This window comes from Onychomys torridus, chromosome 16 (assembly GCF_903995425.1).
Source record: "Onychomys torridus chromosome 16, mOncTor1.1, whole genome shotgun sequence".
In the NCBI taxonomy this organism is placed as follows: Eukaryota; Metazoa; Chordata; class Mammalia; order Rodentia; family Cricetidae; genus Onychomys; species Onychomys torridus.
In genome coordinates, this window is record NC_050458.1 from 40,843,111 (window position 1) to 40,904,058 (window position 60,948).

At 52.7% G+C, this 60,948-nt stretch overlaps 2 protein-coding genes across 7 annotated transcripts; one reads left to right on the forward strand and one right to left on the reverse strand.

Annotated features, from left to right (window-relative positions):
• Window positions 1-102: 102 nt before the first annotated feature.
• Top1mt (DNA topoisomerase I mitochondrial) lies at window positions 103-20,167 on the reverse strand. 2 transcript variants are annotated; one of them, XM_036208943.1, is made up of 14 exons: window positions 20,015-20,167; window positions 18,068-18,180; window positions 16,533-16,654; window positions 13,721-13,843; window positions 12,582-12,769; window positions 11,707-11,851; window positions 11,225-11,368; window positions 10,804-10,989; window positions 9,662-9,730; window positions 9,163-9,277; window positions 7,567-7,694; window positions 6,903-6,997; window positions 752-898; window positions 103-285 (listed from the first exon to the last, which is right to left on the reverse strand). In XM_036208943.1, exons 1-14 carry the CDS (start codon window positions 20,116-20,118, stop codon window positions 183-185), a joined length of 1,782 nt encoding a protein of 593 aa, XP_036064836.1. In that variant the 5' UTR covers window positions 20,119-20,167; the 3' UTR covers window positions 103-182. The 2 variants fall into 2 exon arrangements, with proteins under 2 accessions (XP_036064836.1, XP_036064837.1); XM_036208944.1 differs by lacking the exons at window positions 13,721-13,843; window positions 16,533-16,654 and having other exon boundaries at window positions 12,582-12,714; window positions 20,015-20,150.
• A 27,741-nt stretch (window positions 20,168-47,908) lies between these two features.
• Rhpn1 (rhophilin Rho GTPase binding protein 1) lies at window positions 47,909-59,577 on the forward strand. 5 transcript variants are annotated; one of them, XM_036208979.1, is made up of 15 exons: window positions 47,909-48,152; window positions 51,707-51,822; window positions 52,715-52,843; window positions 52,958-53,033; window positions 53,753-53,830; window positions 54,174-54,301; window positions 54,388-54,554; window positions 54,744-54,937; window positions 55,345-55,501; window positions 55,579-55,689; window positions 56,261-56,455; window positions 57,012-57,088; window positions 57,243-57,389; window positions 57,476-57,637; window positions 58,074-59,577. In XM_036208979.1, the coding sequence occupies exons 1-15, from the start codon at window positions 48,099-48,101 to the stop codon at window positions 58,233-58,235; spliced, it is 1,953 nt and encodes a 650-aa protein (XP_036064872.1). In that variant the 5' UTR covers window positions 47,909-48,098; the 3' UTR covers window positions 58,236-59,577. The 5 variants fall into 5 exon arrangements, with proteins under 5 accessions (XP_036064872.1, XP_036064870.1, XP_036064871.1 ...); XM_036208977.1 differs by having other exon boundaries at window positions 47,910-48,157; XM_036208978.1 differs by having other exon boundaries at window positions 47,910-48,157; window positions 55,582-55,689.
• The last annotated feature ends 1,371 nt before the right edge of the window (window positions 59,578-60,948 follow it).

The window sequence follows — 60,948 nt, forward strand, 5'->3', positions numbered from 1 at the left end:
AGCCTGGGGGGCTGCAAGCCGCTGGTGGGGGAGTCGGGACATGCTGAGGGTGCTTCCGAGGACGGTGTTGTTGGGGCCTTGTTCTAGGTCACAACAACAGACTCCGTCCCCCAAACATTTATTATAGAAAACTACAGTATTGCTTCAAGGTGAGAAAGAAAGTTCAATGGCAATGGGGCTGCTCAGAATTCAAAGTCTTCGCCTGCCTGGTTGAAGGCCCAGGCGAATCTCTCTCTCTGGGTCTTGCTGTAAATCTTCTCTATGGGTACGCCAGACCTCTTGCACCTGGAGGCAACATCATCAGTTAAGTCCTGCCCTGGAGGCCAAGGTGTGGAAAGAGGGCCGTGGCCTCAGTACATCAGGGTGACCAAGACACCTTGTGCCACCCAGATCTGCTATCCTGGGCACTACAACCAAAATTACATCTGCTCCCTAGGTATCAAGACATACCTGGTATGGCCCAGGTAGCCACTGGCCAAGGCCCACCCCTCCCCGCCTCCCATTCCCAGTGGAAAGGACAAGCACCCACATGATTTAATGTCCCCAGGGCACTGCTAGCTCCAGCCACTCCAAAGCTCAGAAGGAAGAGGCCTAAAGACAAGAGGACTTGGTATCAGGGACATCCAGTCAGGTGGTCCCTGTCACAGGAAGTTGTGCCTCTAGATACAAGATGGGGCACCTATGTGACTGTACTGAGGCCTCCCAGAACCCCCAGGTCACACATAAGCACAGTGGCCTCAGGCCTACCCACCAGGCAATGCTGATCCTGGGGTCCAGATAGTTGAGCTTAGAAGTGCCCAGGGCCACCTGCTTGTTCTCCTCCTTGTCTGTGGCCTGTGTGTGCAATCGTACCAGCTGCTCCTCCAGCCTCAGCAACCGCCGCTGTTTCTGCAGCAAACTGTTGGAAAAGGAGGTGTCTATGCCTGCTGCTGAGAGCAGACCCCCATGTCACGGCCTCCTCTGCCCCCGCCCTGACGTCCCTCCTGCAAATGGCCTTGTTAGCCTTCTCCAGGCACAAAGTGAGAAGTCCAGAGGGGGTCAAAGGCCAAGGCAAGCCCTCGCTGCTGGCTCCACTGATGGAGGGAGCCGTGGGATGTCAACAAGCAGGCAGGCGCAGACAGGCAACATGAACAAACATCTTTGTGACTAGAGGTATTCAGCCCTTATTCCTGCCTTCTGAAGAAAATATATGGGGCTGGAGAGCTGGCTCAGCGGTTAAGAGCACTGGCTGCTCTGCCAGAGGACCTGGGTTCAATTCCCAGCACTCACACGGTGATTCAAAACTATCTGTAACTCCAGTCCCAGGGGAGATCCCATGCCCTCTTTGACCTCCATGGGCACCAGGCACATACATGGTGCACAGACATACAAGCAGGTAAAACACTCAGACATAAAATAATAAATAAATCTTAAAAAAACAAAGATATTTATTAAAGAAAATAAATTTTAGCTAAGCGGTGGTGGTGCATGCCTTTAATTCCAGTACTCAGGAGACAGAGGCAGGTGATTCTCTTTGAGTTCAAGGCTAACCTGGTCTACAGAGCAAGCTCCAGAACAGCCAGGGGCTACTCAGAGAAACCCTGTCTCAAATGAAAAAAAGTTAATATTCCTTCAAAAAGGACGAGATAGACCAGGTCATTGGGCCTTCACCTGAGCATCCAGACACTGCTCCCTCCTAATGTATGCACTTAGGCTCAAACTGCATGAAGTCTCAAGGTTTTCTGGGAAAGCTAACAAGGATGGGGTCACCTCTGCAGCAATGGGAAGGCTGTTAAATATACTGGGTAAAGGCTGCAGATATTGTCTGACACCCCCTTAGGAAAAATTCCTTACAACAAATGGTATATTTATTTATTTATTTATTTATTACAGCCAAGGCTACACAGAGGGACCCTGTCTCGAAGGAAAAAAAAAAAAAAGAACTAAATAAATAAAATAAAATTTAAAAAGAGGTGTTCCCTTTACCCTCCTCCTTACCTGCCCATGGCAACCTGCTAACAATCATGACACTGTGATACTCTGATCCCAACCCTAGGCCTCAGTGCTCCAAATACAAATGCGGGAGAATGGACACACGTGGAAAGGCACTACGAAAGGCACTTACAACACGCTGCACTTAGAGCAGGGGCCTTGCCATAGCAGCCTGCTCAGAGACGGGCACGCTCCAGCAGCGACAGTCACTGTCAAGTGCACAAGCAGAAAGGCCAGGAGGCCAAGTGTGTCCTGTGGGCCACTGTGCGCAGGAAAGGAGGCAAGAAGCCTTACGCCCTGCAGAGCACTTCTGGTGATACATGGGACATTTCACAGCAGCTGTTCTGTGACAGCTGCACGCCTCACTGGACGCCCTCTAGTCTAAGTGACATCTGCAGCACACCACTGTAAAAAGACACAGCTCTGCACCTCGGGAAGCTTGTGGCAAGAAAGAAAAAAGCTTCAGCCCTTAAGAACCACAGTCCTGTGATCAGGAATGCCAAAGGACATTACAGAAGCAAAAAGGACAGTAGGGATGCCATGGACAGCTGGACACAAAGTCTGATCGCTGACTATAACCCCGGAACAACAGAACCCACTGACGCAAGAAGAAATAAGAAACCTGGACAGATATGTCTCAAGCAGAGGTCAGAGCAGCCACTAAAAGTGTCTCCCAAAGCAAAGCCCCCTTAAGGGCATAGCCAGAGCATTCCACCAAACCACCACCAGGTCTCAAATAGAAGAGCGAGCCCATGTTCTCAAACCAGAATTACTCTGATCAAACCAGACAAAGGCATCCCTCTGGATACAGAACAAAAGCTCCAATGAAAACAGACGGCAGATCCCTGAGGACAGAAAGGACATAGCGCCCAGCCATGGGAACTCAGGGAGGGCTTTACATCTGAAGATGAATCAGTGTTGTACACCACATGAGTCTGAAAGGACAAAGCCCACAATCATCTCGGCAGACGACCATCTGACAAACCCCAGCGCCCGTCACGATCACACAGGTGTGCACACAACCCTGCAAATTCCAAGAGAAGCCTCTATGAAAACCCACAGTGAACATCAGACTCTATGGTGCTGGTTAGTGAAAGCTTTGCCTCTCAAGCCAGACACAAGACAAGGGGACCCCCACTGACTGTTAACCGGGTTCTGGAGGGTCTAGCCAAGTCAAACAAAGGAAACATAAGGACTCAATGTCATGGATGGTGGCTATCCACCTGTACACACTCAATCGTAAGCAACCGTTTATAAGGGCAGGGAATGGAGCAAACAGACCACCAGCAGCTGCATTTTTATGTTAGGATGAGACGAAAGTCACCACAACTGGGCTTGGCTAGCCGCCCACAGGACAGCCCACTGCAAAGCTAGGCTCGGGGTGGTGCCCAGAATTAGTATCTCAGGAGAATTCCTGCTGTTCCCTCTAGTTACTAGGCTCACTAGGCTCAACACATTTCACAGACAGATAACGTGGTTCATGCTGGGCCTGGCTTTCCTTCTTAACGTCTGGGTCTTTGCTTGTGGCGGAGGGCTGGGGCAAGTCTCAGCAGCTTTCCCGATGGACGGAGTCTCACATATACAGCCCCCATTTGTGGTGCCAGTAACAAAAGGAACAAATAATCGAGGAGCCTGGGGCCTCTGACATTTTCTTCCCTTGAAAAAAAAAAAATTCCCCTTGCTGATCCTGTCTCCTTTGCTGCATGCTCGGCTCCCAGCATACGCGGCACCCTTGGGCATCAACTCATCAACCCTTGGGCCTGAGCACACGACAACAGTGGGCGTCAAAGGTGGCGTGCACTAGACCCTAGATCCTCCGAAAACAGGGTGAAGGGGTATAGCAAGAGAAAAGACAGTACAGTGGACAGCGCTCCGGTGCACCCAGAGCCTGGACCCCATTAAAACCACAGTGAGGGACTGCAGAGATTAAGAGCAATGGGTGCTCTTCCAGAGACTCAGATTTGATTCCCAGAACTCACAAGGCAGCTAGCTCTCACCCATCTGGAACTCCAGTCCCAGGGGATTTGACACCCCGCTTCTGGTCCCCTTGGGCATTCCATGCATATACACACATGAAGGCAAAAACCATCCATACACATAAAAATAAATACATAATTCGTTTTAAGAGACACGGTAGGGTAAGATGTCAAGATTGCCTGTGAAGGACTGGGTGTAGTGGCGCACATCTTTAATCCCGGCACTCAGGAGGCAGAGGCAGACGGATCTCTGTGAGTTCAGGGCTGGCCTGGGCTACAGAGCGGGTTCTAGGCCAGCCAGAGCTATGTATGAGACCTTGTCTCAACCTCCCCCCGCAAAAAAACAAAACAAATACAAGGAGTAAATGGCTTCTGCATCCAGGTGCACGGAGACTTTTACACTACTTAACACTCCTAATCTTCACAATCTCATGAATACAGAGGGCTCGGCCACCATAAAAGCTTTGGGAGGAGACAGGGGCGGGGGTAGAACCCTGAGTTCTGAAGTAGTAGAGTTGGGTTACTAGTGAGCTCTGGGGCTGGTGCTCCCTGGCCCCCAAAGGCTGGGGATTCTGGGCTGCTATGCCTTTTTTGAGCAGGTCCATTCTGACTCTCCATGTTGAGGTGCAAAGGCTCAGGACTGGACTCAGCTCAGGCCACCTGTCTGGAGTCACGAATTCACAGGTCTTCCTGTTGGTCCTGGTCCTAACCTAAACCTGGCAGCCCTACCAATTTGGCCACTCCTCTGGGCTCCTAAGCTGAGAACTTATGCTGCCTGCTGGCTGGGAGCCTAGCACTGGCCATCTTGAGAAATCAGGAGTGGCAGCCTGTGATCATTGGTGGCACGTGGCTCTTATAACTGCTACTACAGCACAAGGCACACCAGATGGGACTCGGCCCTCGAGGACTCTATGCTGACGTCAGCCCGCTGCATGAGCAGTTTGCAGCCTTTCACAAAGGGCCTGATTACATCCTGCCTTCCCCTGGGGAAGCAGTGTGGCTGCCAAACACAGTTTGCTCCCAATGGGACTGGTCACTGTAGAAGTGATCTGGAGCAAGGCCTGGACAGGGCACATGAGCCCCCTTACACCTGGGAGATTTGAGAGTACACTTGGCTTCACTCAAGACACATCCTGCCTTGTGAAACGCTCTTGTCCAGATGTGGCCTCTGGATGGGAAAGTGTTTGCAGGGCCACACTTACTGAATGTGAATGTGGACCGTGTATCAAGGTGTGGAGGGGGCAATACTGAGAACAGCTGTGAAATGCAGGTGTGGGAAGGGCAGTACTGAGAACAGGGCACACGTATTCACACACACACACACACACACACACGCACGCACGCACGCACGCACGCACACTCGCACACGCGCACACACGGACTCCCATGTAATCCAGGCTGGCCTTGAACTTGTTATGTAGCTGACATTCCTGATCCTCTACCCCGCAAGTGCTGGGATTACAGGTGTTTACAGATTGTGTTCAGACTGGGTACTGCAAGGTGTGGTACTCCCAAATCAATCGGCAAACCCAACACCACCCCTACATTCATGGGGAGAAATTTCAAGTGTCCCCATGTAGCCAAAACAATCTTTAGAGAGAAAAACGAAGTTAGGAGTTGGGCAGTGGTGCATGCTGACGATCCCAGCCCTCGGGAGGCTAAGGCAGGACTATGAATCTGAGACCAGCCTGGGGTGCACATGAGACTGTGTCTCAAACCAACCAACCAACCAACCAACCAACCAACCAACCAACCAACCAACCAGTTGGAGGTCTCATTCTTCCTGATCCCCACTCAGCCAGACTGGGCTGACACAGGACACAGATGAACAGAACAAAACCAAAGTCCAGAAACGAACCCCACATCTGCAATCAACCAGCATCCAACACAGGTGGTAAAGGGCAGAGTCTGGTGTTCACAGGAGTGAGGCTGGACCCTCAGACCCCAGACAAAAGCGAATTCAGGATGAACCAAGGCCTGTGATAGCGAGGGCAACAAACCTCTCAGGAGAAAACTTGGGAATCCAGCTGCACTATGGAGCCAGACAAAGCCTCAGGCACAACACTGACAGAAATGATGTCAGAGAAACAAGACCCAGCGGGCTCACCAAGTGAGGCAGCCACCCCAGGACTCCTACCAAGCGAGGCAGCCACCCCAGGACTCCTACCAAGCGAGGCAGCCACCCCAGGACTCCTATCAAGCGAGGCAGCCACCCCAGGACTCCTACCAAGTGGGGCAGCCACATGTACCACACTCCAAAGAAGCCTGTTGGGGCAGGGAGAGGCTGCTGATGGACACAGGTTCTCCTTCTGAAACTGGCCACACACCTCTCAAAACTGTGTGCTTTGTTTTGCTTTTGGTTTGTTTAGGTCCTTTTTTAAGACAGGGTCTTTCTATGTAGCCTTGGCTGGTCTGGAACCTACTATGTAGACCAGACTGGACTTGAACTCATAGAGATCTGCCTGTCTCTGCCTCCGCCAATGCTTAAAGGGTGCTACCGTGCCCAGCGGAACTGTGCGCTTTGAAAGGGTGAAATATGTGCCATGAAAATTAGCTCAACCAAGCCGGGCAGTGGTGGTGCACGCCTTTAATCCCAGCACTTAGGAGTCAGAGGCAGGTGGATCTCTGTGAGTTTGAGGCCAGCCTGGGCTACAGAGTGAATTCCAGGACAGGCTCCAAATCTACACAGAGAAAGTCTCAAAAAAAGCAAAAAAGAAAATTAGCTCCACTAACTGCTCAAAAATAAAAACCATGGCAGGCCTGCAGCCCACATCAAAGGCCAGGGCTGTTCCTTATACAGCTCTGTAATTATATTACTTCTGTCTGTGAGTAATAAAGCCTTCAAATATCACAAATTAGCTACAGAAAATCTTAAATCCAAGGCTGATTCCACCCAGACTGCTCGGGGGGTGGGCCCCGGGGTCCCGGCTCTCAAAGCATCAGCCCCACACATACCTTTTGGACTTGCTTTCCCCTCGAATTCTCAGGTCAGCCTTCACCTTCTCCAGCTCCACCTGGGCCTCAGCCACCTGGGCCTTCTTTGTCTCAATCTGTGAAGAAATCAACCCGGACATGGCTGCTTCTGTTCCCACCCAGACTTGTCCTCAAGATTCTGTCCACAGCTGTTGGCCCTACATTCTTTTGGGAGTTACAGCACATAGAACCCAGAGCCTCACACCTGCTGGGTGAACTACTCCAGATACCACCTCTGTCCTGGCTTTACATTCTGAAACAACTCAGATGACAGAAGAGCCTGGGAGAAAGCTCCATGAAGCCACCTGGGGCTGACCCTATCCTGTTCTGTGGCCGAGAGTGAGGTCAAGAGGCCTCTAGGGCCCAATAGTGCCACCTGCACCAGCCACAAATTGATCCAACATGCCCACCGCCCTGACCTCTTTCCTAAACTACAACACAGGCTGTGTCCTAGCAGGCAGATGAGAGGCAGCCTAGCCAGCTCTGAACCCAGATGTTGGTTCCTCCCACGGCTGATCAGGTCATGGCCCCCGCGCCCCTGGTCCCAGCCTCCCGGAGCAGCTGTACCCACTACACATTCCTGCCCTTCATGGTTGCCTGGCCCCACGAAAGAGAGCAAAGTGAAGCAGTTGGTGCCCCTTCCCACCTTTTGCTGGAGCGTCCGCATCGACTTCTCGAAGGTCTTAGGGATTGCTCTCTGATGGTTACAGAGGACAGCCACGGCCCGGTTCGCCCGTTTGTAAGCTAAGACTTTGGAGGTTACGCTGTCTTCAGCTGAGCAAAGACAATGAGAACTCTCACTCTGCTGCGGCCTGCTCTGAACCTCCCTTCCTCTCTCCTATTCTTTGGTGGTGCTGGCGTTGGAGGCCAGGGCCTTGGCACGCCAGGCAAGTGTTCTACACTAAGCTACATCCTTGGCTCTCAAAGGGCTCTTTCTGGATATGTTGTAAATGTGGGTCCCTTCGATGACACAAAGTCCCAAGGAGGAAATGACCTAAGGTGTCCCCACAAGCCAGAGCCTAGTAGGTTTAGCCATAGCAATGGAGGCGCCAAGAGTCCTTCGGACTATGTTCTACTGGGGCAGAGGCAGGAGCCCAAAGCCATCCCAGGTTCCGCCATTTCCTTCTGGAACAGGGTGACCTGGAAGCCCTGAGGCCCAAGGAAAGGTGAGGCAGTACTATCTGAGTGTGTGTGGTCCGGGATCCTCACCACAGGAACCCACAACACTGAGGCTCTATGCACACACGGTATACCCCAGCTTTGCTGAGCAATATTCTCACCAGCTACGTCATTGAGAAACTGAGGCTCAGGATGCTAAGTCACCCTGGAGTCACCCATCTGCATGGCCACTTGCTCTTATACCCTCAAGAATTCTAAGGCCAGGTATCCCCAGAGCAGGTGGCTATTCTTACAAGACTTACAAAACCATACTAGGAAACAGGACCCTGAGGTTTTTTTCTTCAAGACTGGGCCTGGGAGGATGTTCTTCTGGTTTCTGGCTTCCTAACTACATGCCTGCCCTAATGCACGAGAGATGTCTTCAGGGCCACATAGCTCACTGGCTCCAGGTTAGTCATATGGCTGCCTGGGGTGTAGTGAGGAAAGAGGAAATCGCCTGGATTCAACATTTAATGAGACTTGAGTCTTCCTTCACCTTGCCCTGACCAGAGAGTTCCCAGTCCCATGGGTCTGTTGTCTCCTTGAGGAAACGCTGCCTAGGGAGTGGAATGGGCCTGGGTGGTAGGCCTTGACCTTCATGCCCTTCTGTGCTGGGAGGAGCAGAAGAAGCAAATATTGGGCAGGCTTTGTCTCCACTGAGCATCTGAAAACAGGAGAGGGAGACAGAGACCCCAGGTTGACAGCAGAGGGATGAGACAAAAAGCTGGAAAGGTCTGGGGGTACAAAAGAGAGCAGGAGTGTGGGGTACACAAGCCTTTAGGAACCTCTAAGATCTGTCTAAGGAAGGACGCAAGGCCTCTACCTAGAGGAGGAGGGTTAGGACAGACAGCAGACCAGGGTAGCAGCTAGAAGCGATGGAGCAGGAAGCGTGACACCTCCTTGCTGAGGGCCAGCGAGGCCATCCCTGCTCTGGGACTGACCTGGAGCATTCTCCCACCAACTGACAGCTGTGGCCAGCCCTACATCAGCTCACGCCTAGGGCAGGCCAAGGAGCAGCCCTTAGGCAGCTCCCACGGGGGACAGTCTAGGTAGCCCTCAGGGTCAGGTGTACGAACCTACTCACCCCTGGTCAGCACCCGCAGCTGCTCCTGCAGAGTGGTGGAGGCGTTGTAGGTGCGGAACACCTTGGCGGTCAGCCCCTCCATCAAGTCCTGCAAGTGCTTGTTCAGGCTGGCAGTCTGGGGACAGAGAGAAGAAAGGAGTCACAGGTGGTTTCCATGGAGACATGAGTGGCGTGGGCTATGCTCAGGCACTGGGAGAGGGCAGGGAAGGGGGTGTCAGCTGCTGGGTCAGAGCAGAGAACACACTGGGGGTAAAGACAAGCTAGATGTGAACCCCCACTCTTTTTGTTTTGTTTTGTTTTGGTTTTTTGGTTTTGAGACAGGGTTTCTCTGTGTAGTTTTGGTGCCTGTCCTGGATCTCATTCTGTAGACCAGGTTGGCCTCGAACTCACAGAGATCCACCTGCCTCCCAAGTGCTGGGATTAAAGGCATGCACCCCCACCACCCAGCCTGAATCCCCACCCCTTTCCTGGACCCCTGGTGCCCATCATGCAGGCTTACAGTCAGTGCATCAAAGAGGTCGTCCTTAGGGTCTTTGTCCTCCATGAAGTGCTGAAGGTTCTGGAACACCTGAAACAGAGGAGAGCTTAACTTATAGGCACACTGAGACTCCTGGAGCAGAAGCCAGCTGAGCAGGAAAGAGGTCTCACGAGGACAGGAAAGATCACACCATGCACACCCGCAGAGTACAGAGGAGTGCATGCACCGAGTCCTGGCCTACCCACTGGAACCTGTGTCTGCACCTCCCAACCCAAGCCCGCCCGTGGTCACTCACTGCTAACTCACCCACAGCCATGTGGTTAAAGCTGGAGCGGGTCTTTTGTGCCTCCACAGACCCACTCAGTGACCTCAGCAGACAGCTCACTCCCAGCCCCCTCTTCCGCCAGCAACACTGACTTCCACCCAGGAGCCCCAGGGCCCTGTACTGGTGGCCAAATCCGACACAGCTAGCATCACAGAGCCGCGGGAGAACCGTCTCCCTCCTCTGCTCACTTGCAGGAGATGGCATGATGATCCTCCCGGCCAGGCCAACTTCCAGAGGAGAGTGCCCAGGCTGCGCTGGCCTCTCCTTAGTTTTAGCTTGCCCATCCTGCCAGGGGTGCCAAGGTGGCACCAAATCATCCTTGGAACCTTATAATGTGGCCTTCTGTAGAAACAGAGCGGCCACAGATATGGCTGTCAGGATGGGGTTACATAGAGCACAGTGGCCCCGACCCCGACAGGATAGCATTGTGCGGGAGAAGACAATGGGAGAAAGCAGCTGTGTTCAACAGAGGCTGAGCATAACCAGCAGCTGCATCCGGTCTCATGGGGCAGAAGCCAGGAGAGCAGGAAAGAGGTCCCACAGGGTGGGGCAAAGCCAAGGCATTCATGGCACCAATGGTAGCAGGGAGAGGCAAGAAAAAGGTTCCCCCCCATGCTCCTAATGAACCAGAACTAAACCCTGGACAGCAGGCCTCCTAGACCAAAACACTTGTAATAGGTGTGCGCGCGTGTGCGTGTGTGCAAGCCCTGGCTGTGATGCCTCATCACACAGCCACAGGAGACACGGGGGAGGTGCTGCAGGCCACTGAACATCCCCCGTGGCTCTGCCAGGCTCTGCCGGAGAGCCCATCGTGAGCAGGGTCAATGAAGGCACTCACCAGCTTCTCCACCGACACACGGTTGATATAGCGGATGGAATCCTTCCCCAAGAAGTCCAGCTCCACAACATGCTCTTGGCCGTCTGCCTTTTCATGCAGCCGGACATGCTCCACACGGAGCGAGCAGCAGCCCACGGTGTTGGCCGCCTCCCCCTCTTCCTTCTCATTTCCTGTCCGCAGTGCCAGCTAGATCAGGGTAGACACTGGTCAAGGCTGAGGTCTGGGGTAAAGGAGCACAATCACAGCACTCATGCATACACAGGCATGAAGTGTACTTTCTCTCTCTCTCTCACACACACACAGACACACACACACACACTCACACATGCGCACACACACCTATGATGGAGGCTCCAGCTTCGGGGAGAAGCCACCACTGTCCTTGCTGCCCAGCTCTCAAGGTCCCCACGCCATGCTATACCTTATCGATAAAATAAAGGGCCACAGCCAGCTGTCTTTTCTTCCTTTCTGGGGACTTCCAGTCAGCCTGGTACTGAGCACGGATCTTATCGACAACCCCCTTCAGGCGCCGCGCCACCTCATACTTCTGCCAATCCATCTCCCCCTAAGTGAAGACAACAAATGTCACTCCATGATCCTGTGGGAGTGGTGGAGCGGGTGACTGGACTCCTTCCCCCCCCCTCAGGCAGGTTTGATTGGGTGAGGGATGGGGCAGCAGAGCCCGGCCTCAGAAAACTATGAGCCCCACACAGACACCCGTTTGACTGTGGCCACTGGGCCCAGATGCTCTCCACACTGGCTGCCTGATCCTGGGTGATCTCTGATTGCTGAACTAAAGGGCTGAAGAGTCTCCTGCACCTGCCACCCTGGAATAGCACAGAGGGGAAGGCCTGACACACGTGCTCTGGGGCCCAGGGCTCCCCTGGAAGGTCACGCTCTCACCTTCAGCTTGGAGCTGGGGTTCAGTATGATGTACTTGAAGGAGTTCTGGACGTTCTCTGTCCACGCGGCCAGCCACGTGACTGTGTTATCTGAGCGCACCTCTTTCCACTGGTGACCGGCCGGGGGCTCGGGGATCTTGGAATCCCTGCAGTAAAAAATGGGGAGTCACAGTCTCAAGCCCTTGGTCTTCAAGTACAAGCAACTCAAGGTCCCTAATGTCCCTATCTGTGTCCTGCGGCCACGCCCCTATGCAGGCATGGCTTCAGAGCTGGCTCCAAGCTCCCCAAACCAAAACAGCCGCCAACTTACACACACACACACACACACACACACGCACACGCACACGCACACGCACACGCACACGCACACACCCCCAAGATCATACCAGAACAGAAAGCTCTATGCAGAGAACCCTGAAGCCCCAACTCATCCTAGGTGGATGCCATACACCAGCTGTCACCTGGGGTTCCAGGACTTTGAGAGGTTACACAGGACTAACAGTAGGTAATAGCAGCACAGCACCAGCAGAGTGCAGCAAGCCCCACGCCCAACATGCTTTTAGCTATTTGGTAAGTAAGCCAAGCGCTGAAAATGCACAGCACACTTCCCAGTAAGAGAACCTCAGTCCCGCTGAGCAAGACAAGAGAGTCTGCTGGTGCAGAGAGATGCTGTCCACAGATGCACCTGCTGACCCAGAGCCCTGCCAAGCCCCAGGACACATGGCGACAGTGCCTGGTGTCTTCTGTCCCACATCCAGTGAGGGGTCCTACCCCAAGGAGCTAAGGACAAAAGCCACCTCACCAGGCAGCCTGGGCTAGGCCCAGCCAGGGCCCAGTGCTCACCCATGAGAGCCTGGCTGGCTGAGTCCCACTCACCTGCTGCAGTTGATGACCACACCCTCCGGCATGACTCTCCTCTTCAACTTCCCCATCTTGGGATGGTCGCCTCGGCCGCAGAACAAGCCAGGGGGCTCCATCTTGAAATTGCCAATTTTCTCTCTGCGGCCATCTAGAATACAGTAGCCAAACTCCTGCTGAAGCTCTTCTGCCTCTTCTTTTAACTTCTGAGTTAACACAGTATGTGGGCGTTAGGAGAGAAGAAGCTAAAACCCACCCAGTGCCTGCGCTGAGCGAGGTCCCTCCTGCTGCTGGAGGAGGCGGCCTCAAAGCCCCAGCTCTCCAGCGGGTGTGGGCAGCACACAGCATGAGGCTCCTCCAGCTGCAGCTCAGCAGCAACAGGGTAGCCTTCAAGGCAGGAGGAAATAAGGCAGGTTCTGGAATCACCCCAAACTCCCTGCAATAGCTGGCCAAGAAGCAAACAACCAAGAAATAACTACATGACGGGCTCCGTTAAATAGAGGGGAGATGTGTCAGCCGGGCGGTGGTGGCGCACGCCTTCAATCCCAGCAGAGGCAGGCGGATCTCTGTGGGTTCGAGGCCAGCCTGGGCTACAGAGGGAGTTCCAGAACAGCCAAGGCTACACAGAGACACGCTGCCAATAAATAAATAAATAAATAAATAAATAAATAAATAAATAAACAAACAAACAAACAAACAAACAAACGAATGAATGAATAGAGGGAGAGATGTGGAAAGAAGCATAGTAGAATCAGCTCACCCCATATTCCTGCCCTTGGGCCCTGTGATGTTTCAGATCCCTTTGGTTTTTCAAGACAGATATATAACCTTGGCTGTCCTGGAATTTACTCTGTAGCCCAGGCTGACCTCGAACTCACAGAGATCCACCTGCCTCTGCTTTCTGAGCTCTGGGATTAAAGGTCTGGACCGCCCCCACTCAGTGGTAGTGTATTTTCAAATGTGCCCCAGGAAAATGGAATTATATCCTGGACATACTTAAGGGGCATTACTTGAAGGTACTCAGTACCTGCTGTGACAGCACCCAGAACCTGGTCCACCTCCTAAGGCTTTTGTGGGAGGAAGGCTGGGGGGGGGGGGGGCTCCCTGCAGCTTGCACCCACCAGCTACCTCCGAGCTTCCCAGAACCCACTGCTGACCTGCTTCTGCTCCCTGGGCAGGGTCCTGCGGGCCTCAGTTCTTTCCATGAAGTACCTGTGGATCTCCATGAAGTCGCATTTGTCAAGGTGTGTGATAAGCTTTCTCTCCTCAGCTGTCATCTCCTGGACCAAAACCAGCAACATGTGCTCAGCACTCACTCGAATACAGGCGCTGACCCATGGTGCAGGGAGTCCACACTTGGGGCCCACCGCACAGGATTACTGTGATAAACCACAAACATGGGGCTGGAGTCTGGGCAGAGTGCTAAGGCCGGGCCACTAGAGCAGTGGTTCTCAACCTGTGGGTCCTGACCCCTATGAGGGGTTGAATGACTTTTTAACAGGGGTCATATATCAGATATTTGCATTATAGTTCATAACAGTTAGTTCATAACAGTAGTGAAATTACAATTATGAAGTAGCAACAAAGTATCATTTTTTAAAATTTATTTTATTTTTATGTGCATTTGTGTTTTTGCCACGGGTGTCGGGGTCCCCTGAAACTGAAGTTTCAGACAGGTGTCAGCTGCCATGTGGGTGCTGGGACTTGAACTCGGGTCCTCTGGAAGAAGAGTCAGCACTCTTAACCCCTGAGCCATCTCTCCAGCCCGCAACCAAGTATCGTGGGGGTCACCACAACATGAAGAACCGTATCAAAGGGTTGCAGCATTAGGAAGATTGAGAACCACTGCACTAGACGCTCAGCCTCCAACGACTATTATACCAGAGATCCAGGTGCATGGTAGAGTCCTGTGAATAAGTCACGTGACCTCAGCTGGAAACAGCTGCCTCCTGGGCACATGGTAAAGCAGAGATGCATGACGAGGTAAACCCAGGAGGAACAGGGACAGCTTAGAGGGCAGTGTGTGTAGCCTCAGCTTCAGACTTGTGGCCCTGACTCACATCCTGAGCCTTTGATCCTTCAGCAAACAACCAAATGAAATCCCCAAGTGAGCCCCTAAATCCACACCCTTCCCTAGGGCAAGGCCCCCCCAAGCCCCACACCATCAGGGGCCAAAGATTCTGCTGACAGAGCAGCTCACCCCAGGCTCCCAGTGACAGAACCGCACCACCCCCAGACTCTAGCCAGCAGGATTGGACTCTACTGCTGTACGAACCCAGGTGGGGACTGGCCAAGGATACCCATTTCCAAATGTAATTTAACGTTTCAGTAATGAAAGTGGTAAAACCCCTGACCCACTAAGCTCTACTTTGGAGATCCCCTATCATATGCAAATTATCCATGTTGGCATGCTGACAATTGCACTTTAGGGACAATTAAAGAAGAAAGCTATTAAGCACTGGATAAACTGTAGCAAATTCACTCAATGGAATATTAAAAATCCCTCTTGCCTTTGAAGGTTTGAACTTTTGCCAGACTATGCTGCTCAGTCAATAATATGCCTTAAGACCACTTAAGGCCATGTACTTGGGGCTGGAGAGATAGCTCAGCGGTTAAGAGTACAGGCTGCTCTTGCAGAGGACCCAGGTTCAATTCCCAGCACCACATGGCAGCTCACAGCTGTCTGTAACTCCAGTTCCAGGGGCTCCATCGCACCAAGCACCTGTGTGGTGCACATATCTGTGCATGCCAGCAAGGTACCCATACACAAAAAACAAAACAGAAATGAGTATGTACTTAACCTGCCATCCTACTGTGTGCTCAGCCTGTTTGTAACCAACCTTACTATGCCTTGGATTTTCTATGCAGTCAGCTTTTACAACCCAAACTAACATATAGCTGCAATCTTAAACTATGTACTCTTCCATTTCCCGTGACTTATGATAATGTGTGTGTTTTCTGTAACTGTTCAATTAAATTTGGAACAAAGCACTCTGTTAGGGACAGACACAGGCACAACAGACAGACCACATACCACAAAGCATAGACAGGCAGAAGAAGACACAGGGAGAGAAGTGGAGAATTCAAAATTTGGGCTCGCTCTCGGTCAAAGCTACTCACGTGACATCAATGCAATCATATACGTTAAAGAAAGAAACAAGCCGGGTGGTGGTGGCACACGCCTTTAATCCCAGCACTTGGGAGGCAGAGGCAGGTGGATCTCTGTGAGTTCGAGGCCAGCCTGGTCTACAGAGAGAGTTAGTTCCAGGACAGCCAAGGCTAAACAGAGAAACCTTGTCTCAAAACATTGGGGAAAAAAAAAAAATATCCAAATGACCAACTGTACAGGAAAAGATGCTCGATGCTGTCAGTCACTAGGGAAATGCTGGGGGTGCAGGCTTGTGATTGCTAGGTAACAAGATGCAAAGATCAGGCCAGGCTTACATGTAACACATGTTTTAAAAAAACAGGGGGGGGGGGGGGCTGGAGAGATGGCTCAGCGGTTAAGAGCACTGTCTACTCTTCCAGAGGTCCTGAGTTCAGTTTCCAGCAACCACATGGTGGCTCACAACCATTCATAACTTGATCCAGTGCCCTCTTCTGGCCTGTAAGCATACATGCAGACAAAATACCGTATACATAATAAATAAATAAATATTTTTTAAAAATAAAATAAATAAAAAACAAGGGAAGAGAGAAACCTCACACAATACTGTCACCTCTACACTGTGTGCTTATTTTCATGAAACACCCCCCACTGGAGTATTCTAGACTGCTCCCTCTCTGAGAGCTGGATGCTGTCATCAGAGCCCCCAGGACAAGGTCACCACAGCCTGCCACATGCTGGGCAAACACTATGGCCACTGAAAGCTGGCTGCACTATACAGCTGGCAGCTGGCTGGGCACCCACCCCAGAGTATCCCCACCAGACAGGTCCAGGGCGGCTGCTGGGGCCGCTGAGACACACACCTTCCGCCAGTCACTGAAGAAGTTCCTCTGGAAGACTTCCTTGCTTGTACACTCAAGATGCAGCATTTTCCCATACAAAGTGGCGACCTCCTCTGCGGCCAAGCTCAACTTCACCGGCTTTCCTGCAGATAGCACACGTGCTGACTGAGGGACCGCCACAGGCCCCATCCGGGTGACACAACCTCCTTCCTACCTTAGTACACAGGACACTCTGAGAACGCCCTAAGTTAAAATGACCAGCACTTGAGTAAGATAACGGCGCCACACTCCTGGAGTGGTACCAGGAACATCACTGTGGGGTTTGCAGCAGCCCCAGCCACTCACTCCTTTCTTTATTTATTTCTTTATTTCTTGCTACACAGTTTGTAGTATATAAAAGAGCAACACATGTATTTCATTATTACTGTGTGTGCGTGCACATATATCTCACATAGGGGGTAGGGACACCACCACACATGCCATGGAGTGCCTGTGGAGGTCAGAGGACAACTTTGTGGAGTGGGTTCTCTCCTTCCATCTTTATGTGGGTCCCAAGGATCAAACTCCAGTCACCAGGCTTAGGTGGCAAACGCCTTTACTCACTGAGCCATCTTAATGGTCCAAAAAAAAAAAAAAATGCATTAAAAAATTTTTTCATTGTATTGCAATTCTGGGGATGAACCCAGGACTTCATTGTTATTATTCCTAGCCACTTCTGGAGTCACATGACTGGGCACGTGCTGTCAGCAGTCAGGCAAAATGCTTAGTCCTTACGGTCCTACATAATCTGTGCACAGTGTGGGCACATGATCTGAATACAGCCAGGGCTATGTAGAGAGATCCTGTCTCAATTAATAATTAATTAATTAATTAATTAATTAATTAAAAAAGGAGAAGGAGGAGGAGGAGATACAAACAGTGCTAGGTATGGATAGCCCACACCTTTAATCCCAGCACTCAGGAGGCAGAAACAGGCGGATCTCTATTAGCTCAAGGTCAGCGTGTTCTGCATAGAGAGTTTCAGGCCAGCTAGTGAGACTCCGTTTCAAAATACCAAAAACAAACAAACAGACAGGAACAGGTTCAGTGTTCCACACCATACAAGGACACACATAGCACACACTGTGTATCTCCACCACCACCTCTCACCAGGCGGCTAGCCTAGATGCAGACGTGCACTGTCACTGTGTACTCAGGAGAGGTTGGGGGACCAAAGCAGCTCACCCCAACCTCTGGCAAGTCTGGGTACAACGTGTGTCCCCGAAACACAAACTTGTGTCTCTCCTTCCTTATAGCAGCCTGCCAGTGGCCATCTACATCTATGAGTGCACACACACACACACACACACACACACACACACACACACACACACAGAGTTTCTGGGGGACTCCAGGGTTGGCCTCTGCCCTCTATGCTCTCAGCCAGTCCATCGAGAAGTAGGGAAGAGGAGGACTTTGCACCCGGTGCTGGGAAGGTCAGCACGTCTTCTCAGCATGCTGACCACGTAGAGAGAGAGTCGGCCCAAACCCAAGAGCACGCACACCCTGGCCCTCACCATCATAGAAGAAGCGTACTCCATCGGGAAGGGGCTCATAGGCAGGGGTGAAGTATGGGCCCTTGTGCTCCAGCTGCCTCCACTTCACTCTACTCCTGCTTTTTTCTTCCCACCTGAAAAGACAGGAGAGTGTCCGACAACGTCTAAGGAGGTGGGGCAAACCAACAGGCCGTCACACCCCAGTGTGTACCCACCAGGGTACAAACTCAAGGGGCCTAACTGAGTAGAAAGGGGGGCGATGCCCCTTTCTGAGGCTCAAGGGATCCCCAGCTTGGCCCCTCTGGAACCTCTTCACAGGGTCTCACAGAGAACCCCTCAGTATAGCCATCACACCTGGCAATTAAAAGAGCGTGGCTGATATGGCCGGGTGGTGGTGGGTGGTGGTGGGTGGTTGTGGTAGTGGCGGCGGCGGTGGCGGCAGCGCCGCACGCCTTTAATCCCAGCACTTGGGAGACAGGGGGCAGGTGGATCTCTATGAGTTTGAGGCCAGCCTGGTCTACAAAGTGAGATCCAGGACAGCCCAGGCTGTTACACGGAGAAATCTCTCTGTTACACAGAGATCCTCCTGCCTCTGCTTCCTGAGTGCTGGAATTAAAGGCATGACCCACCACCATCCAGCTGACAGATACTTTCTGAAAGAGCCTTTCTTGATGTCCCCACAGTGAAGGGATCAGGTGGAGTGGAGCTACCCAGTGAATGAAAGTGAGTGTAGGTGTGGAGGTCAGGGGACAAGGGACCACATTGTGAACCATAAAGCAATTTCAGGTATGCCCTGAGAACATAAGGAGCCAGACCAGGCTTCATAAGCACTAGAGCTCTGGCAAATTTGGATGTCCGAGGCGGGCGTCCCACGAACAATGCAGGAGGGGAAGGGAGAAAGGATGGCCAAATCCCATTCCACCTCTCATGGGTCTAGGTGGGGGACAGTTCCTGCTCCAGTCTGCCGGCAGCCCGCTCTGAAGACGGCAGGATGCAGAAGTGTTTCATGACATGGGCTCAGACTAGACCTTCTTCCTCCAGCATTCTCCCTGTCCAATGTCATAAAACGTGGACAGCACTGAGCGTCAGGCTCCTCACCACAGCCACTAGGTGGATTCTACCAGCATCTCCATTTCACAGTCAAGGACACAGAAAACTCATAAACTCATTGTGGCATAAGTGATATTCCCTTGTCCAGTCTGAGACCGAGTACCAAACAAGTTACCTGGGTGTCCTGCTGTGCCCCTACAATCTAGCAGCTTCTCCAAAAGGACGCAATTCTGCCCCATCCTGTCTTTCCCTGGAATCCCTGGGGCCCAAGAATTTAGCTCCCAGCAGGGGCTGAGCTACCAAAGGCAAGTCAGCTGGCCTGCTGTACAGGCTGACCCTGGAAGAGCTGTCTTCACTGTGAACAACGGCCCCCTCCTCCCCGAGACAGACAGACACACACACACACACACACACACACACACACACACACACACACACTCCTGCAATCATACCAGGACACCCCTTCCTTAAGCACTAAGTTAGCAACAATCCCTCAACAGAGAGCTCTGACTGGATGCTTCTGGGAACCTCAGTACAGAAGGAGCAAGGCTAAAAAGCCCGAACCTCACAGAGAGCCCAGCCTGGACACCCATCCCAACCCCAGAACGCAAGTACAGAGCCTCTTCTTCAGTCTCCAGGAAGTCCAGCAGCACAAGCCAGTGACCTGGCCTAGGGACTGAAAGCTAAGGCCACGTGACAAAGAGGGTAGAAATCCCTAAGTGGGCCGGAGACCAACCAGGGAACCACACCGCATTTGGCTGGAGGACCTCCTCCAATCAAACACGGCAGCTCGGAGTCACAGCCCCAACACATGGGTGACCGAATTTCCCAACGTGACCCGGCACAGGAGCAGGATTCGGCAAGTCACAAACAGATGCTGCACCCAGTCTATCCTGAGCTCCGTTCCGCTCGCCTTACCCTGCTCTGTTGGCCTTCGCGCCCTGGGACGCCTGGAGGCAGGGGACGCGGCAGGAGACATGCTGGAAACGCCGGCGCAGGACCCTGAGCGGTAACAGCAGCATGCGTGTGCGTGCGTGCGTGCATGGGCTCAGCCGGCTCTCTGGAGGCCACGCCCTTCAGGCAGGGCCCCGCCCACACTCTTCCCGGAGTCCCGCCCAGCCCCTTCCCTCTTTGCGACAGCTGCCCTAGCCTGGACCAAGAAGTGCCACTCCTCTCTCCTAGCGCCTCTACCTGCCATGGCAGCCTGGAGAAGTCGTGACTAGACCGACATGGTTAAAGGCCCCTACCTAAGTGGTAAAACACCAAAGGCTTGCACTTCCAGAAGGACAGGGTTGCAGTTACCAAAGCAACCTTCCCTGGGCAACATTGAAAGTTAGTTCTGCAAAGATCGCTGTTGCCCAGGCTCGCTACCAAGAGACCAGCGACTCAGATCTCAAGACATCTGTACCAAGCAGCAAAAACCTCCCAACCAGCAGCCGGCTGGGCCCCAGCCAGCAGCAGGCAGCCCTATTTCCCCTAATGCAGCCATGCAAGAAGCTGGTGAACTAACAGGAAAGGTGGGAATGAGACGGAAACCTGCAGGGAAGAGCAAGCTGGCCCTGTTGGTCCCGCCTACAGCCATCAACTTACTGGATTCTTACTGACATCTAGCGGTCAGAGGCAGGAACAGAGGAGAGGCAGGGCTAGAGGGCCCCCTGCTGGACACATCCAACACTACAGAAAGTTGGCTAGGTATGATCAACAAACCCCAAGAGGTTCTGGGAAGTGCACTGGGCATTCGAGGTCTGTAGCTGCCTTCCCTTGACCCTTGTCTTCTTGAAGACCAGCTTAGGAGCACGACTTCACAGCTCTCAGGTTCTCACAGCAGGTAAGAGCAGGCCTGCTTTGCACATGAGACCAGACTTGAGAAAGCATTTCAGGTGGACCGTGATGAATGCTGGAGCTGACAGTCAGACCTCCTGACCCCAAAGCCCACCATAAGGCTGTTCTGTGACAGCAGTGTTCACTCACAGGCCATAGCCCCTAGCAGAGAGCTGGGGGGGGGGTGGCCCACAGTTCAGGGTAAGCAGGGGCATTTGAGTTCAACACACACTCAATACAACTATCTCACGATGATGAACATACAGTTCACATGGCTTTCTGCAACTTGATGGGCTACAGTGCTTGTGCCTGCCTGTGGGACACAGTTCAGGAGGTGTCTCCGAGGCCATCATCTGCTCTTCTACTAAACAAGTTTAATTTCCCTGAATCTCAACCTCCTCCAGCACCTCCCTCATAAAGTTTGATCAGAGCAAGGCAGACGTAGTGAGAGACTTCAACCACCTCTCTCCCTGATGCCCCTGAAACCCACAGCTCAGACCTCCACTGCAGCAGCTGGGGAGATCGCTCAGTCAGGACACGCTTGCTGCACCGGCACCAGGGCCTGAGTTTGAGCCCCAGCACCCATGTCAAAGAGCCTCGTGTGGTGGCTCACATTTGCAACTCCAATACTGGGGAGGCAGAGATGGACGGACCCCTGGGGCTTGATGGCCAGCCAGCTTAGCCATCTAGTGAGTTCCAGTAAGTTAGACTGACATCTGAGGTTGTCTTCTGGTCTTGGTCTGCACACAGACATGCTCTCATAGACATGTGAACGCGCGCGCGAGCACACACACACACACGCGCACACACACACACACACTTTGTGTGCACATAAACACACATGCATAGTTCCATTTCAAGTCAGCCTCCCCTGAATTGCAGCTCACACCTCCTCAACCATGGACAGCACAGAAAACCGCCCCTCCCATGGTCCTGCAGTTTACCATCCACCCATGCTGCCTCTTCATCCTGCCTCTTGGCCATTTTTCTCTTCTCTAAGCTCCCCAGCATTACCTGGTATATTGTACTCCTCCAATCTCTTTGAGACTCTTACACACACACACACACACACACACACACACACACACACACACACACACACGCTATATCTATATGCTGCCCTAGCCCACACAATTTCCCACAAAGCTCACTCTCACAGGACATATGTCTCTGGGCAAACTGTGTGTCCTACTCCAGGGTTTTCTCTTTCAGCTCCTCATCCTGTGGTCTCCTCTGCCTTCCCTCTCTTCTCTCTCCTGGAAGCCAAAGTCTCCAGTTTGGACTTACCAAACCCTGGGACTCATCTCCTAACTCTGTGTGCCCACCTAACCTGCCATGTTCTTCTCTCTGGGTCCCTTCAGCTCACACATCAAGCACCTGCTTCCCAATGGCCCCTGCTCCTCTCCAGCACCAGCCTTCCTGGTTCCTGCTGCAGCTGGTCTGGCCAAACCTGCCATGGGCACTGCTGTCCGTGAAGCCAGTCACTGGCTGTCTCCTGACACAGTGTCTTCTGAAGCCCTTTCTTCTCTCCCTCTTCAGGTTTCTTCTCTTTCTCTTTCTTCCCTTGCCCTGGCTGTCTTCTCTGAGAGTGCACACAGCTTTGGGCTCTTTCATGCTCTGCTCTTGTGTCTTAAGGTACAGCCCAACAGAAACCCCCTCATGTCCATTGAAGACCACCCTCCTCTTGTCTGTGGGATTTCCTGAGAGCCTGGGGACCTACATAAGGGAAAATATACAGTGAGTGAACCTCATCCTTAGGCAGTACCTGACTGAGACCATCAGAGGGAAGATGGCTTCACCACGCCCTCACCGTTTGTTCGCTTACATTGGCAACTGATTTAGTATGTAGAGGCGAGATATTATAAAACTAGGACACATTTGCCCAGCGCACGCACGCATGCCAAGGCAAGCACTTTCCCACATTTCTGAAAGTCATTTACACAGAGGTTGACAAGATGGCTCTGGGGAGGAAGGTACTTGCTGTGTGAGGGTAACTTGAATTGCATCCCAGAACCCATGGCGAGAACCAGTTCCACAAAGCTGTCCTCTGACCTCCATAAGCAGACCATGGCACATGTGCACACACTCATAATAAGTGATAAATAATTTTTAAAAAGCCATTTTCACAGTGTGATTCTACTATTTCTACTATAAAATACACCAAGTATTTCTACACTTGACCTCAGTCAATATATCAGTCACTTGTAAATATCTTGGACTGGATCATCGTTCATGTAGGGCTTAACTACTCTGCACACAGCACTGGTAAATAAAACTGTAAGCAACGGTTACAATCTGAGAACCCATTGGTCTTGCTGCCACTTGGGATCATGCTTCTGCCACTGAGTCCCCAATGAACTGCTTCCCTGTGCAGTGATGGACCTGCCTCTTTCTCACACATCAGTCACTCCCATTTTCAGACACCGAGTCAGGTTGTTTTGGAACTTAGCACTAACGAGAAACAAATTCTCGACCCTGCCCTGTCATGGAGCAGCTCTGTCACGGCTTGGGACCGTGCAGGGCCCAGGATGATGGTGCCTGCGGAGTCCTGCAGGCAAGCTACAGCTACTGAGCGGACCACACATGGCCACACTCTAGTCACCGGCCAGGCCATCCTCAAGACCCACCTTTACATGCAGAGCAACAAGCTCAGAAGAATCAGAGTCAGGACAGTCCTCCCAGGGCCTAGGAGAGGCAAGCACTCAGGATGAGCTGGTATGAATGCTGGATGCAGGAATCCAAGGACACCAGCCTGAGTCTGCAGCAGAAGCAAGCCCAACCCATGGAGAACTGGCTGGCTCTGCCAGATCTCTCCAAACACATGCACACATACACACATTGTCACTGAGAGGTGTCGCTCACACCCACGTACAGCAGAGACTCTGGCAGCCCCAGGCTGTGCTCCCACACCACTGGCTGGCACTTCAGCAGAGAGTTTTTCTCTGTTTTAAATTAAAGCACAGATACGTCTTGCATTCATTTGAGTAGTAAAGTTTAGCACCCACTCAGGGCTTTCATAAAATATACAAAGAGCACATTGCACAGTTCCAGAACACAGGGGAAGGGGGAGTTCACACTTGAAGCGTGCTGATTAAAACTGATCACCAGAAAGACGGCAGAGCCCCACCCATATGCCTCTTTTCCACACTAACTCCAATGGCTGGTCCTGCTTCTAGAAGAATCTGAATCTCTTCCGATCCACCTGACTACTCAGTAGTAGCTATGCATATAAAGCCTTGCCCTAGGGGCTGAGATCACTCTGAGAGAAGCCTGCTTTTCCTCGGTGGGCACACTAACCCACCATGTCACGCTGTCCTGGCCGGAGACACGGGAGTGGGGCATACTTTGCTTTGAGGCAGATTTTCAGAAGGACATTGCCATTTGTCACGGTGCATGAAAACTTAAGTGAAGCTCATTTCTCAACTCCTGTGTGACTGAGGCTCTGCTGAGCGTCCCTGGAGCTCAGAGGTCCTGCAGCCAACTTGAAGGCTTTGGGGGAGGGCGAAGAGGAAGGCGCTGCTCCAAAGACAGCTGCTGGGACTCCCTGAAAGAAGTCTGAGGAGGAAGACCTTGCTAAGTCACCTCCAGAGTAGAGTAAGAGCTAGGCCGGAAGACACTAGGAACCAGGGTTTTGATCAGGCCTTGACTTCACATCTGCTTTCCAAGATCCCAGGAGACCATGAAAAAGAAAATTTAAGGCTGGATCAGTAGAGAACTAAAGGACTCCAATCAGAAGTGTGGTCACATCCCAAGAGGTCTTCTTTTGCGGGGAGGGGCTTTTAAACAGGGTCTCACGTAGTACATGCAGGCCTCATACTCATTATGCAGCTGGGGATGACCTTGAACTCCTGATCTTCCTGCTTCCACCCCCCCCCCCCCCCAACCCTGGGATTCCAGGGATGAGCCTTCCAGGCAGTTTTTGAAACAGAACACCCTGTGTCAAGGCTGTGAGGTACCACCACTGGTCAGACTGGGTGCTCAGGATCAGAGGGTAAGCACCTCTAACTCAAACCTCGGACTCATGAAGGAGATTGAAGACACCACTGCTGTCTGGTGGCCAGGAGCCCCCTGAGTCTGGGGATGGGCTCCTGGGGTGGGAAAGCCCTTCTCCCTATCCCTAACCCTCCCTTTCAGGGAAGGCCCAGACACCAGCAGCTCCGCCCAAGCTTCCCACCTCTGAGTCCAAGTCCCTATCACCAACACAATGACCAGCAAATGTGCCGTGAAAAATCTATAGAGGACAAGAGATGACACCCTCAGGTTCACACTTCCAGCCCTGCTTTGTTGCCCTCTGCCACAGGCTCAGCCCAGGGTCCCCTGGTGTGTGATCCTGGCTCATCGCGTGCGCAACCGCGTGCGCACCCTCCGGGCAAGACACCAATTGCTCCCTGCCAGGCGAGGGCGCCCAGCATTGTTGGCGGGTGACGGCCACCCAATGAAGGATCTCTGGGAGACGAGGAGAAAGGTTGTGGCCAGGAGGCGCGTCCGTGAGCTCGTGAGCAGGCCCTACTCCACCCTCGAATCCCAGAGTGGGTCCCGGGCGGGGTGCGCGTGCTTTGTCCAGTCAATCGTAGAGCAGACGCCCACAAGGATGCCGGATGACTCTTCTTCAAGCAGTCCCTAGGGCCAATGCTCGGACCCTTGCCTTCCGTGGCGCTGCATTGCCCATGGGACTCTGCCGAGTTGTGGGACACCCGATCAGAGGCCATCCCACGCACCGACCCTCACAGCCACAGTGGTTTCCCTTCGGCTGCTGGCGCCACACCCACACCTTTTCCGTTTCTCCTGTTGCTGGGCTCCGTCGCTTATCTACACATCACACACACACACTCAGGCCCCATGCCCCCTCTCCCTTCTCCCACATTTGAGGACCAGATAGAGAAGATCTGGCCAGGCGTTATCACAGCTATGATGCTAACAATAGAGGAGTCCAGCCTGCCGCACCTCTCACCGGCTGGGGAGACAGCTGAGCCCCTGCCTTTTGACTAGGGAACACATCTGACAAAGCAGAGGTACAAGCATGGTGGATTTGCCTGCCTCTGAACCCCTGTGAACCCACTGCTCTACCCTAAAGATGGTCCTGACAGTGTGGTTGCTCAGAGCACTTCCTCACTATCCACAGGAGTCCCGCCAAGGCCAAGCAACTCTACCACTCTGCACAGCACCTCACCCACAGACACCTCAGCATCACCTCACATGTCAGGGCTGATCTGTTAAACAACAGCCACAATGCCATTAGCACGTTCTAAAAAGAGACAAAATCCCTTAAGAGCATCAGATTCCCAGAGAGTGCTCGAGCCTCAGCTGCCCCTGGGTTTCCTAGTTTTGACTTTTACAGGGCTGGGGGCTGAACCTGAGGTTCTGAACATGCTAGGTAACTGTCTGATGCATCGCCTCTGAGCGTTGGTATAAATCAGAATCAAAACTTGTGGTGATATTTTGTTTGTGCTCTAACAAGTAAAGCTTGCCTGAAGATCAGAGAGCAGAGCCAGCCACTAGTTAGCCATGGAGGCCAGGCAGTGGAGGCACACACCTTTGATCCCAGCACTAGGGAAGTGGAGACAGGGAGTGATATGGCTGGGCGGAGAGAGGAAACATAAGGCAGGAGGAGACAGAAGCTCACCCCTCCTTCAGGCTGAGGAGTTGGTGAGGTAAGAGGTGGCTGTGGCTTGCTCTTTTGTCTCTCTGATCTTTCAGCATCTACCCCAATATCTGACTCCGAGTTTTTATTATTAAGACCAATTAGGATTCGCACTACAAAAAATGTCAACACATTTGGTTCTACTTTCTGACTCCCTGTAATTACTTTATTTCTTAAAGCAATGGCTGTTCTCCCAGAGAACCTGGTTTCAGTCCTGTGCTGGATAGTTTATGTCAACTTGACACAAGCCAGAGTCATCTGAGAGGAGGAACCTCAGTTAAGAAAATGCCTCCATCAGATCGGGTTGTAGGCACCCTGCAAGGCATTTTCTTGACTAGTGATTGATGGGGAGGGCCCAGCCCATTGTGGGTGGTGCTATCCTTGGTCTTATGGACCTGGGTTCTATAAGAAAGCAGGCTGAGCAAGCTACAATGAGCAAGCCAGTAAGCAGCACTCCTCCATGTCCTCCTTTTCAGCTCCTGCCTCCAGGTTCCTGCCCTGTTTGAGTTCCTGTCCTGAATTCCTTTAATGATGAACTGTGATGTGGAAGTGTAAACTGAACAAAGGCTTTCCTCCCCAATTGTGTTTGGTCATGGTGTTTAATCACAGTAATAGTAACCCTAATAAGACAAATTCCCAGCCTCCACATGTCAGCTCACAACCATCTGTAACACCTTCTTTTGTTATTCCACAGATTCCAAAGACACCAGGAATGCATGTGGTACACAGACATACATGCACCAAAATACTAGTGCATACAAAATAAAATGAAATTGAAAATATTTATTTATTTGTTTGTGTGTGTGTGTGTGTGTGTGTGTGTGTGTGTGTGTGCATGTGTGTGGGTACAGATGCATGCAGAGACTTGAGGAAGTCAGAAGAGGATGTCAGAACCCTGGTGCCGGAGTGGTTGCAGCCATCTAACATGAGTGCTGGGAGGCACACTGTAAGAGCAGGAAGCACTCCTAACCACTGAGCAACCTCTCCACCCCCTTCCTTTTCATTTTTAATGAAATATCTTTTTGTTTCATTTTGTTTTGTTTGAGACAGAGCTTCTCTGTGTAGCTTTGTGCCTTTCCTGGAACTTATTCTGTAGCCCAGGCTGGCCTTGAACTCACAGAGATCTGCCTGGCTCCACCTCTCGAGTGCTGGGATTAAAGACATGCACCACCACCACCCAGCTTTAAATATCTTTTAAACTTTTGAAAAAGTTCAACTTTAGAAAAATCCCTCATAGGCATGCCCAGAGGATTAGGTCTTAGTTAATTCCAGATCCAGTCAAAGTGACAAACAAAATCAGCCATCACACTGAAGGACAGCTAAACTTTTCTCAAGCCTTCCCGCCATTTTGCTTGAATATATTCATTTGAAATGGGAAATGTTGGGATAATCTTTTTGTACACTGTGTGAAGATACACCTATGTCCTTCCTCACCTGCCCAAGGCACTGAGTGGTTTAATAAAGAGCTGCACGGTCAATAGCTCAGGAAGAAGAGGATAGATGGGACTTCCGGTCAGAAATGGGAACTCTGGGAAAGAATCTAGGGTGGGAGGATTTATCAGCCAGATGCAGAGGAAGTTGGATGCACGTACTGAGGAGAGGTAATAAGCAATGTGGCAGAATATAGATTAATATAAATAGGTTAATTTAAGTTCTAAGATCTAGTTGGGAACAAGCCTAAGCTAAGGCCAAGCTTTCATGTAGCATGAATCTTAAATGGTCTTCTTAATAAGAACAAAACCCAGGGCCCAGTATTGGGGTGAATGCTGGAAGATCAAAGAAGCAGAACAAGCTACAGCCCTACCCCACCAATTCCTCAGCTGATCCTGTTTCCTCAGACTGGAAGCCTGAGTCCTCACCCAGAATGAATCTCAGCTGAACTGCTGCTCTAGTTCCTGGTTTTCATGCCTTATATACCTTTCTGCTTTCTGCCATCACTTCCTGGGATTAAAGGCTCACTTCCTGGCACTAAAGGTGTGAGTCACCATGCCTGGCTGTTTTCAGTGTGGCTTTAAACTCACAGAGATCCAGATGGATCTCTGCCTCCCAAGTGATAGGATTAAAGGTGTGTGCTACCACTGCCTAACCTCTATGTTTAATAATATGGCTGTTCTGTTCTCTGACCCCAGATAAGTTTATTGGGGTGCACAATATATAAACCACACGTTCACAATTAATAAAAAGTCTCTGTGTCATTATTCAGGAGCTGGAAGTCCAAAGAAAGTCTGTATAAGGAGAAACCCACCCTAAATGTGCACAGTATCCCCCAGTGTCTGCCCAGACACAGGCAAGTTCAAGGGAAGGCTTTGTTTCTGCCTTCTTACAGTACTAGTTATTTTTCTGTCGCTGTGATGAAACACCATGACCAAAAGCAACTTACAGGAAGAAGGGTGTGCTTGGGCTTACTATTCCAGAGAGACAAATGTTCATCGTACCATGGCAGCAAGAACAGGAAGCTGAGAGCTCACGTCTCTCCCCGCATCATGAATCAGAAAGAGCGCATTGGAAGTGCTGTGAGGCTTTTAATCTCAAGCCCTCCCCCAGTGATGGCCTTCCTCCAGCAAGGCTGAACCACCTAAACCTCCCCCAAAAGAAGGCAGAAGCAAAGCCTTCCCTTGAACTTGCCTGTGTCTGGGCAGACACTGGGAGGTAATGTGCACATTTAAGGTGGGTTTCTCCCTATGTGGACTTTCTCTGGACTGCCAGCTCCTGAATAATGACGCAGAGACTTTTTATTAATTGTGAAAGCTTGGCCTTAGCTTAGGCTTGTTCCCAACTAGCTCTTCGAACTTAAATTAACCTGTTTATATTAATCTATGAGCTGGGGACCAAACGTTCAAGTTCCTAAGACTGTGGGGGACACTTTTCATTCAAACCACCCCACTTGCCTTTACATATCTGGAGTTAACCTGCCTTGACATTCTTCCCCAACATCAGAACCATCCATGTGGACTGAAGATCAGCAGCTCTCCAAGAATCTTCAGGCCAGCACTAGTTTGGGATGGCACCGTCATTCAGCCTTATACGTTGCAGAACTACCCGTTCTCTGTATCTCTAGTGTGAGACAGCTGTTATGGCTTACCCAGACCATACTGTGTAACCCAATCTAGTAAGTCGTCTTCGTAATATGCACATACTGCCTCTCCTGTTCATTCTGTTTCCGCTGAGCAGAACTACCAACCTGGAACATTCTATAGTCGGTGTAAGAGAGTGAAAACAGGTCAATTGCAAGCGAGTATCATCATGAGTCTTGTGACCCCCAAAGTCCACAACCACGCTCGAAGAGATGGAGAAAAATCAGCCTGCCTAACTGTCTCGATAGCACGAGTGCCCCCAACCGCAACACACTGCAAGGCATCGTCTGTCTTACGCACCACCCTTGCTTCACGCAGGCCCTCTTTCCTGAGAATGCGACCAACGATCGCGCTTCGGCGGCCTTCAGCCAGGGCCACAGGCCGAGATGGGGCTACCTGCAAGTGTGCACCGAGGTAGGCCCGGGGCATTCGAAGGAGGAAACAAGTTGCTCATCGGTAGATCCGCGTGGACTTCTGTTCAATGCTTGCTTGGAATCGCTCCCGACAATGTACGCCCCCACATGTACCCGCGGAAGCAGTATGGCAGTCGGCCTGCTGACGGAGTAAGCCTCCGGGAAAAACTTGCTGTAGGGCCTTTGGTTCCTTTGCATCCTTTGGGGGTGTGGTTTGGCCGCTAAGGACGGAAGCTTCCTATTCACAGAAGGGGTGGGGTGCTGCACTCGGCGCGCTCCCGTGTTGACCCCTCATTGCTCCCTCCCCCCGAGATCCCTCAGGTGCCCGCTTCTGTGCTCCCGTACACAGCTATCCCTCGTAGTAGGCCCCTTTACTATGAGGTGCGAGCGGGGGTCCCATTGACCATTTGCGTTACGCTTCTCTTGCCATTCTAAGCTCTCATAGTATGATTTGTGCAGAGATGAGGTAACCCCATAAAGTATTGCCAAAGTGCGGCTCGCCCGGTACTCACTTCGGCCGTCGGGCTCTTTCCTCTCTAATGTTCCAGGCTGCTGCTGGAAGTTTTCCTTCCGTGGCCAGCGCATGAGCACAACGACTAGCGCTCGCGAAGGGCTCCGAGTCCAGTCGTGGCGTCAGTTCAGCACAGGTCCTCGAGGGTCTCTCTTCTGTGTCCCGCACCTGTGCCTCGCGCCCCACAAGCCTGACGGGACCCTGTCGCAATAGGGCGCAGACTACGGCGCATACCTGCCGCGCATCAACGCGCATCTGCCTGAGTCTCTAACTATTGTCGCCTGCTACATATACTATATACAGCACAGAGGCTATCGTGGTGCGCTACATAACCTCTGTTGACTCCATCCTCTCTCCCTGAGTGTCGATCTCCCCAAACAACCTTCTGTTCCAGCATTTTCTGAGGCCTCTCAACCTCTCACCTATCGCCGTAGCCGCCTGTCCCGCGGAAGCACGATGGGGCCTCCCCTGCCGTGCGCCGTCGCACGCTACGACTCACCTTACGACTAGTTGTAGCCATCCCCTGGACCTTCCCCGCCACGACTGCCGCCCGGTGCAGCTGCTCGGTGCGCACCGCCCCTGTATACACACAGTGGAAACTGGCCCCTCGGTCCTTCAGCGAGGACACATGTCGAGCCAGGCGCCAGTTTGCACGCTGTCTTTCGGCACGCAATGAGAGCACATGGCGCCACACCATCTTACACAACTGACTCGAAGGCCCACTGCTGCCCAAGGCCAGGTGCCGATGGTGTGTCTTCAAGGTGGACATGGAACTCCCCTAGGGAGTAGATGTCGTCGAAGCGAATCCACGCTCCAGAGTCCTTTAAGATCTCTAGTCTCAACGCATTCCGCTAATCGACGCTTGAAGACTGGTGTCTAAGGCTTCGCTCGCTCGTCTACCTGCCCGCGCCAGCGGATCGTTCCAAATCGTTTCATAAAACACGCCTCCGCCTCCGCCCCCCCACCCTCGTCACCCACTCCCCACGGCCGCTAGTTTTCCCCTCTCAAGCGAACTGTGCCTGTGGTTCCGCTCTCCCCCTCACGCTACACAGAGCAAATACGCAGCCTCGCAATGAGAATTACAGGCCAAACTGCATGACCAGCAGAGCTACTAGAATAGCTGCATTGGCACTGCTTCTCGTCGCCAATGCGTCCCTGGCGAGCCTCCTCCCCTGCATTCCCTCGCGGCTCTTCCACGAGATAGGCCTGGGCGCCACGGCCACCGGTGCGGACTGAAGTGTATCCACTGCGGACTTTCCTAGACTCACGCGCAACCCCCGAGAGTCTTGATCGCTCTGAACAACACATGAAGACCCACAACCACCCACCACCACCACCACACAACCCACCACAACCCCCCCCCACCCCCCCCGCACGTACTGCATCACATCCATGCCCCCGCACCACCCCCATCTACCTCGCAATGTGGACAGGCAACTCAACCTCACACCCAAACTGAGTGCCTTCCAGCGCCCAGCTCTGGGAGTCTCTAATCAGTAATCCCCCCGTCAACAAGGGCCACCCATGCTGACCTAAACTACCACCAGGCACCAAAGAGCTGACCATAGAAACGAGGACAGTCTACGAGTCGAGTAGCTACTCAACACACAATATCATATATTCCAAGGCCACGTTAGACGGTTCCATGCCTCACGTGGTCTGAGTGACACGGTCTAGACATGTAGACTAAACTCTGAAAATGTAGCCCTACGCCGACAGGCACGCGCCCCTACCAATACTAAATTGGGAGTCCGCTATGCAACCGAGCTATTACAAAGAGCAATGGCGCAAGGACAGGATAATGTTCTTATTGGCTTGAGTTTGGCCGAGGGTTCTCTCCATTAAGAGAGAGAGAGTGCTTTCTTTTCGAAGGGTTCGCTCTGGCTCTGGGCTCTTGGCATGTCTTCTGAGCGTCTCATGCTGAAAGGTGGCGATAACCAAAAGAACCACGTCAATTGTAGTGACAGGTCGTCGACTGCTGGCCTGCGGTTTCTGCTTTTTCTCCTTTCGTGGCAGTCATCACTACTCTCTACAGTCATGGCATGGACTCCAAGGTGAGTCTGTACTTGCTTTGGTGATCCCGCCCAGCAAGCACCAGTGCAGACGGTATATGGACACCCTTCCGACAACCAGAGAGAGAAGCTCACATAGGCCTGACGCCTGACCGGTCTGGAACCCGAGTTCCCATCGCAGTAGCTAAGGGGCATCCTCCATGAGTGCGGGACATCTGTGACCGGCCCTCCCCGGGCCCACCCCTAGGAGTCGGAGTTTGTTTCATGCTCCCTATTACATCCCAGGACCGCTGGTGGTACACCGCCTTCCCACATAAAGAACATGGTCTGCTAGCCTGTTGCCTATGACCGCTTTTTGGCATGTGGACTTGATGCTACTACATGCTACTCTTGCCCCAAGACACGGCTCGCCTACCCCAATGTGGCTCGGGTCTTATTTAAACAGTACACTTTTCCTGTCCTCTGCTGCTGCTCACTTCTCGAGTGGTCGTCTATTGCCGCGCCCGTCGTTACGCACCACCCGACGAGGGTGGGAGGCTGTAATGACCAACTCCTGCTCACTGCGCTTGGCTCGTAGGCTCTCTTGGTGCTGCGACAGCTACATGGCTCGAAGCGGTCGATCTTGCAACCCAGCCCTCCGGATCCACGGCCAGGTGGCTAGGCTAGGTCCTCAACACATATCCCCATACATGGCCTTCTGACTGCCCCTTCTGCATTTTTCCGCAGTTCTGTCGAGAGTGACAACGGACCCTAAGAACGAGGACCATGTTCCTAAAACGGCGCCAGAGAGATTCGAGACTCAGATAGGGTTCCAGAGCGAGAGTGCTGTCCCCAGCGGCAGGTCGCTCACAGTTCTAGATGTTCCAGCACGCTGAGCGAGGTGGTCGGGCTCCCCCACAGATCCATTCTAGCCGAGTGAGCATCTGGCTGCCCTGCTCTTCTGGCCCTCGCAGCGTTCATACACTGTAGCCTGGTCAGCACAAAAGAATGACATCACAATACGCGATATAAAATCTCCTCTTCAAGAAGAAAAACGCAATGCGAAATGCAGTAGAAGATTTTTTTCCCCAACCATAGATAGCCCCTGAACCATAAAACTCCTTTGTCTTTTAGATCCCGCCTTGTCCACATCTAAATATACAAGATCCCCCTTTAAGAAGCTCCAATGAATATAAAACTTATGACCAACATTAACTGAGATCTTGTAAGTTCTCTGGAACCCGGCACACACTGAAGTAACCACCCCTAACAAGACATTCAAAATCTCCAGGGCTGGCGGGACATGCTCTCCACGTGGTTATGCATACATTGATTCCCCAAGTCCCTCCCGTGAGAGGACACCCTTCGAAGTTCATAAGGCACATCCCACTCAGTGCTTCCTGTCTTGCGCGATTTCCCTCTGCACTTTCTGTTTTTTTCTTGCTGATTTTTTCGAGTTTCATTCTGTCTGCTCTACTCTGGTGAAACAATAAGACAGAAGAGCAAGCATGAACTGAGGAACCACCGGAAGAGCGACGCGACAGCGCGAAGCAAGGAGGAAGACAATCTGTCAAAACGGCTCGTTTGCCAAATTACGTCGAAAACCCACAACAGCTGGTGTCAAAATGAGTCATCCTTCGGATTGAGCCCCGAAAACTACAGCCCAATTAGCCACCATCCTTCCCTCTCCTCAGTTCTAGAGGGCCCTCCGCTTCTGTGGCCTTCCCGACTCGCCTGCCTCATACTCGTCGTCGCTCCTCTTCCTCACCGCGATGTCGCAATGCGACCGCACGATCTTAAGTCGATCGCGACGTTCTAAGGCAGGAATGTGTGGTGAGTTCAGCACAAGGACTGAAGCTTGCAGTGCGCGGGCAAGGGAGCTCTGTTTTAGCTCCCAGCACTCAGGAGGCACGCAGGCCAGGGGCGCAGATGCTCTTCGTGCTAAGTCTTCGTCTAGCGCTCCTAGGCTCGCTGGGCTACAGAGCTAGTCCCACGGAAAGTGCTGCAAAGCTAACCGGACAGCGAAATTCCTCGTCTTGGCGACAAGAAAAAAAAAACAAAGAAAACGAATAAAGAAAGAAAAGACAAAAGAAACAAAAACTGGGCTCAGCAGTAGCATCTAGAGACCGCTGTGCATTGTAATGAAGGCTCAGCGCAGCTTCCACAGCTCAGCAAAAGCCAAAGCTTACCATCTATGGAGATAGCCTTGCCTCCTCTTGCCGAGCACCACTTCTTCATCGTACCCAGTTCGCTGAGCGCATTTCCCCAAACCCTTCTCTATGCCCTCTTCCATAGCTATGTAACAGTATGCTTAGGGTGCTAGGCAGCTCGCAAGTGGCCCTTAGGGCCCAGCCGAGCCATGGATGGTTACGACGGCACACCTCTAGAGCTTGAGTACCTCCCACCACCACTAGTGACACTGTTGCCTGTGGTCTGCGTTCTCGCTGGGCATCTGAGTCGTCTCCATATGTATTCTTGAGTTCTCCACACTGGACGCTCCCCTACGGTGACTGTGGGCTTTCGCTCTTTCTCGCCAACTCCGATAACGCCTCACCAACCTTGTACGACGAAACAGTTGACAGTCCATTTTCCTTCTCGACTGTCTCATTCACGTACGTATTCTCTCCTGGGTCTCTGCGCCCTGTACTTCCGATTCCCCGCAGTTATATCATATACCTACGTGGCTTCTCTCAGGCGATCCTTCTGTGTTTTTTTGGTCTTGGGCCATATGTCGAGGGACCATCGCCTCTATAGTATGATTATAGGCCATATATTCAACTATGCTCGCGGCATCACTTGAAGAAAAAGCGTTCTGTCCACAGTTCAGCGCTAGAGGCTTGCAGTATGCTAACATATTGGCGTCTAATTCTCAATTTCTAGATTGTAAGCATTCTTAGTTAGTTAAATAAGCCTAAGCTATTGGCTGAGCATTTACAATTCCTAATAAGCCTCTGTGTGCTTATTTGGGAGCCAGTGTCCCGACAAAAAATTCCACCTACAGTCTACAGAAAATGCCCCATTCACCAGGCTTGCCTAAGTGCTAAGACTTCAGACCAAAGGGGGAGAAAACAAACAGCTGTAACTAGAGGGGTACAGGGGATGGAAGAGGAGCGGTTGGGTCTGGGTGTGGGGAAATGAAGGGGAAACAGAGCAGTGCACAGGCAAGGAAGACACAGAAAGGGCAGGAGCCTCCATCTCTAAGGTGAGGGGGAGCAGGGTGTGAGATCCAGGCAGAAGCCCTGCAGTACAAGAGGAAGAGCCATGGGGCAAGCACCTCCAAAGAGGTCCCTGGGCTGAGACAGCCAGATTCTCATGTGTCTTGTTCCCAGGCCTTGTCTGAAAGGGACAGCCACAGCAGAGCAACTCCCAGGGGCTGGGCCCAAGTTCCTGCATAAAAAGATGTCCAGAAGTGCAGTCTACCAAAAGGAGAGGGGACAATGGGGGACACCAAGGAAAGGGGACACCGAGGACAGAGTGACACCAAGGAAAAGATCATCACCATGAGTAGACTGGTCCCAGGGAAAGAGCAGCACCAAGGACAGCTGATAACCGTGCTGTTCTCTGTGCCTTGTCCCCAGCACAGTGGCTAGGTCCCATCTCCTCTACTGCAAGCCCAGAGCCTTTGTGGTAAGGCAGGACACGGTACCAACACATGGATTGTAAGCCACTCGGACAGATGTTGAAGGGTCAACAAACCCTACTGTGCATGCACACACACACACACACACACACACACACACACACACACTCCATGCCCACACAGAGACCTAGTACTATACCTCCTACACACACACACACACACACACACACACACACACACACACCATGCCCACACAGAGACCTAGTACTATACCTCCTACACACACACACACACACACACACACACACACACACACCATGCCCACACAGAGACTCAGTACTATACCTCCTATCTCAGCCCCACAAGTGCTGTATACGGCACATGCATGGCACAAGAGTCCAAGAGGTGTGAACAAGATGTTTGCTGCCTGCTGTGGTGGGCTCACCTGCAGGGAATCACCGATGTAGTCTGAAGCATTCACAGCAAGCCAGGCACCATCTGCTGCTCCATTGCACTAGCCAGAAGAAGGCACTGGAGAGACCACATGGAGCTCAATCTGGACCATCAGTGGATACGGCCAGAGGATAGAGTAGACAGAGATCCCAAGCGAGGGAACACCCAGACCAGGGTAAGTCCTCAACAGCTCAGAAGCAGCCTTTGTGCACCTGTTGAATTTCAGAGGTGGGTCCAGAAAGCACAGAAGGAGCTAGAAGTGAGGCCACTTCCCCTGACTTGAAACCTCTTGCAGCCCTGTGACACACTGTCACTGTTCCCTCTGGTCTCCATCCACAAATGCATGGAGCAGTTTGTGCGGGCGTCAACCTTGGCGGTTCTGGTAGGATGTGGGCCCCGACTAGCATCTTTGGACCTTGAGAGGAGACCCTAGGGACCTTCAGAAGGGATGGGCTGGCAAGGTCCTGAGAGCACCACACACTGTGAGTGGAGGGTGGTTAGTGCAGGACCCACATCTGACACGTTCTCACCTCTCTCAGGGGAGGAGTGGCATCAGCCAGGGCCCTTAGGCAGGAAATCCTTGCTGCAGCAGCTCCATTGCTGTCTCAGACAGAAGGGTCTGAACCACAGGCCTGGCGGGAGGTCAGAGTGGGTTGAACATTGATCTCGAGAGGAAGTAAGAACAGAACTTGGACTCCAGTTTCGGGAAAAATGGACACTGGGGGAAAGCGGCTATTGCAAACACGCTCCCTGCCTCTTCAGTGAGGCTGCCTTATAAATCGCAGTCCATGTTCAGGGTTATTAACGATGCTATCTTCCTGTCTTCTTTACAAATAGGTGTTAGGCAAATAGCTGTTTTCCTGTGTTGGTGAATGATGAGGACCAGACGTCACCACGGAGATGGCTGGCTGCCATGCTCGGTGGAGCCTTTGCATAAAGATAGCATCTAATCTGCATTCGTGCCCGGATTCGCTGAAATCCCATGGAGGCTGAACTCATTTTATTCACAATGCCATGGGAACGATGGCCGCCAAAAAGGATCCGGTGAAGGCAGCATATATCACGCGCTTCTTAAACCCCGTCGCCAGCAAGTGACGGCAGCCTCACCACTCAGTCACCGAGATTAAAAATTAGTCAGACGTGGAAAATGGAAGCAGGGCTTCAGAAGGAGGAGGGATGGTTGCGCTGAATAATGCCCCCTCTTTTGCGTAGTAAATAAATGATACATATTTCCTGATGACAAATACTTTCCAGGGCAGCTACGTTTAGGTGGTCCCATTGTCAGCTGACCGGCTAGATGAGGATCAAAAATACGTTACAACTTGTGTCCAAAAGCAATGTCTGACAATACACAATAATGACATCAGAGTCACCTCCATCCAGTCCAGATTAGGCCGCAAATGAGAAAGGGCCTTGGGATTTGGGATCTGGGGGACTGGATCTAGAGCCTTGTCTGCAGAAGGCAAACAAGTTCTGTTCTCCCACAGAACTACACGCTCAGCCCCAGTAATATTCCTCCCAGGTGTCAAAAGGCACAGCTATGTGTGTGTATGTGTGTGGATGCCTCTGTGTGTGTGTGTGTGTGTGTGTGTGTGTATGTGTGTGTGTGTGTGTATGTGTGTGTGTGTGTATGTATGCCTGTGTGTGTGTGTATGTGTGTGTGTATGCCTGTGTGTGTGTGTGTATGTGTGTGTGTGTATGTGTGTGTGTGTATGTATGCCTGTGTGTGTGTGTGTGTGTGTGTGTACATGCCTGTGTGTGTGTGTATGTATGTGTGTGTGTGTGTGTGAGTGTGTTGGGGTGTGCATGTGTATGTATAGATGCCTGTGTGTGTGTGCACATGGGGATGTGTGTACAGGTATGCATGTGGGGTATGTGGAGGTAGGTGGGTGGGTAGGATGTGTGTGTATAGGAGTAGGTGGTTGGCTCTTGCTTCTCTTCCTGCTGCCTCTGAGCTGTTTGGATGGGCCCAGTCTACATTCCTGTTTCTTCCTCCTCTTTTTTAAAAAAGATTTTTATTTCAACGTGTGTGTGTGTGTGTGTGTGTGTGTGTGTGTGTGTGTGCGCATGTGCAAGCATATGTACATGAGTACATTTGCCCACAGAGTCCAGAAGAGAGCATTAGAGCCCCCTTGAATTAGAGTTACAGGTGGTTGTAAACTGTCCGATGTAGGTGCTGGGAACCGAACTCAGTCCTCTCTGCAAGAGCAGTATGTGCTTTTACCCATGAGCCATTCTCCCTTCTGAGACTTCTTATTCCCCTTACTCAGCCACTCTCAGAGAGGACAGACAGTTCGCAGGAGTACCCAAACCCACTCAACACCAGAAGTCCCCTGCCCATGCCTTCATCCTATAGCTCTTCCTGCAGATCACCAGGCCCTAAGCCTCCCCCAGCCTCCTAGCCAGGAATTGTACCAACCCTTTGAGTTCCCTGTGTTCACCTCTATACCCTTGGCTCATGTAACCCCAGCGAAAGCAACCTTGTTCGCACACCCCGCTTACCGCTGGCAGGGGCTCCTCTGCCCGACCTCAGACAGTACCAGATAGCACAATAGGCGCTGCCTCTGCCTGAAGCCCACCCTTCCCAAGCCTGCGGCTCCTCCAGGTTGTCCCCACTTTTCCAAGCACCACCATGAGCTGGCATGCATTTAGTTCCCAGACAGATACCACACAGCAAGAACAAGCCAGTGTAGACCTTTGCCTCCAGGTAGCCCCTGAGCTCCAGGCTCAACAGCTATTGGGCACGGAGCCATTTGGCAGCCACCCTACCAAGCACCCTAAACCGGATTCTCCATCTGGTGGCCACACCCTTAAATCCACGGATGGCCTTCACATCCCTTCCCCACAGTCACTTCAGACTGTCAGAGAGCCTCTATATGGGTCTAGCTTGTTACATAGGCACACTCGTGGGGTCTTTGGATATTCTTTGGGTGACAGAAGGTTGTGGGGGGGGGGCTTATTTTTGTTAAGTGTGTTTCAGGTTAACCACTGTGCCCAGTGTCCAGCAAATGCCAATTCCCAACACAATACCAGTGTTCCAGGCCTTAACAAGGCACAGTCCTAAAGGTGAAAAGTGCCCATGAAAGCCCCTCTGCTCACAGCTGAGGGACAATCATTGGTGTGTCACGCTGCCCCGTTATCCTTTTCCGGTTCCGTCCCCGGGAGACCTCAAGCGAACCACCTTCCTGCTCTGAGAACTTCTCCCTCCCTTCTTGAGAAGGCATGTAGGCCCTTGGGAGAGGCTGTGTGCGGCAGCACGCCCTCTCTGAGTCTCCCTTGCCGTGCCTCTAGGAAGGGGCTTGGGGAGCTCACTGTGGTGCCTGATGCAAGCCAGTGCTCTCTCAGGGGGTGCCATTTTGCTTTCTAAAGTGCCTCAACTTGCCTTCAACTAGGAATAGACATTCCTGCATTTCCCAGGGCTTCTGACAGCCCCGCGCTGGCCCATGATGTGGCAGCGATGGATGGTCCGTCTCACCAGGAAGCCAGGTACATCTTTTACCAAAGGTGGCTTCCAAATGACAAATGGCTTTTCTCACAAACACGGAACTGTTGATTGTATTTACAAACAGTTCATTTTTCACATGCTGCTGGTCCTGCCCCTCACGCCTGGGACCCCTCCACATGATGCATGGGTGGCTATTACCAACATTGATTAAGGTTTCCTGTCTTCCTGCAATACCCATCCCTCCATTCATCACAGACAGGCGCTCACACACACAGTGCACTATGCCCCCACCTCGGCGGTATCTGTTCTTCAGCTGTGTTGTTCCGTGTGCCCCCTGAAAAAGGCGCATGCCACAGCTCTGACATCTTGATGTCTACAGCGGTGGACAAACAAACCACTAATTAAATCCTTTGGCTTCATCCAATCTTGGGCCTTCAAAGACAACCGCCTCTGCTCCTCATTCTGGAAAAATGTAAGTGTAAATAAAGTGTCAGCACGACAAGCAATTGAGCCAGGAATCCTGACGTAAGTGTCACTGCTGAAGCAAGTCACCCAGCGTTTAGTGTCTGTTTTGGCCTTCCATCCCTGTGACCGGGAATAATTGGGAGGAACAAAGGTTGATTTTGGCTCTGGATTCCAAAGGTTTCACCCTATGGTCAGCTAGCCTGTTGCTTTAGGGATCTGTAGGGGGCAGGGCATGGCAAGAGCACCAGTGGATAAAACTACTCACCTGGCAGCTGGGGAGCAAAGTGGGACTGACCGGGTCTCATTTGAGGGTACACTCCCAGGGACCTCCCCCGGCTAGGCTCCACCTTGACCTCCCAAGTTTTCACCTCCTCCCAAGTCTTCACACATAGGCCTTGGCAGACATTGCATATCCAAGCTGTAGCAGGACTGATCCAGGGGACCCAGAACCAAATTCCTCAACATCCACTGAGGGAGGGGTAATCACCAAAATGGTGGAATCTGGGCCAAGCTAGGATGATGTTTTTAGATTCCCCTGCTTTCTTCACATTGCTCTCTAGGCCATCTCTTTCTGGTTGTAAGTGTGGTTCAGTGGTGGTATCCCCAAGGCTGACCCATTCCAGGAGATAGGCTGGTATTTGTGGAAGGAGCCAGATGCAACTAGGGGTCTCTAATCTCTTAGCATGGGATGGACCACTGAGCACTTGGGAGGGCCAGCGATTTCTGGGCTTCCAGGTCCTCACATAGCAGCTCAGAAAAGAGCCACTTTCTGCCCAAGTCGAAAATTTAATAGTCCCAATGACATCAAAGCTGAAAATGCAGCTCATAGTGGGGTGTTTACCTAGCATACACACGGCATGGGTCCCATTCCAGCACCACACACACACACACACACACACACACACACACACACACACACAACCCACTTGCTACCTCCTGACTGTAAAACCCTCCTGCACAAAACTCTTTTGAGGCTACTGCCCCGCACTCTGCCTTCCACAGTGAGTTCATCTACCCACTCACCTCTCATCCTCTTCTCTTTTTTCTTTTTTTCTTTCCTTTTTTCTTTTTCTTTCTTTCTTTCTTTCTTTCTTTCTTTCTTTCTTTCTTTCTTTCTTTCTTTCTTTTTTTTTGTTTCCTTAAAAAATATGCCATTCAGCTGGGCAGTGGAGACTCACACCTTTAATCCCAGCACTTAGGAGGTAGAGCCAGGCAGATCTCTGTGAGTTCGAGGCCAGCCTGGTCTACAGAGCGAGATCCAGGACAGGCACCAAAACTACTCAGAGAAACTCTGTCTTGAAAAACAAACAAACAACAACAACAACAAACATTCTTGTTGCGCCCATCCCAGTGATGCAGAAGTACATAAACAAAGTCGGTGCCCTCCTGCCTGCCCTGAGGACCATGAGATGACCCGTGTGAGGAGGTGACTTCACCAGCAGGAGTGGTAGAGTTTCTTCAACTTTCCTTGTTATAAATATCAACACAGGCCTCTCTTCTCTCTGTCTAGGTTTGTTTTATTCACTTGAATACATGACATGTACTTCTTCCTAGCTCGCTGCCTGCAGCTAATTGTGTGTGTGTGTGTGTGTGTGTGTGTGTGTGTGTGTGTGTGTGTGCTTGCACCTCACATGTAGAGGTCAAAGACTGACCTAATCATCAGGAGTTTGTTCTCATGTCCTACCTTTATATAGGGTCTGAAGTTCAAAGGCAGGTTGTCATGCCATGCCCCCCCTTTTGATGTGACCGTGTTGTATGTTGTACCCCAAAGCATGGCCCAGCTAGCAAATCATTCTGATAGTTATAAAAAGATAAATTGGACTATAGTTGGTGCACACCTTTAATCCTGGCTTTCTGGAGGCAGAGGCAGGCAGTTCTGTGATCTTGACATAGAGAGTTCCAGGCCAGCCAGTGCTGAGTAGTGAGATATTGTCTTTAAAAACAAAAAAGGAAGGTCAGAAGGTTCAAAACCTCTGCTGTTGTGTTGACTGAGCTGTATTAAGGATACCAGCATTGCATCCAGAGGTTTTTGACTGCTAAAAACCAGGCCACTAAAACAGTGTGCATGGTTCCTAAGATGACATCCTGGTAGCATCTCCGAGTTTCATACCTCTCGGTGCAGTAGGGACTCAGGCCCCTGCTTCCCCGACTCTCATAAACTCCGAATGTTCTCAGGCTTCCAAGTTTTTGGTGACATTCTGGATTAGAGAAGGCATCCCCATGTCTGGCTGCCTCCCCTGACACCTGGTGTGGGAGAGTGTCTGTCTGTATGGTGACTGCATTCTTTTTGTGACTGTTCATGCACCGTCTGGATAGACAGCTCAGCACTTAAAAGTCTGTACAGTTCTGGCAGAGGACCCAAGTTCAGTTCCCAGCACCGAAACCAGGCCACACACAACCACCTTTAACTCCAGTTCCAGAGGGCTGGACACTCAGGCCTCCACAGGCACCTGAACTGATGTGCTCTGGCTCACATGTGCGCATGTATGTACACACACACACACATACACACACACACACACACACACACACACACACACACACACACAATTAAAAATAAAATGAACCCTTAAGCCACCTTTGAGAAGAGTTGGTATTTTTATATTATTATATATGTTTAAGGTACATGGCATATCCAACCATTAATGTCTGGTTTTAAGCTGCCCAGTAAAAATATACATACTCATAGATGCCTTTCTTATTCAGTATCTTCCTATAGTTATTTTATATTTTTTATTAAACACCCCTCTATTTCCATGCTTTTTTTTTTCCTTTTTAAGCAATTGTACTTTGCATCATATCAGTCTGAGCAGGCTTCAGTAACAAGCACCACGGATGGGCAGGCTTAAACAGGAACCAATTTCCCCACCACTCTGGGGCATTGGGAAGTACCAGCAGATTCAGCTCCTGGTGAGGGATCCTTCATTTGCAGATTCAACCTTTGGGGTGTAGCCTCCCCTGGGGGTATAGAGAGCTATCAGTCCTTAGAACTGTGGCAGCTCCTCTAGTCCTCATTACCCACAAAGGCCCCATCTCCATGGCACCCCATGGGGGAGGGGAGACAGGCTTCAACATGTTAATCCGGGCTGGACACAGACTTCGGTCCATGATCTGGTTAGCTTAAAGCTGGCTGCCCTACCCAGTTCTCCAATTAGTTATAATTGGTTTTTTGGTTGAACTTCTTAGGATTTTCAGATTAACCAGCCCAGTGACCTGATAATAAATATAATTTGCTTCCTCCCAGGGTTAGTACCTTACCAGGAGCTACAAACTATGCAGGCCTCCATCCCTACCCCTTATCCTGGAATGCTAGTGTGAAGATTCCCACAGATGATCGATCACCTGTGTTCCCCATCTTTATCAAGCTCAGCTGACTAATCTCATTCAAGGTGACTTGCGGGGAGCTGTTTCCTGCCCTAGAAGACTGGAGGAGGAGCAGGCCCAGCATGGACTTCCCAGAGGCCCATCCTCCCTACCACTCTCAGGATGCCCCAGGACACTGCACAGCTCTAGGGGTGGGCCTGGCCACGGTAGTGTCCAGTGCAGAAAACATGGTCATCCTCTACAGGATTCTCTAAGCCAGAGAAGCCTTTCTCAGGAGCTTTGGGAGCCTCCTAGAAAATGAGCTTCTGTTGCATAAACCACCAATCAGTAATTATTTCCTATGGCAGTCTGAGTGGACCCACCATATAATGTTCAATTGCTTAAAAAAGGAAATGGAAATTGAGGGATTCTTCAGTCACAGCTATGGCAAAGATGTTTAGAATGAGACAGGACGTAGGACTCTCCTCTGGCCTCAGATGCCCTGGCAGTCAGAGGCACACGCTCACCAACACAGCCTCTCTCTATCTGGCCTCCCACCTTCTCCCCGACCAGAAGCTCTTCAATATGTGACAGATGCCCAGGGGCCACTCAGTGCACCCTATCTTCTTTCAACTCAGCTCGCTTACTTAGGTTACAGAATTTCTTTCCGTTATACACCACAATTTATATATATGGTATTTGCTTTCTAGGTAGCAGGCTATATTAGACTATAGCTCTTCATTTCCAAAGGTTTACATTTTATTGGGGGGGGGCTTTTTTTTTTCTAGTCATCTAGACATCTCTTAAAAAATAAAAAAAAAAAAAAATTTTTTTAAAGTCCAGGCTGCCGGGCGGTGGTGGCACACGTCTTTAATCCCAGCACTCGGGAGGCAGAGGCAGGCAGATCTTTGTGAGTTCGAGGCCAGCCTGATCTCCAAAGTGAGTTCCAGGAAAGGCACAAAGCTACACAGAGAAACCCTGTCTCAAAAAACCAAAAAAAATAATAAAAAAAAAGGTCCAGTCCAGTAAACCCTGGAATAAACACACAGCTTGATGAACCGAGCAGATCTTCAAGACAGCTTAACAAAACCAAACCGCTGCCACGCCCACCCCTCCCTCAGATGCTACCCCTAGACTCTTCGAGCTGCTGGTTTGGTGTTTAACTGCACGGCGGCACTTTCCACCTTCCTTCTGTTTCCATTTCCAGTGTTCTCTGCCGCCATGTCCGTGGTGCTGGAGCCTGAACCCTGGGCCTCCTGCTGTGCTGTGTGTGATACAAGTTCTACCACTGACCTGGTACCCCCACCTCCTGGCCTGGCATCCCTACTCCTGCCCTGGGAAGTTCTTTTCTAATCTGAGCATCACTACTGGCTCTCCCCAAGGAGGTCAAGGCTCCACATCCTCTGCCTCTCCTGTCATACATCATCTCCCCTTCACAACCCAGTACTGGGAGGATCCGACCTAGGACCTCACACATTCTGGGCAAGGCCTTCTAGTGCCAGTGGATGCTTCTATCTCTTCCTAGTTTTGTTTTGTTTTGTTTTTCCTGGAATTCACAACTACCTCGTCCTCTCATATACTTTCCATGAGTTCAACCCCAAGCTCTCTGCCAACTGAGACACAGGAAGTACTCTACTGATTTTAGCTTCCTGAACAATGCTATTTTGCCCTGTGGTCCACAGGCCTGGTTTCCCCCTTCTCCCAGGAACTACCCTGGGTAGGGCCCCGGCCTGAGGTTTCATCCAGCTGAGTGCTTTTGTGGCGCTCAGAACCATCTCTGCCCATAGTGGGAGTAACCATTGAAGGCAAACATCAAATGCTGAGAACAGAATGTCCCCGCTGAGGACCAGCTGTCAAATACGTCAGCACCTTTGCGGGTTTGACACCTCAGATGTTGACTGTCATCTTCTATTGCCTTCCTTAGAAATGGGGGCATGGGGGGGAGGGCGGAGGGAGCCGGGTCCTGGTACACGCCTTTAGTCCCAGCACTGGGGAGGCAGAGCCAGGCGGATCTCTGTGAGTTCGAGGCCAGCCCGGGCTACAGTTTTGAGCTCTCCTTCCAGGACAGACTCAAAGCTACACAGAGAAATACTGTCTCAAAAAAACAAAAAACAACAAGAAAAAAGAAAAGGAAAAAAAAGAAATGGGGGCGGGGAATGTTGAGGCTGCATCCTCTATCTGAAAATGGCTTTAATCTTCTCTCCAACCTGGTTGGTTTTGTTGTTGTTTGGTTGGTTGTTGTTTGTTTGTTTGTTTTTCAGACTTGTAGATTTCAGGCTAACCTCAAACTCACCATGTAACTGGAGGATAGCTTTGAACCTCTGGTCTTCCTGCTTCTAGATCCTACATACGGGGTTCCTGGTGTTTTATGAAGTGCTAGGGATTGATCCTAGGGCTGTGCACATACTAGGTAAGTGTTCTACCAACTGAAGTATACTTCCCTGCCCCCTCCAACCTGATTTTTGATTGAGTCTAGGGTTCTCATTTGAAAATCGCCGGAGTTCTTAGGACCCTCAACAACTCAGAGCCACACTCATGTCCAGACAGCCTTGCCCTCTAAACTGAGATCCCTGCAGGACCTCTGTAAGTGGAACTTGGGAACTATCCCTAAGAGCCCTGAGTGGAACCTAAGGAGAAGCCACTGTGGATCCCTGCGGTTGTCTGAGCAAGCTGGGGAGAGGTGAACTTTCCCAAGGTTTGTGAAAAGAACAATCCTGCGGAGAGAGAGGAAGAGTTAAGAGCCAGTCTGGGAGGGTTGGAGAGATGGTTCAGTGGTTAAGAGTGTGTACTGCTCTAAACTCTGGACCAAAGGTTAGGATTCCAGCCCCTACATCTGGCAGCTTACAACTGCCTGTAACTTGTTCCAGGGGATCTAGTACACTTCTGGACTCTGTAGGTGCTGTACTCATATGCAGACACACACACACACAGAGAGAGAGAGACAGAGACAGAGACAGAGACAGAGAGATTAAAATAAAATAAATCTTAAAAACAAACAAACAAACAAAAAAGCCAGACAGTATTTAGTCACACGTTTTCCTGGGTGTAGGTCTATGCGTGCAGGGTACTGGTGGTGCTTCCCACACTCAGGCAGGATGGTAAGAGCCCCAGTGATGGAGGGAGCTGCCCATGAAGATGTCAGTGGAGGGAAGTGAAGATAGGCGGAGCTCACCAGGAAGGTGCAGGAAAAAGAATGCCCGGACTCACAAAGGCCATTGGGGAAGGCCAGGAAGTTTGGAGTGGCTGTCAGGGGCCCATGAGAGATATATTTCCGGGGGTGTCCACTGTAAATGTTCAGGGACGTCCAAGAGCTTAGCTGAGAGGATTTAGATCTGGGGATGACAGAGTCGGGTGTGTAGAGTGGGGGGGGGATGGGGGAGGGCATGGAGATTGAGCCGACTCAGTAAGGGCAAGCAGTGACCAGGGTGGAGGGCAGCGTGGAGGAGGCTGACCTTTGGAGCAGCTTGACAAAGGGCTGGCCACTCACTTCTAGGATGTGTTCTCAGTTCATCCACTGTGAGCCAGCCCACACGGAATCTGAGAAGAGAGAGCTTCATTCAGGGCAAGCCCAGTAAGGCGCTCGGGTTCTGGAAAAAGTCCAATTCTCAAAACAGGAGGTCCAGGAGGTAAGCAGGTTCTGGAACTACAAGCAGGTCGATGAGGATGCATGCTCTGGAAGCAAATGCATAACCAGGTCCCGGAGGCGAGGGTTCTGGGGGGCGGTTCTGGAAGCAAGGGGACGGTAGCAGCGCTCTGCTCGGCAGTGCCGGGAAGAAAGCAGGCATTGTTCGGGAATCAGCACAAGCACTTGTCTCTAACAAACCGTTTAAAAACCCCATTGTAAACATTTTTGGAGCAGTCCTGGAGGGTCCCGTTGCCGGGGTGACGAGATAAAGTCCCGAAGTCCCAGCAGGGACCGTGGCCGCGCCCCGTCGCCGCCCCCAGCTCTGCAAGTCTTTTCCTAACTTTGCCCGCACGCCCAGCAGCCAGCGTGGCGCATGCGTACCGTGTTCGGCGAGCGGCCCTGGTTGCTAAGGGTTACCAGATCCCTTACCAGGAGCCCGCCTCTCTCTCACTCTGGTTAGTAGCACTTGCTGTCGATCGGAGCAGCTGTCACCTCTGATTGGACGGAGTCAAGTTTTGCTGGCGGGGCCCGCGCCCTGCAGCGCCGGTCAGTCGGACCCTCCAGGACCGGACAGTTCGGGCGGCTCGGCTGGTCTTCCCAGGAGCGTGAGGGACCTGCTGCTCGCGACCTCTCAGGGTCAGCGTCCAGGCGGGCGGCGATGATCCTCGAGGAGAGGCCAGATGACCCGGGCGCCGGCGAGGACGGCGCCCGGCTGCAGGACGACAGCAGCATCCGTAAGGTGGGGGCTGAGAAGAGGTGTGGGTTCCCAGCCTTCTGCCCCGTGCTGTGTGGCGCGGCCTTTGCGGCCTTTCTTTCCTGGGACCTGCTTCCTTGACAGCCAGATGGGGAAACTGAGCCCCAAACGAGAGGCCAGAGCCTGTATTCCAGCCCGGTGAGAATCCCACCCAGTGGCGCAGCCAAGGTCTGGATAGTTTCCTTGAAGCTAGGAGGTCCCCTTGGTTCTCAGAATCAAGAAGTTGGTTCTGATCGGTGACAGGCCCCACTCCCTCACCTCCACCACCAAACAGGTGTTTTTTTTCTGACACCTGGGTAGCCTCCTTTCCTAGCAGTGCCCTCTGCATACACGGCTGTGGAAGCAGGTGTCCATTAGATGTTAGCTTGTAGCAGCAGACGGCAGAAACCTTCTAAACTTTATGTCCTTTGGCCACTTTCCAGCACATACACCCCCTCCAAAATCCCTGACTCTGGGGATGAGGGTGACTGGGCTTCCAGGAATCCGGGAGTAAATAGGGGTAGAATGGAGACCCGTTCATTCTTTGCCTACTGGGTGTTAGGTTGATCTGTCTGTGTATTTGATCAATCTGGGTATTTCCTAGGGGACAGTGTTGGAGTTTCTTAGTGTTTGCGCAGGTTCTGGGGTACTCTGCTCACCTCCCAGGGGTGGGCTGCTAAGCAGAGGCTCCTGTCACTACTCCCAGGTGTCTGCTGGGGCACTTTGCTCTCCTTCCTTCCTGGTGTCAGACTGCACGCTGCTGCTGGCTCCTTCTATCCGGCTTTTATATGTGTGTGGCTCAGGTCTCCTAGAGGAGGGGGCGGGGAGGGAGGGCAGGCACCCAGACTTGGACAGATCTCTCAAGGGCTCCCTCCTACCTGGCATGCCTCCTGCCACAGTGACTAGCTGGCATTAGAGAGAGGGGGGTGATAGGGGAGAAAAAGAGGGAGGGAGGGAAGGGGGGAGGGAGAGAAGGGAGGGAGGGAAGGAAGGAGGGAGGGAGGGAGGGAGGGAGGGAGAGGCAGCTTGCATCATGAACTCCTGGAGCGCTTCTTCACAGGGTGGCCACGCCTTGCAGGTGTCCTTTGGAGGAGGTACATGTTGCATTGGTCTGCCACCCTATCAAGAGTATGGCACTCCCCCAAAGAGCTAACTCAGTAGGGGGAGCCTGGGAAGGCTTGGGGCTACTCTGTTCCTTCTTTCTATTCCCAGGCCTGTATGGGGATAACTGTCCCCTCCCTTCTGCTGATCCCGGGGGACAGCCCAGTTCAGGCCACTGGGTGGGATGTTTTTTCCCTCTGATCCCATGCGTTTCCTCTATGGACACAGCCAGGCCTTCTTCTGGTTGGGTCGCTGCTATTGGGGTGTCAAAGGTGATGGTGAGCTCTCCCAGAGTTAGGCAGGAATTGCCATCATGGAGGTCATCTATGGTTAGATGGCTTTTGTTTCCAGAGGGTGGGGAGATTGCACCAGGAGAGATGGCGCTTAACGTCTGTGCCCTCCCTGCTGGGCGCTTCCCTCAGCCCAGTGTGGAAAACTGGGTGTGGGCCACCAGCTTCCAGAATCCATCCAGCCCTATAGATTTGTCTCTCTGGCTTGCTTATCTTGCCCTCTGACAACACAGGTTAGTGGACTGGCTTGGCCTCCTTGCGGGAACCAAGGTTAAGAAGGCCAAGAACAGGCCCAGGGCCTGGGTTTAGTGCCTAGAGAGCCCAGAGAGGCGGCGGCTGCAACTCCACATCTGGTGGGGGAGGGCAGGGGAGCCGTAGGCCATCACGGAGCTGTGCCCTTCTACCCAGCATGTTTCCAGTCCTAGCTGCTCAACCAGAACCTAGAACTCTGGAGTCTTGTAGTAGGATCTCGGGAAGAAGACATTTTCTTAGTGTCCTTCCTGTACAGATAGGGATGGGCCCCTGAGAAGGAGGCAGTACAATATGGGTCTAGTACAGTTACCTGCTCTGCCCCTATGCTGTCTTGTGCCAGCTTCCCAGAGAGTGAGTCACCTATCCGTGGTCACTCAAGGATGACTTAATGGCTTCCTTCTTTCAGAGTGAGCCCAAGTGCCACTTGTGTGGGCGGTCATCAGTGACATGAGCCTCTCTTGCAAAGCTGGCTCTGTAGTAAGGTTAGGGCTACAGTCAAGGTGATGACCTCCAGGAGCTCCATCCATGCCAAGGTGTAAGCCTTGCTTAAAGCCATTCAGGGTGCCGAAACTGCTGTTGCATGACAGAAAGCCATGCTTTGAATGCATGGCGCGCGCGCGCACACACACACACACACACACACACACACACACACACACACACACACTGCTCTATGTCATTTCAACTAGAAACTTTGAGTCTCTGTGACCTCCTCCTCCACCTGTTAGAGGGTCAGTGACCACTAGTGAGGATGTTTCCCAGGGCAAGAGCCTTCTGCAGAATCTGTACCACCAAGTCTTAGGCTGGTGGGTTAACCCAGACAGGGTAAGAACCCTGCATCACTTGGACTTCAGGCTGTGTACAGCACCACTGATCCCCACTCCTTGACAGTCTCTGGGAGGAAGCCTCTAAGTCTTAGCTGCCAAGCCTGTGGCTGGAAAGAGAAGATGTCACAGATAATGCAAGCCACCTCTCTCACATTACACAGGAGGAGCTTTCATCCCACTGGGGCTGGCAAAGGGGCACTGTAACCCAATGCCTAGTTGTCTATGTCACACACCGGGTACCCACTGCCTGAGCAGCCCAGGCTCATGGCCCATAACTGTCTAGTGACCATGTTCTTAGTGCCTGTGATTACACTACTTCAAAAATCCTGTGGACAGAGCCCAGGCCAGGCCCTTTTAAAAGGAGCTCGTCCTGGGCTTTGGTAGTAGCCCTCTGGAAAGGTAGCCAGACTCCCAAGACAAACTGTACCACCTGTATAGATGAGCTGGTAAGTCCCCAGAGCATATAAAGCTTGTTCTAGCAGGGGCGATCAGAAAGGCCTTCCTGGTGGAGATTTACAACATATTTTAATTTTTAAGAAATGTCATTTTTCATTATGTGTGTGCCTGTCTGTGTGAGGTTATTTGCATATGAATGCAGGTATCCTCAGAGGCCAGAGGTGTTGGATCCCACCCCCCAGAGGTGGAATTACAGACAGTTGTGAGCCACCTGACGTGGGCGCTAGGAACCAAACTTGGGTTCTCTACAAGAGCAGTATGGACACTTAGCCAATGAGGCATCTCCTCATAGAGCTATGTCCAGAGCCCTGTCACACCATATTTTAAACTGTGGGGCCATGTAGTATTCAGTGTTAGGAGAGTGGGTTGTATGGGAAAGCCTCTTGATGTATGGGGCCAATTAGATGGCTGGGATGAGGCTGAGTCTACAGCATCTATGAAGCATCGTGGGGAAGCATCTCACTCATGTTCCCAGCCAGGCCTGCCCAGCCCCTCCCTATGACACCAGCTCAGGTTCCAGCCCACAGTGACCACTTCCTTTCCCAAGGACAGGATAAGGTCCCCTGAGGTTGGCAGCGGCTATGCTGATGGGGGCTCTGTGGGCATAACCATTGCCATCCTCCCCACAGGGCTGTGACTCCTTAAATCAGAACCAGCCCAGCCAGCTGCAGAGCCACAGGGCTCGGCTCCACCAGCAGATCAGCAAGGAGCTGCGGATGCGGACAGGTGCGGAAAACCTCTACAGGTAAGCACCTGCTGCTGCCTGGCCCTGGACCGGGCAGTGATCCTGTCATCAGTCAAAAAGAGGGACAGATGGCAGATGGCCACAACTATACAGTTCACCATTCAGCCTAGACCCTCACAGACAAACCAGGTCCATTCCCACCTCTGGGCCTCCCCATATATGCTTGGCCAGAGGACCACAAGCCCCTTTAAGAGGCCCAACAGTATCTAGTGAGCCTTGGAGACTGCTCAGAAGAAGCTGTGTATGGTAGGTGGCCAAGGTTGAGGACCTTGCAAATGATCTTCTGACCCAGCTTCCTCTAAGCACAGGAACCGCCCTGTGTACTCTGCAGGGGAGCCCCAGGCTCATACCTCCTCAACATCCCCCTCTTCCCTGTCCTCAGAGACCCCTGATCCCTGGGGGGGGGGGGCTAATACAGACACAGGGAGAGCTGGCTGTGCCCATAGTCTAGGGAACTTGTGTTGGAATACAATGGCTTTGAGGATGAGCTGTAAGAAGAAGCATCATAGAAGAGGAAGGGGGGATGGAGAGATGGCTCAATGGTTAAGAGCATTGGTTTGCTCTTCCAGTAGGACCCTGGTTCAATTCCCAGCACCCACACGGCAGCTCACAACCATCTGTAACTCCAGTTCCAGGGGACCTGACGTCCTCACACAGACATCAATGCAGGCAAAACACCAATGCACATAAAATAGAAATAAATAAATTTTTAAAAAGAAGAGGAGAGCACCTCCGTGGTACCACCCTGACTCCAGCAGTGGGGACTAGCCCTGAAGCACTTACTCCTTTGGATGGGCTCTGAAGCTTGGGCAAAGCAGGAGAGCTGCTCTGGGTCTGGGTCACTGGATCTGCCTCAGGCATGGGTCTCCCCACCTCCCCTGGCCTCTCCCAGAGCCACCAGCAACACCTGGGTCCGAGAGACAGTCGCCTTGGAGCTGAGCTATGTCAACTCCAACCTGCAGCTGCTGAAGGAGGAACTGGCAGAGCTGAGCAGCAGCGTGGATGTGGACCAGCCAGAGGGGTGTGAGACACCATGCACATATGTGTGGAGGGTGCGCCTGGGTGGGGGGAGCCTCGGGATAGGACTCCAGGCCGCGATGGGTAATGGGTCTAGAGCTCATGTTTCTGGTTTCAGTGAAAGTGTTACCATTCCCATGATCCCCTTGGGCCTGAAGGAAACCAAGGAGTTGGACTGGGCCACACCCCTGAAGGTAAGTGCTGGCCTGTGAATTTTGAGGGACACAGCCCTGAAGTGGGCTGAGGGGGGTCTAGATGCATCCTAATCTAGTTATCCCATTGAACAGATGAGGAAACTGAGGCACTGGGGGAGGAAGGGCTGCCACCCAAGGAACTACCCTCCTGCTGCCTGATTGATTCTTCTGGTCCCAACCTGGGCTAAGGGTTAGATGAAAGTTTGGATTGGGGTCCTGCCCCAGAATGGCTATGAAGGGGCCTCATCATTCTGGGAGCCCTAGTATAACCATCAGGTACCAGAATTCCCTGTAGAGGGTCCCCTGGCTCAAGGATGTCACCCATCTGGTACCTGTTTTTGAGAACAACTGAGTCCTGAGTGACCCGGAAAGGGTTCAGACCCCAGAATATTCCATGTCCCTTCTTCCAGGGCCCATAGGGCCCCATGGGAAAATGACATGATCTTATGACTCAGTGTCTGAGTCTCCAAGGTGGCAGACGAAAGAAAATGTGTAAAGTGGCACCACAAGAATCCTGGCCCAGTTCTGTCTTTGGAACCCAGAGCTTGGGGACCAGAATGTCAGCATCCACCATTGTCCCAGCCCCTGGGTCCTCAGCCCTTCTTCTCCTTGGCCCCAAGTTCACAGTCAGTCAGCCTGCTCTCCCCTGGCCCAGCCACTCCTCAGAGCAGGCAGCCAGGCACGGGGTGCCCCAAGGGCAATACCTGTTCTCCCAACAGGAGCTGATCTCGGAGCACTTTGGAGAGGACGGCACTTCCTATGAGACAGAGATCCAGGAGCTAGAGGACCTACGGCAGGTGGGTGGGCTGCTCCAAAGGCAGAAGAGGGAGCCAAGTCGTAGAAGGCTGGGTCTCAGTATAGAGGTTCGCACGGAGTCCCCACATGCTGGGAGGACACCTGGGAGACAGGCATAGCCAGTATTCATGAAAGGACATGGACTAACAGGTGGCTCAGTTCTGGCCATGCTCTGCTGGTCTGGGCCCTGACACTGCCTCTTCCCTCCTCAGTGCCCTACTTGGTCCCTTGTTCCAGGCTGCCCTCAAATCCCGTGTTCCTTGGAGATGATATCCAGGGAGTTTTGAGGGTGGCATCATGAGTGGTGGATCTTGGGACTGGGCCAAGCTGGATTCTCCCTTGCAGGCCACGAGGACTCCCAGCAGGGATGAGGTAGGCCTGGATCTGCTGGCAGCCTACTATAGCCAGCTCTGTTTCCTGGATGCACGTTTCTTCAGCCCTGCCAGGAGCCCAAGGCTGCTTCTCTTCCACTGGTAGGGGCTAGCAACAGAGGTGGAGGCCCTGGGATGGGAGGCCAGGGTGTTATGGGACCTGTACCCATCCTGACGCCACGCCACAGGTACGACTCGCTCACGGGGGTCCCGGCACAGCAGCGGGCCCTGGCCTTCGAGAAGGGCAGTGTACTGTTTAACATTGGGGCACTCCACACGCAGATCGGAGCGCGGCAGGACTGTTCCTGCACCGAGGGCACCAGCCATGCCACTGAGGCTTTCCAGAGGGCTGCTGGTGAGGGCTGTAGACCACAGCAGGAGGGGTATTGTGCCCATCTCTGGGGCAGGAAAGAGGGTTGGTGGACATGGTCTCCCTGTGTGAGAGACTTAGCATGTAAGTCCTTTAGTGGGAAGTTCCAGAAGGTAGTTCTGGTGGGCATGGCGACTCCCTGCCTGTGTGAGCACTCTGTCCACCCATCCTCAGGGGCCTTCAGACTCCTGAGGGAGAACTTCTCCCATGCACCGAGCCCGGACATGAGCGCCGCATCTCTCTCCATGCTGGAGCAGCTCATGGTGGCGCAGGCACAGGAGTGCATCTTCAGGGGCCTTTTGCTGACAGCCTCCGACACACCTAACAACTGTCCAGCTCAGCTGCAGTTGGCTCAGGAAGCTGCCCAGGTAAGGCCGAGGAGCCCTGCCCAGGAGCCTCAACACGCTGGCCAAGCTGTGGCCACTCAAAGAGCAGAGAGCAGGGCTCAGTGGGACAGGAGCAGAGTGGGTTTGGAGCCACGTCAGGCCAGAATGGGCAGCCACAGACGAGGCACCCCCATCTAGTGCTCCATGTCATTCCCTAAGGCCAGTGACTGCCCTGGTTCTTGAGGTCCTGAGAACAGGAACCAAAACCCTGGATGCCCAGGTCTGGCTCAGCGTGGAATCTAGGGAGAGGCTGCCAGAGTTGGTGGAGCCTTGGGTGCATAGGCAGGAAACTTAGACTGTCTTCTCGGGGGTTAACTGGCTTTGTCCCTGAGCTCCATGGGCCTGGAGAAAGGCAGAGGCTCCATTTTTACCGGCATGCCTGTTGGCAGGTGGCAGCTGAGTATGGGCTTGTGCACCGGGCCATGGCCCAGCCGCCTGTCCGAGACTACCTGCCCGCCTCCTGGACCAACCTGGCACATGTCAAGGCTGAGCACTTCCATGCCCTGGCCCACTACCACGCAGCCATGGCCCTCTGCGAAGGCTCCTGTGAGTGTGTCGCCCCACGTGCCCGTGTGTGCCCACAGAGGCCCCCTGCTCAGGCTCATGGCCTCTCTGACCCCCAGCAGCAGACGAGGATGAACTCTCAAAGCAGAAGCATGCCTTCCAGCCCTCAACTACCTGTGAGCCCCAAGGTCCCACACTGCCACAGCACCCAGAAGAGCGCAGGAAGCTTGGTGAGGCATCACAGACAGGGCCCTGGGCCAAATGTGGCAGGGTGCCCCCATAGTCGCTCGGCAGCTGACATCCCTGGGTTGGTGGGAACTGCTGAGAGCAGGGCTCTTGGGAGCGCTGGGCAGGTGGGTATGTCGATGGGGGCAGTTCTTCCCTTGCTGTACTGTTTGGCTTGGCAGAACTTTTCCTAATCTGGTCAACACTGTCTGACTCTGTGGCCCATTCCCCTTCCTGATCCATACTAAGACAGAGGGTCTGAGACCCAGCCTAGAAGGGCCAGTTGGCGGGGCACCCGTGCATTCGTGTGTGGGATGTGCATGCTTGTGTGTGTGTGTGTGTGTGTGTCTGTGTGTCTGTGCGCACGCGCGTGCGTGCATGCGTGCATGCATGCATGTGTGTGTCCAGCCTGAAATGGCCAGTCAATAGGGCAGGCATGCATGCATCCATGTGGAGCGTGTGTGCGTGCATGCGTGCATTGCGCGTGCCCAGCCTGAAAGAGCCAGTCGATAGGGCAGGCATGCGTGCATCCATGTGGGGCGTGTATGTGACAGTGCTATGTATGCCTGTGCACAGCCAAGGCCCACCTGAAGCGTGCCATCCTGGGCCAGGAGGAGGCGCTGCGGCTGCACACCTTGTGCCGGGTCCTGCGGAAGATGGACCTGCTCCAGGTGGTGGTGAATCAGGCACTGCGGTGCTCGCTGGCCAAGTACTCGGAGCTCGAGCGGGAAGATGACTTCTTCGAAGCTGTGGAGGCCCCTGACATCCAGCGTGAGCAGCGGGGGGCCCTTTTGAGATGAGTGTGTCAGTCAAAAAGCGAGGCTGAGTCCCTGCAGTTGCTGCTGAGAGGCAGTCAGCAAGCCAGGTGTGGGAGCACATGCCTATGATCCCAGCCCAGCACTAGGGAGGCTGAGTCAGGAGGACAGAGTTGAAAGACAGCCCAGGTTGCATAGTGAACCCTTCTTTGGGTGGGTGGGGAGGCAGGCTGGGCTGAGGAGTGGAGCCCTTGGAGGATATCAGGTCAGCATCCCCAGCCACCGCCTTCCCCACTTGATTCTCAAAAGGCAAGAGGGGACAGAGGCGCGGTGCCAGCTGGGGCTTCCAGATTCCTAGAAGCCTCCACATCTATCACATATGCAGGGAACTAGTATAGTCCTGGCTGTCGGTAGGAACAGCTAGGTTTTGAGGACCCAGGAGAGTCCCACGTGCAATCGAGGGCCACACACTCCTCTGAACTGAGCCAAGCCCCGCTGGTGGAGCTCTGGTTCTGGGCAGGTCAAGAGTCTGGGGTTCGGTTCCAGTTGTCTTTTGCCTCCTGCCCTGTCAGCCAAGACCCACCAAGCACCAGAGGTGAGAGTGCCCAGCCTGTCCCAGATGAAGGTGACGGACTTCTTCCATCGGCTGGTGAGCAGGCCAGTTCTCCCTCCCTGTCCCTCTCCCCTTTGGCCCCTCACCTGTGTCTGCTCCAGGGTTTGCAGGCGAAGATGGAGGTGCCAGACAGGTCAGGGCTCACTAACTGCCACTCAGCCAGGCCTCTGCGACATTTGTCTCCTTCCAGGGCCCCCTGTCTGTGTTCTCAACCAAGAATCGGTGGCGGTTGGTAGGGCCGGTGCACATGACTCCGGGAGAGGGCGGCTTTGGTTTCACACTTCGGGGAGACTCACCTGTCCTCATCGCTGCTGTTGCTCCTGGGGGTCAGGCTGAGGTAAAGGTCTCTCTAGCCCCCGATGTCGAGATCCTAGACTATCAAAATGTACTTGCCACCACCTCACCGACCCACATTCTCCACAGTCCGCTGGCTTGAAGGAGGGTGACTACATCGTGTCCGTGAACGGGAAGCCTTGCAAGCGGTGGAAACACGTGGAGGTGGTGGAGCAGCTGAGGGGCGTGGGCGAGGAAGGCGTGAGCCTGCAGGTCGTGTCCATGCTGCCCAGCCCTGAGCCACGTAGCATGGTGAACCTTTGGCCTGGGAGAAGATCCCCAAACCCCGATCCCCACCCAGCCCTGGTCTTCCTCTTGGATGTTCAAGAGGCCTCAGAGAGAAGGTGGGCTGGTGGCTTTCAGTGGAGGTTGCTTCCTGGGCAGTGTCTACCTATGATGTTGCCTCCATAGTGTGGTTACTGTCCTCCAAATGAAGCCCCCAGCCCACATCAGTGGGATTTTGTCCGCATACTAGAGGCTTCTAAACCAATCTATACCAGAGGTCACATCCATTCAGCAAGGCCATTCCAGGGTCAGCTGGCTAGCAGCCTCCTGCAGTCACTCCAGATGCCTCCAATATGTCCCTAATGCACCCATCACTCCTAAAGGGCTCTAACTTCTAACCAGGGTGGCCGCAGATAAGGCAGGCAGTGATGGCTGACCACGTCTGTCTCTGTCCTGGCTGTAGGGGCCCCGACGACCAGCACTGCTGTGGAGCCAGAGAGAGACACCAATGCCAGCACGTGTCCGCCCCTGGCCCATCCTTGGCTGGAGCCGTAAGACCAAACAAAGCAAGACTGGGAGCCACCCTGACCCCTGCACCAACAGGAACTGCGTCACCTGTCCCTGAGCTGGACACTCTGTTCCCAGGGTGGCTGTGGAGGCCATCTTCCTGTGTGCATCACCCTATGACCAGCTCCAGCTAGCCAGGTGTACCTAATGCATTCTGTCCTCTGCTCCGGGGTGCCATCAGGCTACCCCCACCTTCCTTAGAGCTAGAGATGTCTATTAAAAATGCCAGTCCGATGAGATGAGGCTGAGCCCAGTGCTGAGACCATGGCCACTTTATCCACACCAGGGATATGGCCCAGTCCACTCCAGACACAGTGCTCATACAGCTACACCTCTGTGGAGGGCATCAGGGATGGTGCTGTTCTCCTGAAACAGACCACCATGCCCTATCGCCTCTGCTGCTGCGTGACTCTCTCCTCAAGTCAAGTTGCTCCGGGCACGTACCCTCGGGGCCCTACCCTGAATAGCAAGGTTCTGCCTGATGTGTAGTGGCCCTTCTGGTCACCTCGCACTGACCTCCCCTTCCCTGCTGGTCAGTCTCTGTCCGTGTAAGGTCCCAGCGAAAGCATTTCATCTGCAGCCCTCTTATAGTACCCAGCTTTCAGAGTCCCACCTTCTGCCCAGGAAACACATCTTCTGGCCACCCTGCTGCCCAGTTCCACCTGCTCTCGTGCAGGCCCTGGCAAGTCCCTTAGAAGAGTGGGCTCAGGACCTGGACTCCAAAGGGACAGGATGGGAGCACCATGTGGGAAGCAGTCCTAAACTATGTATGGTGAAGCCATGAAGATGCTCTCCCTCAAAGGCCCTGGAAGGTTCAGGATGGAAACAGAAAGACTGCATGTATCTTAGTGGTAGAGCACTGTCCAGCGTGCGTGAAGTCCTGGGTTCAATCTCCAGAACTAGAAAAGACAACAAAACAAAAAGCAGATGGGGAACTTGTTCCCTGGGACCACCAGGGGGCAGCTGTTGCCCACTCATGCCGCCCTAGGAGGCTGCCCCTCTTCCAACCCCCATGAATCTGAGGAAGGCCCAGGAAAGAGAAGCAGCCAGCTCCATAGTCAGCAACCCACAGCCTTTCATCGTTCCTGTGGGGCTCCCAGGTGAGAGGACCCGATTCTATGCTCCAGGTCTGGCTCCACAGTCCAGGGTTCTGCTGCACACCACCCCCAGCAGACATCAGCATCAGGGTCCAGCTCAGGGGAATGCAGGGTGGAAGCGTGTGAGTCTGGAAGACCCCAGTACAACTTTCTCCTGAAGTGGCAGAGGCTCCCAGGGGATCCAGCTGTGTCTCTCCTCATTCACCTGCCCTCTTGGGACAATCCCCAATGCAGCAGAATGGCCAAGGTCACTCAGGCTCCTCAGGCCTTGTTAATTGTATTAATAAAACTGTGTGTCAAGGAGACCATTACCTAATAATCAGAGATGACAGGGTGGGCAGCCCTGGCAGAGGATAGTGAATGTGAGATCCCCCCACCCCCCACCCCCACATGCATGCAAGTGCACACACACATACCTTGCATGGTCCATCGAGACGTGGAGAGAAGGCACTGCCCCCACCTACACAGTGGCTCCAGGCTACCACAGCCTGCCTCACACTTCTGCTGACCTCACCATGCCCAGGCCATTGTCCCTGGGCCCTTGCTAACTGAGCCCTCTACCTTAAGTCATAAGTCTCCTGTCCAAAAGTCACCACGTTGGGGGTCTCTCGGAAGGCTGTTCCTGTACCTTGGTGACTCCTCTCAGATGGAGTCAGACACAGCTCTGTGTCACGGTATCTGAGCGGATCATCCTTGCATTCTGCCAGCGTGAGACGAGTGTCTGGGGCACACCGTCCCTGGGCAGGACGGCAGTCCCTGGCTGAGGCCCAGCCGCCATGGTGGGAGAGCTCCTGGGACCATGTTTCCCTGGATCTAGGGTTCTGTGTGGGCTAGGACTGCGTGATAATGGAAGCCCTACCTAGCCCTCTGCATGACCTTTTTTAGACAGGAAAATAGCAACTGTGGGAGCCAGGCAGAGAGGCCATGCATGCTGGAGGGTACTGACCCTGATCTTAACAACACGTGGTAGCTACCCTAACCGGGCCAGCTGATGGACACCCCCACCAGGAATGTGAGCAAGCCTGGTTCTGGCCCATTTACCCTGGCGTGTTTCTTCCCACCACCCTGCCCGACACTGTTTCCCGAACCTTCCTACCTGTGTGGCATCTTCCCAGCCTTCAGGGTCCATGTCCCTTCCTTGGGCAGCTTTTTGCTTGGCCACAACCCTGCTCTGAACTGCAGCCCCCTTCTGGCTCAGCCACATAACGCTTACTGCTGTGGATCACAGGTGGACCCTCGGGCCATGAACAAGGACCGGGCCAGCTGGTCAGTGAGGGCCCTGAACACCTGAGGAAGACACGACATATGTCACACACATATGCTGCCTCAAAGGGAAGAACAGGGACCCCCCCATCTCCTCACAACCTACACAGGGTCTACGGCCAGTGGGGAGAACATAAGGCTGATGGAAGCGGGGTGTCTGTGCGCACTTATCCTGCATACAACCCAGGGCAGCACCCAGCATGGAGGGGCGCTTCGTTTCCAGAGCGGCTCCCTGGGCGGGAGGCTGAGACGTGTGTATGCTGCGATGCCTTTTCTGCTTTGCCAACAAAAAGGCTGCCGAGAGGGAAAAAGGCAAACTCTGTTTTGCTTGAATCAGCAGTGAGAGGCCTGGAGATTAATGTGGGAGAGGGAGGCACGGAGGAGGCAGTGGGGGTGGGGATAGAGTGAGGG

Coding starts and splice junctions, on each gene's coding strand:
- Rhpn1 (XM_036208977.1), top strand. CDS start 48,077: ATGATCCTCGAGGAGAGGCCAGATGACCCGGGCGCCGGCGAGGACGGC. Junction 55,502..55,578: donor GGCCCTCTGCGAAGGCTCCT/GTGAGTGTGTCG, acceptor TCTGACCCCCAG/CAGCAGACGAGGATGAACTC. Junction 57,089..57,242: donor CGGACTTCTTCCATCGGCTG/GTGAGCAGGCCA, acceptor GTCTCCTTCCAG/GGCCCCCTGTCTGTGTTCTC.
- Top1mt (XM_036208943.1), bottom strand. CDS start 20,118: ATGCTGCTGTTACCGCTCAGGGTCCTGCGCCGGCGTTTCCAGCATGTC. Junction 9,278..9,661: donor ACCTCTTTGATGCACTGACT/GTAAGCCTGCAT, acceptor CTCTGTCCCCAG/ACTGCCAGCCTGAACAAGCA. Junction 7,695..9,162: donor GCTGCGGGTGCTGACCAGGG/GTGAGTAGGTTC, acceptor GTCTTTGCTCAG/CTGAAGACAGCGTAACCTCC.